The sequence below is a fragment of the Carex rostrata genome, chromosome 22 (genome assembly GCF_964058835.1).
Source record: "Carex rostrata chromosome 22, lpCarRost1.2, whole genome shotgun sequence".
Taxonomy (NCBI): domain Eukaryota; kingdom Viridiplantae; phylum Streptophyta; class Magnoliopsida; order Poales; family Cyperaceae; genus Carex; species Carex rostrata.
The window spans coordinates 7,801,061-7,873,149 of record NC_135939.1 but is presented as its reverse complement, the minus strand read 5'-3'; the positions used below and the strand labels follow the sequence as shown (position 1 = coordinate 7,873,149).

Below are 72,089 nucleotides of genomic sequence, written 5' to 3'. Positions count from 1 at the left end.
GATATAGATCTAAGGTTCGTAAATGCAGAAATACTAACCGATTTTATGACAAAACCAGGATCCATCCTGTGGCGACAGATCTAATGCTGTGAAATCGACAAACTTAGGCGCCTCTAAATTTTCATAAAATTCTTCTTCATCTTCGTTTATGACAGTGGATTCAGTTGCCAGATCTGTATTCACATCCTCCATTTTAAGCTAAATACAAAAGAAACGAAGCTTACAACTTAGAAAGAGAGGAGAGAGGCGTTTTATTTTGTCATTTTTTTTTGGCTCTTATAGTGAGATTTAAATTTGGGAAGGCTCCTAACTAGCCGTTGGAGAAATCGATTGGACTGAGGCTGAGGGGCGACCGATGCTTGGGGAAGCATAACCCCTATCTAATTTTGTTTAGGACAACAATACCCTCTGCTCTTCAAATTAATATAAACAACGTTTTTTAATAATTATTTTCAATCAACAGTAAAATATTGAGAAAATAAAATCGTCAATAAATATTTAAAATTTTTTAGGGTCCGGGTCCGATTTATTAAAAATAAGATAGGCTAATGAGTACAACATCTATTTGGGGTTCTCTATATTTTGATTTATATTGTTTAAACTGAAAATTGTTTTATTTTCGTTTTTATCTTATTTCGGTGTGAAATTGCTATGTTAATCTTGTTACACTTAGGGGCACCTCTAATTGCTCAAAAACTGAAATTAAATTGCAATTGAAAGTAAGGAGATGAGTTTAGAGAAATTTGACACGCGGGGTGATAACGGAGTTCGGCAAAACAAAGGCCTACGTCTTCGGGGCTTCGCAACCTTGTGAGGTGCGCCTTCCTATTACCCAATACGAAAGGATTACAACTTGTGAACCGTTGAGCCCTTACACACCAAGCGGGAAGTCAAACGGCCAACTCAAAGAGGTGAGAACAAGGTCTCGATTATCTAGGAACACAAGAGAAACACTCAATAGCTTACTCTAACCTAATCTATAGCTAGATTGGTGAAGTAGGTTGAGGTTGCTTGAGGGATTTTGAAGTTATAGGCTCTCACAGCAATGGTGGATTCTAAGCTCTCAGAAAATCACTTTTGAAATAATTAGGGTCGGCTAAGGTCCTTTTGAAAGTGATCCCCTCAATCTATTTATAGTGGCAGCTCAAAAATGAGCTGTTTGATATAAAACGTTACCAACGTTTTATTCAAATGCGATTTAGGGTTTTAATTCTCTGACAGCTTAGTAAAACGTTGCTCAACGTTTTATAAAACGTTACAACGTTTTATAAAACGTTACAACGTTTTATAAACGTTATAACGTTTTCTAAACGTTCCAACGTTTATAGTTTATACTGAACACCTGTTCTTCAGTTGTTCTGAGCCTGTTAAACGTTACAACGTTTCATAACCGTTATAACGTTTGTAAAACGTTACAACGTTTTATAAAACGTTCTAACGTTATAACTTGGTTTTCTTTTGATATTTTTGAAGCTTCTGATCATTATAAAACGTTACCAACGTTTTGTAAACGTTCATAACGTTTTATCCCACTTTGATCAACCTCACACATACTTTATCAATCTTTTGAATTTACATTTTATATTCTTGATAAAAGTCTTCGTGATTTCTTCAGTCCAAGCATATTTCATCGCAGTTCTTTCTCTTCTTGGACCTATATGTTCTTAAAATAGAAGAAATCGTAAAATTCAATAATTGTATGTTTTTGCAAATTAGTCAAATAGACGTAAAAGATTATTGTACGAACAACAATCTCCCCCTTTTGGCGATTTGCAAAAACATACAATGTGAGTAAGTGCATAAATCGAAAATTTTCAGAAATTAGTTAATCCAGTTTTGATTTTGCATTTCAATCCATTTGTACCAATTTCTCCCCCTTTTGGTAATTTTCAACCCTTTCGTCGATTTCCAAAAGGGGGAGAAATTGGTACAAATGGATTGAAATGCAAAATCAAAACTGGATTAACTAATTTCTGAAAATTTTCGATTTATGCACTTACTCACATTGTATGTTTTTGCAAATCGCCAAAAGGGGGAGATTGTTGTTCGTACAATAATCTTTTACGTCTATTTGACTAATTTGCAAAAACATACAATTATTGAATTTTACGATTTCTTCTATTTTAAGAACATATAGGTCCAAGAAGAGAAAGAACTGCGATGAAATATGCTTGGACTGAAGAAATCACGAAGACTTTTATCAAGAATATAAAATGTAAATTCAAAAGATTGATAAAGTATGTGTGAGGTTGATCAAAGTGGGATAAAACGTTATGAACGTTTACAAAACGTTGGTAACGTTTTATAATGATCAGAAGCTTCAAAAATATCAAAAGAAAACCAAGTTATAACGTTAGAACGTTTTATAAAACGTTGTAACGTTTTACAAACGTTATAACGGTTATGAAACGTTGTAACGTTTAACAGGCTCAGAACAACTGAAGAACAGGTGTTCAGTATAAACTATAAACGTTGGAACGTTTAGAAAACGTTATAACGTTTATAAAACGTTGTAACGTTTTATAAAACGTTGAGCAACGTTTTACTAAGCTGTCAGAGAATTAAAACCCTAAATCGCGTTTGATATAAAACGTTACCAACGTTTATTACTCGAATTAAGACACACTTAATTGGAGATTAGATCAACTTGACAAATGGCACCTTATAGATCCGTGAAAGAACCCCTAATTTTTGGTACTACTACCAAAAATTTCATGCATTGGAAGAAAACCATGATCAATTACTTGAATATCCTTGAAGTATGGTATGTGGTTGAACAAGGGTATACACCAACATACACAAGTGTAGCTACCGAGGGTTCAACCGATGCCAAAATTGAGACCATCGTTTCCAAACAAACCAAGAAAGACAATGATCTAGCAACCAATGCCATATTCAATTTGGTTAGTGAATCGGTAGCCTCACTCTTTGGTAGTGCATCAAGTGCGAAAGAAATGTGGGATGCTCTTGTAAACCGGTATGAAGGGAATACCCAAATCAAACGAACCAAAATAACCGGTTTAGAAGCAAAATTTGAAACCTTTAAGGTTGAAGATGGTGAAAGCATTGAGGATATGTATAATAGACTTATGCATATCCAAAATGAGTTTACCGAATTGGGAGAACCACTTTCTAACAATAAACTTGTAGGTAAGCTATTAAGGGTGATGCTCATGAGGGATAAATGGTCCGGGTTGGTGAGTGCTCTAGAGGCAATCCAAGGCACGCACGACACATTCACACCGGATGACCTCTATGCTCATTTTAGGAGTTTTGAAGAAAAACTTCGACAATCCGGTGATTTGAAGCAAAGCTCAAAGTCCAAAACCGTAGCTTTTCCGGCACAAAACCGAAACTTTCCAAGCTCCTCAAACACCCGTCTCTCAAATGATCAATTTATCAACAAAATTGATCATGAAACATCCAAGGATGCTCTTCTCTTATCCAAGATGTTTCAAGGAATGCTTGATTTTGAAAGAAAATACAACAAGGAACGAGAAGAGAAGAACAAAAGGGTAATGTGTTTCGCATGCCATAGAGAAGGGCATTCCATTCAAACATGTTTCAAGCTATTTCCACAATTGAAGAACACGGATGGCGAAACACAACAAGATAGAAAATCAAGACAAAAGTATGACGGGTATAAGAAGAAGAAGGCCAAAGCTTTGCAAGCCTTGTTCTCGGATAGTGAGACGGAACAATCCGACACGGAATCGGATAATGAAGAGGAGATCAACCTTGCATTGATGGCAAGTGTAGATGAAGATTCCTCAAAGATTGACATAGACTCAATTATAGCTAGCAAGAACATCACCGATGAAACAACCATCAACTTTCTCATGGAGCTTGTTAAATCAAGGAATGCCAAGAAGGGAGATGAAGGAGTCAACACCTCAACAAACTTTGCTAGTGAGGTGTGTTTGATTTCATCTCAAAAGGAAAGTGCTTGGATCATTGATAGTGGATGCTCACACCATATGACCGGTGACAAATCAAACTTTAAATTCTTAGAACCATATGATGGAGGTACGGTTACCTTTGGAAACAATCAAAGGAAGAGCTCTATTATTGGTATAGGCTCAATTGGTAACCAACACTTGACCATATCCAATGTATATCTAGTTGATGGATTAGACTATAACTTACTTAGTGTAAGTAAGTTATGTGATTCGGGATACTATGCCAAATTTGATGCTAATGCTTGTCACTTAGTTAGATCTTCGGATGATGCTCTAATCTATTCGGGTAAACGAAAGAAAAATGTGTATTACTTGTATTTTACTCATTTTGATTCCGGTGAAACTTGTCTAAGTGCCGTATCTAGTGGATCATGGTTATGGCATCGTAGGTTAGGTCATGTTTCAATAGATACCATTAAGAAATTGATTAAACTAGACCTTGTGCGTGGTTTACCAACACATAAATTAGAACTTGAAGGATTATGTGATGCATGTGTTCAAGGTAAACAAACCAAGAGTAGTTTTAAATCCAAAGACATGGTTTCAACCGATCAACCTTTGCAATTGTTACATATGGATTTATTCGGACCAATTAGTGTACCAAGTTTGGCCAAAAAGAAATATGCATATGTAATTGTAGATTACTATAGTCGCTTTACTTGGGTTTTATTCCTACAACACAAGGATGATGCAATTAGCAACTTCATTGAATTTTGCAAACGTGTTGAAAATGAAAAGGGGTCAAAAATCATTAGGATTAGAAGCGACCATGGGGGGGAATTTGAAAATGCAAAATTTGATCAACTTTGCTCTAAAAGGGGATACAAACATGAGTATTCGGCTCCTCGCACACCTCAACAAAATGGGGTAGTTGAGAGGAAGAACCGAACCTTAGTTGAGCTTGTCCGAACCATGCTAAATGAATACTCCTTACCCAAACACTTGTGGGCCGAAGCGGTAAATACGGCATGCTACGTGGTAAATCGCGTAAGCATAAGGACCATATTGAATAAAACACCTTATGAGTTATGGAAAGGGTACAAGCCTAAGATATCTCATTTTAGAGTATTTGGTTCAAAATGCTTTGTTCTTGATGAATCTCCTAAAGTAACTAAATTTGATTCTAAATCTATTGAGGGAATGTTTGTAGGATATTCAAATTCAAGTAAAGCCTATAGAATTTACATTCCATCTCAAAGAATTGTAATTGAATCCATGCATGTTAAATTTGATGAAAATGCTAATCAAAAGGTCGAGAAAGGTATTGAGATTGTAGGTGTTGAAGTGCCAATTCTTGATCAAGATGAAATTGAGACAAGAACCGATACAATTGAGGATCAACCCGAGCAAACTCAACCCGAAATGGATGCAACCAACATTGTCGAAATGGATCCAATAGTTGAAGGAATGCAAACCGAAGAGATGCAATCTTCACGAATTGAGTATCAAATTCCTCAAGACCTAAGGGAAGTATCTTCTCATCCTCTTTCTAATGTAATTGGTGATCCTAGGGAAAGAGTTAAAACAAGATCCGAATTAAATCAAATGATTGGTCATTGTGCATTTGTATCTTATATAGAACCTAAAAATTTTAAAGATGCAAATATAGACCCAAATTGGATTTGTGCCATGAAAGATGAACTTGCTCAATTTGAAAGGAACAAAGTTTGGGAACTTGTACCTAAGCCAAATGATAAAATGATTATTGGAACCAAATGGGTCTTTAGAAATAAAAAGGATGAAGATGGAAATGTAATTCGCAACAAAGCTAGGTTGGTAGCTCAAGGGTACAAACAACAAGAGGGTATTGACTTTGAAGAAACCTTTGCACCTGTAGCTCGTCTTGAATCCATTAGAATGCTTTTAGCATATGCCTCAAACAAAAATTTCAAACTATTTCAAATGGATGTTAAAAGTGCATTTTTGAATGGATTCATAGATGAGGAGGTGTATGTTAATCAACCTCAAGGCTTTGTTGATCCAACATTTCCTAATCATGTATATAGACTCACCAAAGCTCTCTATGGACTCAAACAAGCCCCTAGGGCATGGTATGGTAGATTAAGTTCCTTTCTAATTGACAATGAATTCATTAGAGGCAATAATGATACAACTCTTTTCACTAAGAAAAGAGATGGATCACTTTTGGTGGTGCAAATCTATGTAGATGACATAATTTTTGGTTCACCTAATGCGGCACTTGCCGAGGAATTTTCTTCTCTTATGAGTAGTGAATTTGAGATGAGCATGATGGGTGAATTGAACTTCTTCTTGGGGCTTCAAATCAAGCAACTCATGGATGGCATATTTGTGAGCCAAACCAAGTATGCGAAGGAATTGATCAAGAAATTTGGGATGACCGAAAGCAATACAAGCAAAACTCCAATGGCTACGAATGCAAATCTTGACTCGGATCCAAATGGCACATCGGTGGACATCACTCAATACCGAGCTATGATAGGTAGCCTACTCTATTTAACTGCTAGTAGACCCGATATAATGTTTGCGGTATGTCTATGTGCTAGGTATCAAGCAAATCCCAAAGAATTGCACTTGAAAGCCGTTAAAAGAATTCTTAAATATGTCAATGGTAGTTTAAATTTGGGATTATGGTATGGCAAACAATCGGATTTAGACTTGATAGGATATGCCGATGCCGATTTTGCCGGAGACCGTATGGATAGAAAAAGCACAAGTGGTACATGCCAATTTCTTGGTGGTTCACTTGTATCTTGGTCAAGTCGCAAACAAACCTCGGTTGCCCTTTCCACAACGGAAGCCGAGTATGTAGCGGCCGGTAGTTGTTGCACACAAATTCTTTGGATGATTCAATCCCTAAATGATTATGAAATTCGCTTCCGCAACGTACCAATTATGTGTGACAATACTAGTGCCATTATGATATCCAAAAATCCGGTCCTTCATTCTAGAACCAAGCACATAGAGATAAGGCATCATTTTATTAGGGATCATATAGAAAAAGGTGAAATTGAACTCATACATATCGACACCAAAGAACAAATTGCCGATATATTCACAAAACCCCTAAATACACAACAACACAATGAATTGAGATTTAAATTAGGCATGCTTGAACTTAGAGAATAGTCATATTCATAACTTATTTCAAAATTATTATTTGCAATCAAAATAGGTCATTTAAGGAGTGTTTTAAAGAAACAAAACGTTATAACGTTTCTGAAAACGTTCCTAACGTTTTGTGAAACTTCAAAAAGTCCGAAAGCATTATAAAAACGTTACATAACGTTTTATAAACGTTCTAAACGTTTTTACTTCAAATACTTAGCCAAAATATTGACAAATTACAATATAAACGTTGTAAACGTTTTGAAAACGTTGGTAACGTTTTATTAGACTTCAAAAAGTCCGAAAGCTTCACAAAAACGTTGAACAAACGTTGCACAAACGTTCCAACGCTTTCAAAACGTCACAACGTTTATACAAACGTTGCAACGTTTTTCTGACAAGGGACCAAAAGTGCAAAAATTACAAGTGAAAACGTTGTAACGTTTTCCAAACGTTGGTAACGTTTTATGAGACTTCAAAAAGTCCGAAAGCTTCACAAAAACGTTGAACAAACGTTACACTTAGGGGCACCTCTAATTGCTCAAAAACTGAAATTGCTCAAAAACTGAAATTGAAATTGAACAAAAACTGAAACTGAAATTGAACAAACCTGGCTCTGATACCACTTTGTTACACTTAGGGGCACCTCTAATTGCTCAAAAACTGAAATTAAATTGCAATTGAAAGTAAGGAGATGAGTTTAGAGAAATTTGACACGCGGGGTGATAACGGAGTTCGGCAAAACAAAGGCCTACGTCTCCGGGGCTTCGCAACCTTGTGAGGTGCGCCTTCCTATTACCCAATACGAAAGGATTACAACTTGTGAACCGTTGAGCCCTTACACACCAAGCGGGAAGTCAAACGGCCAACTCAAAGAGGTGAGAACAAGGTCTCGATTATCTAGGAACACAAGAGAAACACTCAATAGCTTACTCTAACCTAATCTATAGCTAGATTGGTGAAGTAGGTTGAGGTTGCTTGAGGGATTTTGAAGTTATAGGCTCTCACAGCAATGGTGGATTCTAAGCTCTCAGAAAATCACTTTTGAAATAATTAGGGTCGGCTAAGGTCCTTTTGAAAGTGATCCCCTCAATCTATTTATAGTGGCAGCTCAAAAATGAGCTGTTTGATATAAAACGTTACCAACGTTTTATTCAAATGCGATTTAGGGTTTTAATTCTCTGACAGCTTAGTAAAACGTTGCTCAACGTTTTATAAAACGTTACAACGTTTTATAAAACGTTACAACGTTTTATAAACGTTATAACGTTTTCTAAACGTTCCAACGTTTATAGTTTATACTGAACACCTGTTCTTCAGTTGTTCTGAGCCTGTTAAACGTTACAACGTTTCATAACCGTTATAACGTTTGTAAAACGTTACAACGTTTTATAAAACGTTCTAACGTTATAACTTGGTTTTCTTTTGATATTTTTGAAGCTTCTGATCATTATAAAACGTTACCAACGTTTTGTAAACGTTCATAACGTTTTATCCCACTTTGATCAACCTCACACATACTTTATCAATCTTTTGAATTTACATTTTATATTCTTGATAAAAGTCTTCGTGATTTCTTCAGTCCAAGCATATTTCATCGCAGTTCTTTCTCTTCTTGGACCTATATGTTCTTAAAATAGAAGAAATCGTAAAATTCAATAATTGTATGTTTTTGCAAATTAGTCAAATAGACGTAAAAGATTATTGTACGAACAACAAATCTTTGTTCGAATTAGTTTTGCTTATTAATCTATGCAACTTATACAAAAGGAAGAAATTAATGAATTGATATACTTTTGAAAAAATAAAATTACAAATACAATTTGTTTTCTTAATCTCTTATCTCTCTGTCTTACAAAAATAACATGGTATCATAATAATAGATCTGAAATTCTACATAAGTGCCACCCAAACTAGCAAACTAGTCGGTACTAGCAAAAAAAAAAGAGTTGAGAGCCAAAGAGTCAAGAACTCAATCAGTGCCATGAAAAAAAGAGTCAAGAGTCAAAGAGCTAATAACTCAATAAGTTTCAAGAGAAAGAAGAATAAAAGCCAAAGAGCTAAAGAAGTCCTCTCTCTGCATATATCAGAAAATCGGTAACAAAAATCTAGCATTTGTTCTTATCAGTAAATATCAAAAAAAAAAAATCCAAAATCTATTATGATCATATTCATATAAAAAAAACAAACAAGAAAAACAGATTATTATCAAATTTAAAACATCTTTCATGAAAATATCAAACAACCATGACACAAAACTCTAGTCTCACAAATCGCCAAAGCAATTCCAATAGTTATACAAATTGCAAAAAAGAGGGCGACACCCGAGATCAGTGTTGATTCTTGTATCCTAATCTCGGACCGAAAGGGTGGTTAGTGGTGGAGAAAAGAGGGAGAGATCAGGAAAAAGAAAGATAAGACAAAATAGATGAATTGGATTGGATTGGGGGAGATGCAGCTGCTTTTCAGTCAAGCACCACAAACAATCCAATTTCGGTTCCACAACATCTTCTCCAACAAATCTCTGTGTTGCTTGCTAGCCAAATTCAAAATCATAGCTCATGTGGTACTGTATCCCACTATCAAAAATTTAATTTTTTTTACTAAATAATTATAGATAGTGGTGCTACCTCCCACATGTTTGGAAATGAAAAATTTGTTACCAATTTGTAAATCCTCAAACATAATCGATATGTGGTAGTAGCAAATAGTATGAGAGAAAAATTAATTGTGTAGATGAAATTGATCTTTTAAACAAAAAAAATTAACAATGTTTTATTTTAAAAAAAATTCCTATAAATATACTTTCCGTAAGACAATTAACAACCTCAAACCCACTTTACTAATCTTGAGTTGTTGGGGTTTACGCGGTGCTAACCAAAACCCCTTTTAGGCTTAAGGTGCGGAATGACCGTAGAACAAAAATTTCTATGGCCAACTTAAGCTCAGGATTAAACTGGGTATGTCAGGAAACTTTCCAAGGCGGTCCACCTTCAGTATTCCTTTGGCATCAAAACCCAATTTAATCATTTTACAGATCTACTCCATGATTGATTTCTAAAACTTTAATCTACTTACAAATTAAATAGATTAATATAACATATTTATACCTTGTTTCCAAATCACAGTTGGAATGCAGACCGAGCGAGTAGAGCCTCACCAGAGAAGGAATCGACTCGGAACGGAGCATCAGACGTCTGATGCCTCTATCGGTTATCCACCAGGACTAACCGGAGAGCGATTTATTTCTTCTGCCAGAAATACCGTAAACCGCGAAATTCTGCAAAAACACTATTCATGGGAAAAAGATGAAAACCCGTAAACACGAATTTTCGGTTGCTCAGTTTCATCAATATGCAAAACTGACATACCGCTAAATTCGGTAAAACACTATTCATCAATCCCGTAAATATACTCCACAACAACCCGCAAGATTATACGTTAACTACGTATAACTTTCTTTTCTCAATCGAAACACTATTTGGGAGAGAAACCGAGAAAGAGAGAAAATACCGATTCGATTCTGCACGAAACGGTACAAGTGAATTAGTGATTTTTCTCTCTACATGCACCCCTCTATTTATAGGCTTTTGAGGAGGTTCGCAAAAGACCGAAATACCCCTCAACTTATGCCTATTTACAAGATATGCCATTGAATGGATAAGGATGACATGTCATGTGGATAAGATCGATGACATGTCATCTGGATAGGATCGATGACATGTCATGCGGATAAGCACGAATCTGAAAAGACCCGAATGCCCTCGGCCCGAACACAAATAATGTTTGTATAATTATTCTGAACAATTATATATATTTTTCTGCGGTTGTTTGTTTCGGTATCGATGACGTGTCATCTGGATAGGATCGATGAAATGTCATGCGGATAAGACGAATCTGAAAAGACCCGAATGCCCTCGGCCCGAATACAAATAATATTCGTATAATTATTCTGAACAAATATATATATTTTTCTTGTGGTTGTTGTTTCGGTAATTTATACAACGTGTCCTGCACATTTATAAATTAACCGGTTAACTTTTATACAACGTGTCACACACGTTTATAAATTAACCAATGTTTTTGCTTGTTATTTTTACATAACATTTATAATTTAATTATAACACGTATAATTAATTATAACCATCTTACTATTGATCATAACCAATTTATAATCAATCACAATAAGATTCTCCGATTAACTCCTATATGGTGTGACCCAATAGGATCTGTGTTATGTTGGTAAATAGAGTTAAAACTGTTTTAACTTCTATAATCATGGGTGGCATCTGGCAACACATCATGACCATCCAATTACACAGATGATGCTGTACAGTACAATATCACGATCCAGTAAACAATTTACTTGTGTCTGTTCTTCTGTCTCATAGCTATCAGATTAGTTTCAAGGTAGATGTGTGTCATCCTTGCTAACTGAATCTTTTCTTGATCTTGAGCAGATTATCAAATATAATTACTCTTGTAATTATACCGCTAGCAGATAATCTTACTCTATCAAGGGGCCCAGTGATGCCATAGCTCGTATAGAGATACGAGGGACAAATAGTATTCTTGGTAAACTATCACTTCCTCAGCTAAGCTATACATATGGAAAAGCTACCGTTATGACTGCTTTTTACGGACAGCGGTAGATAACAATCACACATACATATTTCTCAGTGGGAACGATAAATACCTCATACTGTAGAACGTGACACTGAATGAAAACATAAATGACACGAACACAATTCTATTTAATGTTTCATTCGGGGTCTGTCAAATACCATGTTTCTAGAACATGTATCTATGTGATTAAAATGACATCTCGTGTCAGGTGGTTTGTAAAACTTAACCATCTTTTAATCCACATACTAACCTTATCGCGGTAATTAGTGTTCCTGCTAATTACCTTGGTCAGTGACCTTTTAAGAGTATATATTATCTATATTATGGAGTTTCACAATTTCAGTCATGAACTCGAAATGATCCATAAATTCAATAATACTCAAGGCAACAAAATGATATTAATCATCCAATTCATGAACAAAGCTTTGTGATAAATTATCGTATTATTGACTTCTAGATTATTACACTAACATGAGTTAGATTAGGTTAGAGTAATCTTTTGAGTGTTTCTCTTGAGTAGCTTAAACTTAGAGACTTCGTTCTCATCTCTAGTTGGTCGATTGATTTCCCACTTGGATTGTAAGGGCTCAACGGTTCACAAGTTGTAATCCTTTCATATTGGGTAATAGAAAGACGCACCTAGAAGAGGTTGCGAAGCCCCAGAGATGTAGGCCTTTGTTTTGCCAAACTCCGTTAACATCCCGCTTGTCAAATTTATCTAAACTCATTTATTTACTTTTAATCGTATTTATTTTTAGTTTTTTGAGATTAGCGGTGCATTTAGTATAACAATCTGGTTATATTTACTAAATATCTAAAGATGAAGTGTTTGATTGCTTTTATGAATTTTTATGTCTTATAAAAACTCAATTTAATGCAAACTTAAAATTTTTATATCGGATTAAGAATTTATAATTAAAAAAATTTCAAACCTCTTTAAAGAAAATAGTATTATACATCGAACAACATGCATAAATACTCCTGAACAAAATAAAGTATCGGAAAAGAAAAATAGACATTTAATAAAAATGACACAAACTTTGTTATTTCAAAATAATGCTCTTAAAATTTATTGATCGGATGCCGTACTTTGTACCCCACATTTAATTAATAGACTACCTAGCGTAAATCTAAAAAACAAAAGTCCTTAAAAATTCTTTACCAACAAAAAATAACTTATAAATTATAACCATATAAGAGTATTTTCTTATATTTGGTTGTACAAGTTTTATACATATCAAAAGAAAATACAAATTTGATATTGTGTCACAAAAAAAATATTTTTTTAGGGTACTCATATTATAAAAAGAGTTATAAATGTTACAATTCAATTAATAAATATATCTTTCTAGAGATACATTTTCTGAAGATGAACCATATTTTAAGAAAAAGAAGAAGCAATTCATCAAATATATCCAAATAATCAAAATAACAATATAGTAATACCTTAGATGATTTGAATTTTGTTTTGATAAATAACCATCAAGTTGAAATTAATAATCATGAAGATATTGAAATTAAGATTTGTGGAAGCAATTTTGTTAAGAGTCTGGATCATAGGTAATTTATCAATTAATTTTCAAAATTTCCTAAGCGACAAATTTTAGTCAACCCAAAATGTTTAAGTTTTTACTTAAGAGTTTGTTCAAAGACAAACAAAAGTTTAAGCTTGAGGATATAATGATGCTTAACTATATTGCAAAAATCACTATATTTTTATTTCAAAAATGACTAAAAACAAATGTGAAGTAGTGTTTTTCCTAAATTTATTTACAGTAAATGTGTTTTTGAGTCATTTTAATATGATTTGAAGAAAGTTGCAATTTTAGATAATAACAAAGCAAAAATGTCATATTTAATATCATAAATATTTAACTTATTATTACAAAATTTTATAGACATCTATGGTGAAAATTGAAAAGAATACATGGTTGGTAGTTGAGACTTGGTGGTGTGTTCATCATATATTTACACAAGAAAACGGAAAATGAGAAGAAAAAAAAAAAAATGTAAAGTACAGGGTTAGCAGGCTCTTCGTTTTCTTTCTAATTGAATTGCTTCATACGAGGCTACAACTTCCTTGAACTTAGCCTCTGCCATTCCTGTATCAAGAAAGAGGCACTTGAGCTGTCTTACGAAAGCCGAAAGGTATAACTTCCATGATATAATAGTTAAGTTATTGAAAAATAATAAATGACATAGTTGCTTTTCTCATCTAAAATTGTAAATAAATAAAGGTTCCTTGAAACAATAATTACCAGAATTATTCTGATTATGATCGGGATGGAACTCTAATGCCTTCTTCCTGAAAGCACTCTGCACCCCAAAAAAATGGAGGGAGAGAGAAACTGATTAAACAAGTTACAACTTCATTCAGTACAAACTGGTGCAACCATAAATCAAATAATTTGCTCGTGACAAGTGCAGAATTAGAGGGAAAGAATATATATATATGAAACTAAAAGCATGAAATTACCTTAATCTCGGTATCCGAGTACGGCTCAGTTCTATACCTGTTAAAAGAGTAACTTGTTACATTGAAACTATATTTCACTAAAACATACAAACAAAATAAAATCCGTCTCTTATAGTATATTCCTATTAGCAGCACTTTCCTTCAGGATAAGAAGTTTTATGGCCATTAAAACTATATTTCACTAAAACATACTGATAAATTCAGGATTATGTAATCTAGTAGCAACCTGATGGGCCAGACAATTAGATTTTCAATGTGACGGTACAAAGCAGATTGTTCAGTAACTTTAAGAAATTAATAAAGAGGATTGGTGTTTTCAGGATAATCCCAGAGTTTATCAGTATTTCCAAAAATCAGCAACTAATATGAGCCCTGACTAACTATGAATACCAAAAAATAATATCTTTAGTCTTTAAGTAACAATAATATCTTTTGACTAAATTAGGCCCCTTACCAGGGGGAAATCAAAATGATTTTCTTACCCTCTTGCATCTTTGATTCATTTCATTAAAATACACTAATTCTTCTTTAATGTTCTGTTATTTTAGAGATGTCCTTACTGGTACAAAACAGGTATTACTAGGAAATATAGAGAAATATTTTACAAAGAAATGAGCACTGACCGAAAGGAAAAAAAAATAATGATATTTTTGCCCTTAATTATATAAAGGGGGAATTTCATGTAAACCCCTCAAAAACATCGAAATTGTGTATTTCCCCCTCTAAAATTCATGATATCATATTCACCCTTCTAAATTTCAAAATATCACAAATTTACCCAATTTATTAATTTTTCTATTAAAACTCATTATAAATTTACAAATTAACTATATTACCCTTTTTAAAAAAAATAAAAATCATTCTTTCTCCTCTTGCTAGACCATAAACAATTTCAAGGTTATGCTGTTTCAACATAGCAAGACATGCAACTGCACGAAACTGAACCCCCAATAACATGCGTTTGTTGGGTTTTTCATGGACTTAGCGACCAAGTGGATGTTGTCATCTTGTTCCTAAATAACAACATAGATAGACGGTTTGTATTGTTTAAGTTATAATGAAACCATCTAAATCATAATTCAGCTACTGACAGACAGTAACAAGAACAACAGCTTGACTTTATCCATCTTCTAATACGAAGGAGAAAATAACACTGTGATTAGACAATTTACAAAATAGTCTCCAATTAACCAATATTAGAAAGTCTCTTAACTGGATCAATCGCTAATTCACAACATCGACACCTTTCATCCCCATTTACACCACATCGAGATGCAAAAGTGCTTTTTACTGTTGCTATTATTGCGGATACTCCCGTCGGTAATAGCGATACCTTGGGAATAACAATTTCTGTTGGCTTACGCTCGGCAATAGTCACTTTTACCCTCGCGGATAGTGGTATATTTTAAATGAGTTCCTCTTCTTTCCTTCCACATTATTCACATCATTTCATAAAAACACTACCCTAATCACGTCTTCAGTGACAATTGATGTAGAAATAATTAACGTCTTTTACAGGATATTGAAAAGAGTGAACAACCCCAGATAATTATAGACGCATACAGAGAATACTAATTATTCCATTATATATTTGTTGGCCATCTTTTTATGAGCCATTAACAATCAGAGAGAGACATCAGTTTTGTGATTGCTTTTAAAAAAGCAAATTTACAATTGTTATTGGATCTTTTGTCAGTACCAAAACTTATGTGATTTCAGCAAAAAATAATAATACTGGTTGTTTCTGCACCAACAAAGAAAAGTATACACCAACAGTACCTGTCGAGACCCAAGATGGCATAATGATGAGATTTGGCATGATTTGAATGTTGCTTAGATGCTGATTGGTAATTTGTTCCTTGATTGGCATTTTGTGATTGAGCTTTGTAGTACCAGTCGTCTCTTTGAAACTGCTGGTGCCAGCCAGCGCTAGTACCATGCTCAGTCCATTGCTCAGGGCCTCTTTTGTGCTTATTTCTTTCTCTACTGAACACATCTTGCATGCGCCTTATTCTCTCCTACAAAGACCACAATAATCATCACTAGTATTAACCACACATAATGGAGAGAGGGAAAGGGAAGAGAAGAGAAGAGAAGAGAAGATAATGGAAAAACTAAACTAACCACTCTTTCTCTCTCATCTTCTTCCATCTCCCGGACACGGTGACGATACTGGGCCCATGCTCTTTCTTTCCGTCCAGAGCCAGAGCCAGAGCCAGAGCCAGAGCCATGGACCCCACTTCCAAATCGAGAATAGTAGCCTGACCTCCAAAGCTGAGTGTAGAGCCAATCAACAGGTTTCCTCCACTGCCCACTCTGTAGTTATAGTAATAGTAATAGTAATAGTAGTAGTAATTAATTCAAGGACAGAATTAGTAGTAAATTTATTGCAAATCAGTAGAAGAAATTGGATGAGATTTCCATCAGTTACCGCCACTGTTGCAGCTGCTGCACCGAAGATTCCGAGAAAGACAAATCCTGGAGGTATCGAGCCCCGATCCCTACCCTCCCATGGCTGATGCTGATCATCATTCTCCTTTTCCTTCCGACCCATCGATTCGGTCCCCTCTCTCTCGATCTTTATCAATTCGATTCAACTCTTCAGTTAACTTCCCCAATTACTAGGTAAATAAAAAGCTGGCATCTTGAATCAGGAAGAAGAAAACTTGAGTTCGTTACAATAAGAGATTGGAGCTGGCATCTTGAATCAGGAAGAAGAAAACTTGAGTTCGTTAGAATAAGAGATTGGTTCTTCGATCAACGCACGCGATAACCTTCTTTTTTTCAAGTAGGGGCGGCTAATTAATAATATAGTCCAATTTTTAATTAATAACTAATGATCTAGATTAAATACTCTTAATCCGTCAGTTCTGATTATATTACAATTACACTCATAATATTATCCAATAACCTTTCCCTTTTTATTTTAAAATTTAACTATGTAAATTATTTACTTATCTGTTCACGGTTCATGTGTTGCATAATTTATTTTTAATATATTTTTTCTTTTGTGTAATTGAATAGTACAATTTTATGATTACCATACTTTACAAAACATGCGAATATTTACCTTTTCGTAGTAGGATGATGGTAAATTGTTTTTTGTATGAACATAATAAACCTAGAATATTTATTCTTTTCCCTTATCTTTTCTCCTAGAGCAAAAAATTATTTTTTGGAATCTTTTATTTGTTTTAATTCATCATTGGCACTTCAAAAATACAACAATTAGCATAAAACCCCAGTTTAGTTCCTAATTTGTATAAAGGGGAAACATTTAGGAAGATTCAATAAAACGTGTATTTGAACCATCTCCATTATAAAATAATTTAGTCTTACAAATATAAATATATTACTAGTTAATTTAGCTTATGTACTTGTGTAAATAATAAAATATGCTACCACTAGAGTGGGAAAAATAGCTCGGAGCAGCCGATTCTGTCACGGGACGATATGGTATGTGTATTGGTTACGTACTATGATTCACATGTTTTGTGTCATGATTATCTTTTAAAAATTTGACACGGCATGACACGTCACGCGAAATATTTAGTCACGGCACAACACGTGGTCACGTGAATCAACGTGTAATTAGGATCGTTATATCTTGATCAAATGATGAATCTTCAATAAACTAATATAAATTATGATTAAATGGTCACGCGAGTTGCAATTGATCACGGTATGTTTGGCACAGCATGGCTCACGTAGCGTGACCATTCTCCTGCCGTAACTACTCGACATTTTTATCGCGCTACAGTACGTCACTTGAAAAATTAATTTAGACACAGAACGACAAAGCACGAGACTAAAATCATGACGTGTTAGTCATATCATGAAAATGCATGACACTTATTTTTTCCACTCTAGATACCACCATGCCGATATTTTTATTTATATCCAAAAAAAATATAAATTTAAAAAATTAACCAAACCTCACGTCAATTTCGAAAACTACCCAAACCGAATTTTTTTTTCGGTTTCAACAACAATTTCCTGAAATTTTTTTTTTTGGTAAATGGATATTAAAATCGGAATAATTTTTTCCGGTTTTAGAATTTTTTTTTGTTCATTTTTCAGTTTTTATAATTTATTTATTTTTTGTATTGAAGTATTACAAATATTTAATATATTTTTTTAAAAATAGATGGAATACTATATAATTTGATTTATTCGAAATTCGAAAGACTGCTACAAATAATATGGATCAACATTTTTATGCCAGATTTTTTACGGCGGTAAGAAAAATTAATATAATATAATATATGTATATATATAATATAATATAATATAATATAATATATGTATATGTATATGTATATATATATATATATATATAATATAATATATATGTTAAAATGTGCTTGCATATCAAATTCTATATTTTTTTGAATTTTTTTACTATTTATTAAGTATTTAACAAAATCGCTATATTCAGACCATTGAATTTTTGTACCCATCTTAATAAATAGTAAATTTTTTTAGAAAAATGTAAAATTTGATCTGCAAGCACATTTTAAAATATCCATCATGTTTAACGGTTTGGATCGACTGTTTGGACTTTGAAAACTTTGAAAATACCGATCGTTGAATGCCCCGTTGAACGAAAACTTAAACTGAATTTTTGAGGCACTAAACGAGGGTTCCAATGCCTCATTTTTTTATACCTCATCGTACCTCATATTTTATATCTTCATTTTCTTCATATTCAAAGTCTAAATTGTCGATCCGAACCGTTCAACATGATATCCATACTAAAATATGGTTAGGGATGAAATTTTATAATTTTTGAAATTTTTTTACTATTTTTTAAGATTGGGTAGAAAATCATTGTTTTTTGAATGGTTCAAAAACAGTGATTTTGTACCTATCTTAAAAAATAGCAAAAAAAATTTCAAAAAATATAAAATTTCATCTCCATGCATATTTTAGTATAAATATTTTGTTGAACAGTTCGGATCGACAATTTGGACTTTGAAAACAAAAATATAAAATATGAGGTATGATGAGGTATGAAAAAAATGAGGCATCAGAATTTAAAAAAAAACGTCGTTTAGTGCCTCAAAAATTTAGTTTAAGTTTTCGTTCAACGGTAGGCATTGAACGATCGGTATTTTCAAATTATTTTAAAATTCGGCATGAAAAATGTTGATCCGGATTATTTGTAGTAGTCTTTCAAATAAATCAAATTATATATTATTCCATCTATTTAAAAAAAAAATTAAATATTTGTAATACTTCAATACAAAAAATAAATAAATTATAAAAGCTGAAAAATGAAAAAAAAATCCGAAAAAAAAATTTCCTAAAAAAAAAAAATCCTAAAACCGGAAAAAATTATTCCGGTTTTAATATCCATTTACCGGAATTTTTTTTTCCGGAAACTGGTGTTAAAACCGGAAAAAAATCCGGATTATTTGTAGTAGTCTTTCAAATAAATCAAATTATATATTATTCCATCTATTTAAAAAAAAAATATTAAATATTTGTAATACTTCAATACAAAAAATAAATAAATTGTAAAAACTGAAAAATGAAAAAAAAATCCGAAAAAAAAATTTCCTAAAAAAAAAAAATCCTAAAACCGGAAAAAATTATTCCGGTTTTAATATCCATTTACCGGAATTTTTTTTTCCAGAAACTGGTGTTAAAACTGGAAATTTTTTTTCCGGTTTGAATAGTTTTCGAAATTGACGTGAGATTTGGTTAGTTTTTTAAATTTAGATTTTCTTTTGGATATAAATAAAAAAATCGGCCACCATCTTGCAGAAAAATATTTGAAAGCACTATTAGGCCCAAAGTTATAAACTGTCTTATTAAAGCCCAAACAACAAGCCTTAAATTAAACCATATATTACAACATCCAAGTCGCTCATGATGTCAAGTTTGATCATCTAACAAAATCACTGTCACTTTCATAAAAGATTTAATATACAAGTAAAATGTTTTTTATACAGTTATACGATCGTATCTTTGATATTCACTAGTATATATACAATGCAAAGCACGAGGATAATAGTTTTGACAAAAAAAATCTTATAGAAGCACGTGCCACATGTACACACCGGAATTTACATAATAAAGTTAAAATCTGATTTTTGACTAAACCATACTAAAACAGGGGGCGCAAATAGGATTGTCTTCCATTCGGATTATTGGTGCATATATTATATATATCTCTTCTATATATTAACTAGCTATAATTTATGTAATAATGGATTAGTTTCACGAATGGTCCCCATAGTATCATTAATTATCATTTTTTTTATATATTTGGTTGTGAAAATGCAAAGCTTCAATTGCACTGCAGAGTTATTTTTTTTATTTTTTTTACAATGCCATGGGCATTTTCTGAAAAAAAAATATACATTAATCATACAACTTATATTGGTAAAAGTAAAAAAGTTAAGGTATTAATATAGGTATTTTGAAACTTCGAGGATCCAAGTGTAAGAATAGTTTGTATATTAAGAAATATCCAATTATTTAGTCAGGTATGCATGTAATAGACTTCATTAAGGTTGATAATGGGTTTCCATAATATTAATAATTCGATCGGATGTGTATAATAGATTCGTACTTAGATAAAAATATAGTCATATAAAGTATTTTAGTTAAAATTATTACTCATAATTTGTAATTTTATATATATAATGCACCGTGTTTTCTTACTTTAGACATTTTACAAAAAAATAATTAATATGTGATTGAATTAATATAAATCTGCATTTAGATCGATTATCAAATTTTTAATGTACATATATATGAATCTACTAGTAATCGTGCCCGTGTACAGCAACGGGAGCAAATTATGTAGTAGAAATCATTATTAAGTTCCTTAATAAGGATGAGAGATAATTTAAATCAAATTTGTAGAGAAAAATAGTTAAATACCATATTTATTTACAAGATAATACATGTGAACTCTAGTGTAGTGGTAAGAATTTTGGCACCAACAGAACCCAATTGGGTTCGAATCCCGCCTTCAGCAGAAAAAAAGAAAAAGGGTGCGCGGTGCATAGGCTCGGTTCGCAGGTGCCGTGCGTGGTTTAGGGGCGCGTTTCACGGGTGCGGCGCGCGGTCTATGGACACTGGGATCATATGTGGCGCGGCACTGAAATCATATGCGACGCGACCAGTGCATACTTAAGTGTTAAAACTCATAATTTGAAAAATTAATTTATATACAATCTGAAAATTCCCTTACAGAATCTAAACATTAACTTCCTCCTTATTGAGAGATATCGAATCCGATTCATTGACTGGCGCACTTAACAAGGAAAACAAATATAAACAGTTAAATTCGGAATTACGTACTGAGTCATCGGCTTTGATTCTACTGAAATTTAATATTGGGATAAAAATCTCTGACCAAGGCCCAAACTATTAATTCATGAATCATATTCTTATGTGTACCGAATTTGTGAGTCTACTGATTGGGTCGGATACTCGGATCAAGAATTTATACTTGAAAACAAATCACAAAAAAAAAGAAAAAAAAAGAAAAAAAAGAAAAAAAAAGAAAAAAAAGAAAAAAAGATTCCTTCCGGGAACTAGACAGCTATGTAACTTCTGGTGTAGGGAGTCAGTATAGCTGAGATAATGGAAACATGGTGATCCTGTAAAGCACCAGAGAAATAAATCTGTATAGTTTATGAACTTTTGAAAATATAAAATTAGGTGCACCTGTAGTAATTTTTAATTATTAAAACTAAAAAGCTATAATTCACAAAAAATATGACTCGTTACACAGAAGGCTATACACAATCCGCTAAAAATACTTTGAGTACCATATGATTCCCTATATAAGTAGCAATGCAACTTGTAAAAGTTCAAACAACGCACAGAGATGTCTTTAGAGAACAGCACCAAAATCCCTCTTGTAATGCTCAACTCCGGCAATATCATGCCGGTCATAGCTTTCGGCACATTTGATTACCGGTTGGAGCCACAGAAGGCGAAAGAGGCTGTCATAGAGGCAATCAAGGTCGGGTATCGTCACTTCGACACGGCGTCTGTGTACAGATCGGAGAGTGCGTTGGGTGAGGCCATATCAGAGGCCATCGAGCTCGGCTTGATTGGGTCCCGTAAGGAGGTGTTTATCACCTCCAAGCTCTGGTGCACTGACAACCACCCTGAACTTGTGCTCCCTGCGATTCTCTCTAGTCTCAGGTATGCATTTAAAAAAAAAGAAAAGAAATAAGGAACCAACTTAATTAGCTGCACATTATTTGATGTGTAGAAGGAAAATATATATGCATGCCCACACAATTAAATACACATATGATGCTCTATAATTATTCCATTGCAGAAAACATTGATTAATATATTATTGCTTTTTTTGTAATATATATGAGAGTATATTATATATGTATAATTCTCCAGATTTTCAGGAGTGCACATTTGATGGGCTAGCTAGGTAACTGAATATATATCAATATATGTCCCTAGAAATAGAGCATATATGTGTGTGTGTGTGTGTGTGTGTGTGTGCCTTAACAATTAACACATATATGAATGTATCCGTCACTCTCCCATTTAGCAACTTGTGAAATGAATATGCACACATATGTTTGTCTTGCTGTTCAGATAAGCACATCAAATGATATTTACAAAAGCAAACTTAATTAATTAGCTAGCATGACATCGATCAATGATAGGGTTTGAAATTTATTATCTGACTAGACTGGTGATGTATTCACTGATTGAGCTGTTTAGATGCAAATAGCCATGACGCCCACAATTCTAATTTTAAATTAAGTTCCTTATAATAAAGTAATAGAGGAGTGCTTTCAAGTCATCAAATTATTGGATTAGTTAATCTCATAATTTAAAATTGTTTTCATGACATTGCTTTTCTTTTTCATGAAAGATTAGACAGCACAATTTTTTTTTTTATATTATCACTCTATGAAATTTACTTAACTATTTGTTGATTTTTTTTCTTTTTCCTACAATAAGATTAAATCAAATTAATTTGTTAAATTACCTCAATAATAGATATTACTAAATTTCAAACCTATGATCTTCCATATCAAAAATATTTCCGTAGTTAATTATGGGACAAATAAAACGCGCTGCAGTTATGGGACAAAAAAAAAAAAAAGGAAGTAGAAAGGCGCACATTTTTATATTTTTGGAGAGAAAATAAAACAAAAATTTGTGGCGTAGATTGACACGTTCAATACCTAACAATTTTATTGCTTCTCTATCCATGGTTTGTACACTGTGTGGTCCTAATATTAACACAAAACACCCGGCTCACTGCAACTTTAAAGTAGCTACAAATTTGTTTAAGAAAAATAGAAAATACTTGATGACAAAAATGAAATGCACAGTTACTACCGAAATAGGCAAAAAGTTTTGAGTTTTTGAGCATGAACTTGATAAACGTGCGACATAATTTTCTCATTTTAAATATATACTTAAGAAAAAGAGCATGCAAAAACAGTTTTAGTGCCAAAAAATATGCATTCATAAAACTCAGGGCATGTATAGATATTTTGTTTAAAAATATTCAAGACATATACAATAGTAAATAACACAATTATTTTAAAATAGAAGGGTTCTAATATATATCTCATGTCTTTCATACCTCATATTTTATATTTTTAGTTTCAAATTTCAAATCGTCGATCCGAACCGCTCAACATGATATTCATACTAAAATATGATTTGCATGAAATTTTATAATTTTTGAAAATTATTTACTATTTGTTAAGATAAGTACAAATTCATTGTTTCTGTTCAAAAACAATGATTTTCTACCTATCCAAAAAAATAGTAATTTTTTTTTCCAAAAAATATAAAATTTCTTCCCCAAGCATATTTTAGTATAGATATCATGTTGAGTGGTTCGAATCAATAGTTTGGACTATAAGAACAAAGATATAAAATATGAAGTATAATAAGGCATGAAAGCATGAGGTATTGGAACCCTCCTCTTTAAAATATATATTGCTTTATATATTATATTGCACCTTAGTTATATGAAAGACATCTTTTAAATTAGATAAGAAGAGAGGTTCAACATAAAAGTCATCTGATAAACAAATAAGGAGAAAAAAATAATCAAACAAATAAAAAATATTGATGATGTGACATAATTAAAAAAAATAAAATTAGGCACTTAACAGTCTCTATGAAGTATCAATTGAATTAGCATTTCAAGTCATGACCTTGTATTTAAGGCATAAGAATCTCCATTATCTAATTAATTGATCATTGAATTGTATAGGAATCTCAAAATGGAGTACCTAGACTTGTATTTAATGCACTGGCCAATGAGTGCGAAGCCGGGGCAGGCATCGTTCCCTGTGAAACGAGATGATGTGGTGCCACTAGACCTGAGGGGTGTGTGGGAGGCCATGGAAGAGTGCCAAAAGCAAAATCTAACAAAAGCCATAGGAGTAAGCAATTTCACAACAAAAAAATTAGAAGAGCTGTTTGCATTTGCTAAAATACCTCCTGCTGTTAACCAGGTAATTAATTTTCATCTATTTATAATAAAATTAAAAATCATTATAAACTAACAAGCAAGTAATGCCACATAATTTTCATCTATTTACAGATAAAATATTAATGGTGTTGTTGGAATCTAATTACCTCAGAATTACGTACCCTTCAGAATACAAATTAATTCTCCTATAATTGCCTGGCCTGAATTTCATTAGATATATATATATTATCTTATTTGATGTAGGTAGAGATGAACTCAGGATGGCAGCAACAGAAATTGAAGAAATATTGCTCAAAAAAAGGAATATTTATAACAGCTTACTCTCCTCTAGGAGGCCAAGTTAGCTTTGGCAATCCAAATCCAGTTATGACATGTGATGTGCTCAAACAAATAGCCGGTGCCAAGGGAAAAACTGTTGCACAGGTACGTATCCTTCTTTGCATTCTCTCTCTCTCTCTCCACAACACACACATATATATATTTTGGTACCAATACCATAAAGTAGTGTTGCATCTGTAGGAATATTTATTATAATATATTAATTGTTCTATTGTAGATTTCATTGAGATGGATATTGGAGCAAGATGTGGGCATTGTGGTAAAAAGCTTCAACAAAAAAAGGCTCATACAAAATCTTAAAATCTTTGATTGGGAACTAAGCAAGGAAGAACAGCTCAAGATAAGCACAATTCCTCAAAAAAAAGCTGCTCGTGTAGAATTCATGCTTACCAAAGAAGGCACCTTAACTTCAGTCCAAATTTCTGATATAGACATCATTGAATAATAATTTATTATCTTATATATTCTTAATTTCTTATGGGATGTAAAATGATTATTCGCTTCTGCATGCTTGCTCTTTTAAAAGATATCACAAAAGGCCCATTTACTAAAAAAGGCCCATTATGGTTGAAGTTCAACTTGCAACATATAGACATTGTCTTAGCTAATTGTATCAGACAGAAATGAATCAATGATGCTTAATTTAATGGTAATTAAGATTATGAACTTAAATATAGTTTTTAATGAATCAAAACCCCAGCATTTATTTATATTCTGCAAGCCGTTGACGCTTCTATAAACCAATCATCTGCCTTGTTAACCCTACATTTTTGCTGTTGACTAATGCTTCTAGAAATCAAGTCCCCAGAACGCAATGTATTCTCTTTTTTTCTTTTTTTTTAACATATATTTGATTTCTGAGAAGCAACCTTGGTGTGCATCACCCCTGACATCTCCTTGATCTTGCCAGCTACTAGGCAAAGTCAACACAGGTTAACAAGTTATTGGGATCCTATGAGACATTTTAATTTTTTTTTTTTTTTGAATTTTCGAGACATTTTAATTAGTAACTTCAAAGTGTAGCTGGTGCATGTCTGAGGCAATAAAAATATACTATAATGTTTAAGACCCAAAAAGTGCATGGCAAATAAATAAAATTTCACAAGCTTTAGTGTATGATTCACCACACTGTATTCCTAGGAAATTAGTTTTATCACTTCCTCTGGAAGACTTCCTAGGCATTAATCCCAACTGTTTGTTCTCTCTCTCTCTATATATATATGTAAAGCACGAACAACCACTAGCAAACTCAAATTCAAATTGAGAGAAAGAGTGATCACATCCAAATCCAATATGGCATCAGAAACCAGTACCAAGATACCTTTAAAAACCCTCAGCTCAGGCCATGGCATGCCGATCGTAGCCTTAGGCACGTTCGACTTCTCGTTTGATCCTGATAAGGTGAAAACGGCCATTATAGAGGCAATCAAGATCGGATACCGCCACTTTGACACGGCATTTCAGTACGGGTCAGAGGGTGCCTTGGGTGAGGCCATGCAGCTTGGTCTGATTGGGTCTCGTGCGGATGTGTTTATCACCTCCAAGTTATGGTGTACTGACAACCATCCAGAACGTGTGCTCTCTGCCATTAAAACTAGTCTCAGGTAACTTCTTTTTCCCTTATTTTTGTTCCCAATGCCTGTGCACTATGATATAATATATCCTGTCATGCTGATAAATGAAAGAAAATTCAAACATTTAAATTACAGTCTTTTGCTGCAAGCATAAAATTTAAAATATCACAAAAGAAATCAAATTAGGTATTAATTATGGATACAACTTACAGCCACACAATGACACAATTATAACCCGAAATTATAAGAATATTATGTTTCCCTTTTGCTCATTTACCAGTTTACACCTCATTCCTTGTTCATTGACACACGCATGTTTGTAGGAATGATTGGTATTATTTACATGCTACTTATAAAATCCTCAATTGATTTCATAACAAATAATAGCAATATGAAAATGGACTATCTGGACTTGTATCTGATCCACTGGCCAATAAGTATGAAACCGGGGCCAGTAACCTACCCGCTGAAACGGGATGAAGTGATGCCTCTGGATCTAAAAGGTGTGTGGGAGGCCATGGAAGAGTGCCAAAAACTGGGTCTGACAAGGTCCATTGGAGTGAGCAATTTCACAACAAAGAAGCTTGAAGAACTGCTTCACCTTGCTAAGATACCTCCTGCTGTTAACCAGGTAGCTAGCTAGCTAGTTTAAATAAAATAATGATGCAATTTGTTTTTCTTTTCTTTTTCTAAAAAAGTTGTTTTGTTGAAGAATAATTAAAAAATATCATGTCTTAATTTTGATTCAGGTTGAGATGAATCCAGCATGGCAGCAACAGAAATTAAAGGAATATTGTACAAAGAAAGGAATAATTAATTATGACTGCATACTCTCCTTTAGGCGGCCAAACAAAATTCATCCCTAATGCAGTTTTAACATCCGATGTGCTCAAAGAAATAACAGATGCCAAAGGCAAAAGTATTGCACAGGTGCTCTTTTTATACCATATCAGTCAAGTAGTATATATGCTGGTATTAATTAGCAACAACTGATCTGTTAAATTTTGTTGTGTTATTATATTTTGTTGTTAAATTTTGTTGTGTTTATAATTTGGGGTTTCATGCAATAAAACTATATGAAATAAAATAATTAATTTCTGAAATTTGAGCTAAATGGTGGTGGTTGTTTAGTTTTGAATTATTGAAATGGTAAGTAAACAAATTTCGGAGTTGTTTACTACACAATTATTGAGAAAAAAAAAACTATTGTTCAATAAATTCATCAATCCTTTTTTCCACAACAATTAAAATATATTTGGTCACAAAACTAAAAAATTGGTTAAATCCAATTTTTCTTTCAATAATTCCCCTTGAGCGGTTAGCACTTTTCTCTAACTGGAGGTGGATCTGAATTCGAAGCACTGTTTTTGTGTGAATCAATCATGAAATTTTGAAAAAGAAATAAGGACAACACCATGGAATGCAAAGCAAGTGAGCAATTATACACACACACTAACACTGGTACGTCGAGGCGACTTTGTCAAATTTTGGCAGTATTTTTTTATCTGTAGAAATAAAGAAAAATAAAGAGAGAAATAGAAAGAGTACATAATATTTTTTATTGGTAAAAAGACCGGTATGAATTTTACCGATCATAAAATAAATAAAAAGTTTGAATAGGTAGGAATACTACCGTTTCAAACTTAGTTTTTTTTTTAATTTGATTCATAGATAGAAGGAATTCTAATATTAAATCTCTAGAAGAATGTAAAAAGTTTTTCCAAAAATAGATGAAATGTTTCTATTATACATAGATTTTAGGATACTCTATCGATTTTTATATTTTACTAGATACATTTTAAAGGAGACAAATACAAACAAGTTTAGATAGGTAGAATTCCTACTAGTTCAATTTTTTTGATTTTTAGGATAGGTAAAAATTCTACCGTTATTTCATATTTTGCAAAGAGAGAGTAAGTAAACATTTATTTCGAAAAATAGTGAAACAAAATGAATCATGACATAAAATTTCACATTTGTTTCGATTGGTTCCTTCCTTTTAGTTGTTTGTCTAGACTTAGTAGACTATAGTATCAAGGATTAAATTAATTAAGAACTAATAATCTATAATTATAATGATACGCGCAACAGTCACTTTATTACTTGGAGTTCGCGGTTTAGAAAAGATACGCGCAGCAGTCACTGTTTTGGACGATTCTCGGTGTTGGAGACTCTCATCGGAGTGAATCTAGCGCTCACAGATCCGTATCGGCAAGCACTACAACTCTTGTGTTGAACGCTTCTTCAAAATCCGAACGTACGGGCGGCGGTTCTCTTCGAAAGTTGGCTGGCTGGTTTCGGTCCAGTAGGGGTTCAAATCCGAATGGGAGAAAAATGGGGGTGTGGCGGCTAGGTTTTGATGAGGGGTTTATATAGAGGTGAGGCTAGAGTTTGCCTCTAACTTCTGGTTGGATTAGACTGGGCCTTTATGGGCCATGATCAAATTTAATATGTCAATTTGGGTTAAGAACATAAATCTGTTTCTGCTGTTTTAATTTTCATCTTCAACTATTTTTGAATTTCGTTTTCTGATATGTTAGTAATAGAAAGAGCACATTAAATTTTTTATTGGTAAAAAGACCAGTAGGAATTTTATTGATCTTAAAAAAAAAAAAAAAAAGGGTTGGATAGGTAGGAATACTACCGTTCCAAACTTAATTTTTTTTTATTTGATCCATAGATAGAGGAAATTCTTATTTAGATCTCTAGAAAACTGTAATTTATTTTAAAAAAATAGATGAAATGTTTTTATTATACATAGATTTTAGGATACTCTGTGAATTTTTATAAAAACTTTTTATATTTTACTAGATAAATTTTAAAGGAGACAAATAAAAACAGGTTTAGATGGGTAGAATTCCTATCCGTTCAAACTTTTTTTTATTTTTATAATCGGTAGAAATTCCACTGTTCTTTCATATTCTGCAAAGAGAGTCCATCCAGTTTTGAATTTTATTTTTTGAAATGCTAGTACGCGTCTTTTCTTCCACGACGCTTCCTAATGCTTCAATTAATGCTACATTTACAACTCCCTCCTGCTCTTGTACTATTAGACCAAAATTCACTCTATCCTTTGTATTTAACTCCATGTTCTCAAGAGATGACTTCGTCAAATTTTGGTTGTATTTTTATTACAAATTTTGAGAAGAGAAATATATAATTATATATTTTTTGAATAATATACTTCCAATTTCTGGATATAAATGTTGCGATCCAAAATAATTGTAGGGTCTCTATTATTCCCAATCCAAATTAACAAATCTCCATAAAATTATTTTTTATACACAATAACACAAATCTCAAAAGGTTAATTGATATTTGCCTTAACAGAGCATATAACAGATTATAAAATTATTTTTTTACCCATATTTAATTGATATTTGCGGTTACAAAAGGTTTGTAATTGCAAAAGCTGAAAATAAACACAAGTTGCTCAAACTAATTTGAGCTAAAATATAAGAAGCAAAATGAAAGAAAGTAAAATAACATGAAACTATGAAACCTAAAGCTTAAAAATAACCCCAACTGTCACCAATGAGGTATGCACTTAATTAATTTGCTATTCTCTTTTCCAATTTTGGTGTGATGTTTGGGTAGTCAAGCATATGCATACCATACTTGTTTTCTAATATCACTTATATTTTCTGCTTTATTTTTTCAGCAAAGAGAATACTATATATGAGTCTATGAGACCCGGATAGTTAACGTTATTTACAACGTATGGTTCATGCAGGATGCACCTTAGTTAGTAATATGCATGATTCTGTATATATATTAGAAGATATTTGAAAAATGAGAATTCAAGAGTAACTATAATATTCCTAATGTCAAAGTTCTTGTCTTGGAAATGTCCTAATTAATATGAATATTCTTTCCAGCTGATCTCATTTTGGTTCCATAACGAGAATTTATGAATTGAAATAAATATAATTTTATAACTAATTTTCGGAAAATTCAATCAAAAAATTTGTAAAAATAAATTAAATGCGAGATAAAACCTTTTTTGATCTTTCATCTTGGTGTATGAAAACGAAAGAGAGTGAGAGTATTCTCCTTCTCTTGTCGTCTATGGAATAAGAAACGTTGAAATTTAATATCTCTGAATGCCAATCAAGAAAAAAATAAATTTCTATAGAACGCATTAATCTACCGAAATTTTTATAAATACCCCAAAAAAAATATAAAATTACAGATTCTACCCACTGTTTGAATGAAATTCGAAAAATATCCAATCCGGTTATCCAATAACCGGATTTGTGACAAATTTCCAGACTCAAAATAATATATCCGGTTAACCATTCACCGGAAATTTTTTTTTTAAACAATTTTTTTTTAATTTTTTTAATTTTTTGTATTGAAATATTAGAAATGTTGAATATATTTCTTTAAAAATAGATAAAATACAATATAATTTGATTTATTAGAAAGACTGCAACAAATAACCTGGATCAATATTTTTCAGGCCGGATATTCGTGGCTGTAAGAAAAATTAATATATTTCTTTATGTGTTATTGGAAAAAAATAAAAATGCTTAGATTATGAGTTATTGATCCAGGTTCAAAAGTCACTTCTATGTAATCTAGAAAATATTGTGATCCTTCTAGGACATTTAATTTATAAAAAGTTGTATCTATTTTGAGAATTCTTTTTGAATAACAATTATTAAATAACTTAAAGTTTTTGTTTTTTTTTTCAAAAATAGATACAACTTTTCATAAATTAAATGTCCTAGAAGAATCACAATATTTTCTAGATTACATAGAAGTGACTTTTGAACCGGGATCAATAACTCAGAATCTAAGCATTTTTATTTTTTTCCAATAACACAAAGAAATATATTAATTTTTCTTACGGCCGCGAAAAATCCGGCCTGAAAAATATTGATCCGGGTTATTTGTTGCAGTCTTTCTAATAAATCAAATTATATTGTATTCCATCTATTTTTAAAGAAATATATTCAACATTTCTAATATTTCAATACAAAAAATAAAAAAAAATTAAAAAATTTCTGTTTTTTTTTTAAAACGAAAAAATTACAATTTTACGGTGAATGGTTAACCGGATATATTGTTTTGAGTCCGGGAATTCATTGACCGGAAATTTGTTACAAATCCGGTTATTGGATAACCGGATTGGGTAGATTCCGTAATTTTATATTTTTTTTGGGTATTTATAAAAAATTTGGGTCTATATATATAAATGTGTTCTTAGATAATATTTTGTGATAGATGATGATGTGTCACCCTAGTTGGTGAGCTATTCTCATCAGGAGGAGTTCATGACAAGTTTACTCCAAAATCTTTTGCAGTGGTATCAAACGATGCAATGTAGGTACATGTAAAATTTTAAATTTCAAATTTATTCATTGTAATTATTTTATTTATTTATTTTATAACTGCTTGACTTTGTTCTAAATAAATTAAAAAAATTGAAATCTATACATGTACAAGCGTTACTCATGTTACTCAGGAATTAAATTGGATTCAACGTTTAAATTTATCGTCTGAAACCAAACTAATAAATTAATTTGGAATTATGCATGCTCACCAAGCATAGCACACACTAGTAAATTTTAAATCGTTTACCACGATAAAAACTTACATTATTTATGCACCCTACAAATACAATACAACATATTAAAAGTCGATCGTATTTGAACTCGTCATTTCCGTCCTCTGTGATGTTTTGGCGATTATAAAATAGTTGAAATGTGGCGGCCTAGTCAAATTAATATGCATCTTAAATTCAGAACAAATAATATGAAGAAAGATTAATACTAGCTTTAATCTAGCCCTCAGAACATCAAACGCAACAAAGCTTAAACGAAATCTCTTTTGGCATTTTTCTCATATTAACTCCAACGATACGTGGGTAAAACCTGATATTTATATGCAGATCACAGAAGAAAACGAAACCCGTTAATTATATATATATACACACCAACACCAACAGCTAGCTAGAGCAAATACTTAAAAAGTCTCAATTGACAACACTTACTAACTCTACATAATTAATATTCAACAATTTTATGGCTCCTCTTCGAAAACCAACCTCTTAATTTGTCTATTTTACTTTTTAATAGCTTATGAAACCAAATGATCATAGGTCAATATAAGCAACCAACCATATGAAACTATTTAATTGGAAGCAACCTTTCTTTATTCATATTTACATGCAATCTCACTATCCAAATCCAAAAATATCCAATGCGCTACTTGACGGTAATTTCTCTTCCCTTCCACAACTTTTCTGATGCAAAACTAATTTAAATTTAAGACAAGCCACAAAAATGCTCATAAAGGATGAGTTAGATTTCAGTACACAGATAAGCTCAAAATAAGAGGAAAGATTATTGTTCTTCGTGTACATCCGTCTCATCAAAAATCTCCTCCTGCACAACACAAGTAACAGCAAAGTAATAAATAATCAACATAAGCAACAGAATACAGGATGCAATTTGTTAGCGATTTGATGGTACATGAGACAGGTAAAATTTTGATACCGGTAACAGTTGCACATGGAATTGGCTAACTTCTATCTACGGTCCGTAAAACAGTACTCTAACAAAGGACACGAGGAAACTAAGAAACTTTAGGTAAAATGGTAATTTGCTACCTGAAGGAGTTCTTCAATGACATCCTCCATGGTTATAATACCTACTGCCTCCTCGTCTTCATTGACCACTGGCAGAGGATTGTTATTGATCTCCAAAACATCCATGGATCCCTCTCTCGACCATCTTTTACTCCTATTGCTGCTGCTGCTGTTTGATGGGTAGCTTTTCCACCTTTGAATTGGCTTCACAGGTGCTCTTAGAGCCTTGGGGGCTCCTCCACTGGTTTTTCCACCATCTATTACCACCCTCACCTCTTTTTCAAAATTCCATATTCACACCAGATGAAGGAAATTTTTAGTATGAGAATTTATATTGTTGTACAGAGTTCTTGAGTTCTATGAATGACATTATGATTTATGAAAGACGGAGATTCTAAATGCATATGAAAAATTCTCTAGAAAGATATTTATTTTATAATTGAACTAAGCATACCGGTATCAGCGCTGGTGCTATCAATAATGGTCTGTTTTATTACCACCGACATGTGGCTATGTCCCTTCTGAAATTCGTTGAGTATGTCATACAGGGGCATATCTTCAGGAACCCTAGCACATATTTTGTATATTATTAATATTAATTACTTTGAATTGTAGAAGTATTGCGCAAAAGAACACACATTAATTAGTACCCATAAGTACCTCGGGATTTTGAGAATAGTGACATTTTTCACAGGAGTCTCATTATCTGGCGGCGTCATCAACAAGTTCTTCACCTATAACATAAAATAGGTATTTAGCTATGGAAATTAGAGAAGAAAAATTATTTAAATAACAGAACGAATTTTTTTTACCAAGATAAGCCCAATTATATTAGTTTTCTTCTTGTAGTATACTGGCACTCGACTATGACCTCTATCCATGATCTCTTTCATTAAGTTCCTATATATACATATAAAAAGAAAACAATGAAGGTACAATTTATTACCAAAATGAAAAGAGTGAGCAATTTGAAACAATAATTGGTTCTGATCAAGGTGCAGAGAAAACCAATAAAAAAGAGTAAAAAGTAACTCTATACTTATCAAGCTTTGCATTGATATCAATAGCAAAGGTATCAGAAAGCGGAGTCATGGCATCTCTAACCGTCTTTTCAGTAAGCTCAAGCGCACCAGCTATAATTGTTGTTTCATCATGTGTTAATTCTCCTCCTTTGCCTGCCTAATGACAGCAGAATTTCATTATCTACCGATCTATTGTAAATTCACAAACAATAATCAATAAGAAGACTCTATTCTGGAAGTACATATAATTTTTTTTTACCTCATTACCATGCAATGTTACAAGTGTTTTCAACTCAGCTCTACGGAAGAGAGCCACACGACCATGTCCTAGTAAGAAATCCAATAGCTGAAAATAAGTCAAATTTATGGATTACAGATATTGTCGGAAATATAAATGTTCATGAAGAAATTACAGAAATATCCCACCTTGCTAATTGGGTATGCAATTGGGAAGCATATGAAAATTAGCACACGGACCAGAGGAACAACTTTTGCTCCGACTGCTAAACCATATCTTGTACAGACAGACTGTGGTATGATCTATTAAAAATAAATAAAATAAAAACCATTCATTATTGCTGAAAATAGATGATATATCTCATAACATAATTTGTAATTTTTTTGTGCTCACCTCACCAAAGAGAAGGATTAATGTGACAGATATTACAATGGCACCCCAAGCTGTGACCAAGCTGTCGAGGAAAATAGGCAAAGCCTAATTCAATTAAGGACAATGTATGAGTAAAAGGGGTGTATGAATTGCAGTATAGCTTCAAACTAGAACTTCTTTTAATGGGCTTTACCTCCATTGCAGCTGCATTGCAGATGAGAAGAGTGCAGAGAAGCAGGTGTTGTCGCCTCACCACAGGCAATATTTGGTCTGAAAAACAGATGTTAATTTTGGCTTCTTAGAATGCATTGACAGGTTGATAATAAAACATTTTATTAGACAGCCTTTACAAAACTCAATTTCCTAATTTATGGAATGCTGTTTCAGAAAGCAAACTACCCGCATTTTCCAATCAATCCACTAACTAAGAAGAGTACAACTTGATTTTTTTTTTACTCTAGCAACCTGAGAATCTATATATGGTAACCAAACAAGAGCAATTACTTTATTAGCAGCAATTGATTCCTCAAACAAAGAAAAAATTATTACACACCAAAATTACAAAAGGTTAAGAGTCCAATTTTTTTAACATAGTTAAGTTACAACGGACTTTAACCACTGACGGATGGAAATCACGCCAACGTCATTTTCCATCTTTATCTCAAAAACCACATGTATCATCTAACCCAGAAATGGGAAGAGTGATGCTTCTATGGACATAAGGACCTATTTGTAAAATGAACACCCTTTTTATTTTCAAAGTTCAAACAGTCGATCCGAACCGTTCATCTTGTTCTCCATATTAATATGTTAATATGTGCTCGGAGACCAAATTTTACATTTTTCTGAATTTTTTTTTACTATTTATTAAGATTAGGTACAAAAAATATCAAATTCAGACTATTGAATTTTGTACCCATCTTAAAAAATAATAAAAAAATTCAGAAAAATGTAAAATTTGGTCTCCAAGCACATATTAATATGGAGAACAAGATGAACGGTTTGGATCAACTGTTTGAACTTTGAAAATAAAAATATGTTTATTTTATAAATAGGTCCTTATGTCCATAGAAGCCTTTGTCTTAAACAAATAAGGGACACTTTTCCAGCATCTACGGGAGCCAAATTCAGAGTTCCGTGTCACAAAATTCGAGAGAAAAACAAAAGCAAATTCAATTTTTTCCCCATTCACAATTGTATACATCGTTCCATTACATATTTACATGAGCTGAAAAAAAAAAATTCCAGGAAGAAAAGGCAATTACCAGCATGCTTCCGATCCTGGGGAGTACCAGATTTGGAAAGCACCTCCAAATCGACAAGGCTAAGAGACATCAATCCTAGCGTCAGCCCCGACATCAGCCCGGCGAACAACACTAACAGGACAATCGCTACAATTTGAAGAAAGAACCTAGCACCGCAGCAGTGAATCTCGACCGCCATTGCTTTCACTAAAACCACGCTTCGATATTTATCCTCTTTTTTTCTCTCTGAGGCGGTATAGAGGTGGCAAGGAATCTAAGCGACGGGTGGCATGAGCGGTCGGTAGAGGGAATAACCAAAAAAGTGCGCGCCAGATTCATAGCCGATCTGGTGATTTTGTGAAAGAATATGTAGCGAGTTAATATGTAATCTAACATGAACTAATAATTATCGTTGTACAATTGACACTTTGGAAGTGACACAGAAAATAGAATTCTTGGGGAAGAGTAAAGATGAATTCAGACCGTTAGATTGGTCTTTTTCTAGTAGCTCAGCGGGAATTCATATCACCTAAGATAACAGAATATATATGTTCAGATCTGGACTGTCAGCTTAGAATTTGCACGAATATTAAAGGCACCTGGTGCATTTCACATCGGGTCGGATTGTGTTGGACTCCGCAGATCTATACAGAAATATTGGGTTACCTTAGAGGATATGGACTCGGCGGAGAGATTGTGTTGGAATTTTCGGCTCAGCTAGAAGAAACTGGAAACGCAGTTATTTGTTGTTGGGCCCAGGTGCGTTTATTGGTGAGTGTAACGGTTCTGTGTATTTTTCTGATGCACATTTGCAAAAGTTCGTTAAAAAACAAGCAACAAAGAAAACGCTATAGCGGTAATTTGCACTTTGCAATGATTGCGGCACACTGTCATACGTAATTCTTATAATTAAGCCGTTCGATCAAAATAAAATGATTTAAATTATCTTTAATTTTATGGGATTTGTTTTGTCTAATATGTTGATATATAGGAACCATTCAATTAAGACATGCCATTGTTATGATTATCATAAGCAGCAACTTAATTTGAACAGGAGAATATTTAGCAACATAAAAAAAAAGAGTGAGTTTATGGTACTATGCATATTACGATTTGGTCCGTGCTAGGCTCAATATTTGACTTTTCTAAATTCTAACGGTTGATTCGAACCGTTCATCTTGTTCTCCATATTAATATGTGTTTGGAGACCAAATTTTACATTTTTTGAAATTTGTTTACTATTTTTTTAGATTTATTGAAATTTGTTTTTTACTGTTTTTGGATGGTCCAGAATTTTCAGATCAAGTGATTTTCTAAATATCTAAAAAAAATAGTAAAAAATTTCAAAAAATGTAAAATTTGGTCTCCAAACACATATTAATATGGATAACAAGATGAACGGTTCAGATCGACCATTAGAATTTTGAAGACTCGAATATTGAGCCGTAGCACGGACCAACCCATGATATGCATAGTACCATAGACTCACTCTAAAAAATATACTGGAAATTAATGGGAAACGGCTTTAATGCGCCTCTGAAAAACAATTACGATTGGTGTGTATATATATATATATATATATATATATATATTAATTCTTTCATGAGGAGGAAGGTATTTCAAATTTTCAATAAGTATATTTTTCATATTTTAATTATATTTTTTTTTTTAAGTCTGAATTGCTGATTTGAACTGTTTAATATGATATTCATATTAAAATATACTTGAGAATGAAGTTTTTATAAATTTTTAATTTTTTTTTACTAATTTTTGAAATAGGTACATAATTATTGTTTATGGACATGTTCAAAAACAGTAATTTTGTATCTATCTTACAAAATAAAATAAAAAATTTCATCTCCATACATATTTTAGTATGGATATCATATTGAGTGGTTTGAATCGGCAATTTAGACTTTGAAAACGAAGATATAAAATATGAAATATGATGAGGTATAAAAGACATATTGAAATTCTCATCTTCTTATATTATCAATTCAAAATAAAATAAAAAACAAGGGTTGAAATAATTGATTTTCCCTATTTCAGACAACAATAGAAGAACTCACTGCACTCCATATGTTTTTTTTTTTTTGAAGGTCTCACTGTACTGCATAAGTGCATATATTACGTACCTTGTTTACTTTTCTTCTAGTGTTAAAGAAACAAACATCATAGTAGTGTACTGTAAGGCCATAACGCAGATAATTTTTTTCAATAAAAAAAAAAAACAGACGCAGATAATTAATTTTGGTGGTTGGGCCTGGATTACAAAGGCACATAGCACAGCACACACTTTTAATATTATGATAGTTTAATTTCATTTATATTTTAATTTGATTTCAATAATTAAAAATTAGATAAGAAAAACAAATTAAATGAACCTAAATATCATTATTTAGTAAATGTTATATTATTCATGTTGTAAAACTATGATCCAAAATTAAAATTTAGTCTATTTTTTCAATTTGTATTTCGGTTGATTGAATTATTCAATTGGTTTGGTTTACGCGCGCTCGTTCATGCAATTTATTAAACAAAGAAAACAAAAATGATTAATAAGATAAATTTTAATTAATTAGGTGTTGACCGGACCGAACGACATGACCACTAGCTAGCTTGTGTAATTATTTCAATCTTTGACAAAAATTCCAGGTGATATTCAATCAACATCATCATTAATATATATATATATATATATATACATATTTGCTATATTTACAAACCTCGATCCCTTCCATATATAGGTCACATGCATGCAATATATATAACTTCCAATAACTAACAATTAATTAAGTCAAAATTAAACTCTACGCAATATTAATAAGAGAAGCGAGAGCGGTCGCTTGCCCCCCCTGCAGGTTACCAAACGCATGAAAATTCTGCGGCCCGCTAACACGGCTCAATCGTCTACTAACTAATATCACGGTTTGTGCCTCGTAAAGCCTTCTCTTAAACAACGCCGCCTCCATTTCTAACCTTCTGTTCTCCTGCCGAACCAAGCTGTACCGGTTCAAAACGGATCCAACACGCCTTCTTAGATCACTGTTCTGGGCTTCAAGTTGGTCCAATTGGATCTTTAACTCCTCCAAATGAATCCGCTTACGCATTCGTGACCTGCGTGCCGACTCGCGGTTTGATTTCATGCGCCGTAGCCGCCTTAATTCTTCAAGGGTTTGATGGTTCTCTTGTTCGGTATTATTATTGTCATTACTGGTATCATATGGTTCGGATGCCGCCGACCAGGGGGTGTACCCGAACCCGGAAATGGGTTCTTGTTCCAGCAAAGGGGAGTTGAACAGTATAGTTTGTTGAAGGGACAGCATGGATACTGGTTTGAATGCTAGCTATTAATTATAAAATCGGGGAAAAGGGAAGAATGAAGTGGAAAGGAGGGGTATTTATAGTTGGAGAAGGGGTGTTGGGTGGGACCTGGAGGGTACTTAGTGAATGATGACGTGGCTGGAAGCAGGTGCTCTATCGTTAGCTAGCTTACTCTGGTTATCAATGAGAGATACTATCAGAAGATTCGACGAGGTAGGTACACTAACACCATATATAGTACTGATTTTTCCATCCGATATGTTTTTCTAATTAACAAATTATAATGGTTTAAGCATTTGTTCTGTCCTTTTTTTTTAAACGTTAATAATTTACAATTTAAAGTTCAATTATATCATAATAATTAAATATTAGTGTTCATTATAGCGTTTTCGAATCTTAAACGATAAGCTATGGAATCAGGGGCGCATCTAAGATTTTGATCAGGGTTAGACACAAAATATTGACAAGAGTACATTTTTTTCCTGACGAATTGAAATGGAGTAGTGGATAGAGATCTAAAAAAGTCACAGTACAACTAGATACGTCACGATTCTGTCATGGCACATGTGTCGGTTACGTCCACGTGACGTGATAATTTTTTCGAAAAATTGACACGACAAGACAAGTCACGCAAAAAATTTGGTCACGACACGACACATTGTCACGTGTAATTAAGATCATTAGATCTTGATCGATTGGTAAATATTAAATAAAGTAACCTAAATTACGAAAAAATAGTTAAACATGACAAACGTGGCCGGTTATGTTTGGACACGTCTTGTCACGAGCCATGGCCACGGTGTGATTAAGATGTTGTGACCATTCACTTGCTATGATCATCCTTCCAAATTTAATCACAACACAACAAGACACATGATCCAAGTTATGACACGACTAATCACGACATTTGTACATATTTATATCCTTAGCAACATACCTATTTTTTTTTTACACGAATCGGTCTGAACTGTAGGCATTATATCCATTCAGGGGTAGGCACAAGTATAAAATAGCACTAATGTCACACCCCGCAGCCACGGGTCGCGACAGTGCCCCGCCGTAAGCATACACTCCATGTATACTTACAAGACATTTAAAATAAATTCAACAATTCACAATAAAATAATATAAAAAGAGGTTTATATATATATAATCAGAGTACACAGTCTGGTCATAGTATAATACATCAAAAGTATCTCATCCGGATACTAACCATAATGCCTAGCCTAGAACTGTACAACAAAATATATATATCTAGGTCCTATAAGGCATAATACCAAAGGCCTACTAGTCTCGTGCCTCCCCAGACCTGGTCGCACCCGAACCTGTAAAACAACCCAAAAGGGTGGGGGTGAGAATAAATTCTTAGTGCGAATTTGCCACAGATAGATTATTGGACTTGCAATCAAACTCCATATTAAAAAATGAAACCCACACAATAGCAATACAAATAGATACCCATTCATAATTAAAGAGATGCATATGCTCGACAACAATTTATCCCATGAATCACAAATAACGAAACTTTTCAAGATGAATTTCAAACACAATGCATATTGGCTTAACTCAACTACTATTATTGGGGCTGGTAACAACTTCAGACGTTCAGTCGAGCTGGCCCCTTTATCGGGCCCTCGTCTGTAGTTGTTTGGCTTAACCATTTCCTAAGGTTCTGTTCCAAGTCACCTATACATGTCAACTTGACATAATGCAATCACCTCGCAAATTTATTCGAATAAGATCAAGCCACCTACACAGGTCAGCTAAACAAGCCAATCACCTTATCAAAGCCACCTATACAGGTCAGCCTTGCAAAATTCATTAAACATGTCAACGGATAAGTCACCGTCACCTTATCCAAGCCACCTATACAGGTCAGCCAGGTAAATTCAGAAACAGGTCAACGGATAGGTCACCACCACCTTATCCAAGCCACCTGTACAGGTCAGCCTGGCAAATTCAAAAACAGGTCAACGGATAGGTCACCGTCACTTTATCTAAGCCACTTATACAGGTCAGCCTGACAAATTCATTCACATATAGAACAATTAATAGAACAAATCAATTGACAACCATACGAGTATGCAAATCAACCATAACCTAACAATTCAATTTTAACTAGATTGGGTTATGCAACCAATTCACACAATTACCATTATGCAACCATCAAACATGTAACAATCAAACAAACAACATGGCAAACAAAAAAGAGAATTTAATTTCTGAAAATAAAGTATCAAACAAGTCCAAGAACCTCGCACCTATTCATGACGAGCGTACCACGTACTTATGGATCAGACGTCTCGAAAGGTCCTGCAAAGTCTTGCTCGACCGAGTCTACACCTATATTACATGTATACTTGATTTAACATTGATTCACGATCGAGATGTTTACTCGAGTTATATTAGGTTTATACTTTTCTCAACAAATCCCCATACTTTGGTATCGGTTCCTTTATCTCTTCTTTCTTACGTAAAATCTTTAAAATTCACACAATTTACATATGGGTCCTCTAAACCATACACCATTCCAATTAGGTATCAATTCATTTACCGTTTCACTACTTTGGTTCTCGTAACAATTCAATTTCCCTATCACTTAAACCCTAATTTGGTCGAAATTCGAATTAATCGTTAAACGTCAAGGTTGAGAGAGAGATTTACCTACTACGAGTCTATTTGGTCGGATTAGTCTAATCAATCAACAACATTTTCAAATTTTTTATTTGGTACCAAGAACCCTAGAAATGGAAATCCAAAATCGAGAAGAAATCGAGAAAAGAATCGGCAAATAAACAACAAGAAAACTCAATGGAGATAGATTGCTAACACTTTAAACACAAATCTCGGATTTGGAGCAAAAACTCTAGCAATGGTGAAATTTTGAGTTTGGTGAAAAGAGAGGAGAGAAGGGAATACCGAACGGGGAAGCTAGATGAGACATGCGTCCAATTTCTCGATTCCACCTTCGATTTCTCGAACTTTGGAGCGATTTATAGGGAGAGAGAGCTCTCTCTCTCTTTTCTTCTCTCTTTAGGTGGAGCACACACAGAAACAGGGAAAGGGGCGGAGTGAGAGAGAGAAACACATAAATTTTTCAAATAAACCCTCAGAATCATCCAGTGCGGATCGCTCATCCGCACTGGATCTGAGTGCGGACGCACTCAGTACTTAGTTGATATTTTTAGTGCTTCGTAGGAAATGTCCAAGTCTAGTGCGTACGCACTGAGACCCTAGTGTGGGTCACCCATCCACACTCACTACTTAGCGCCATTTTTCAGAAAAGTTTGGAAAAGTCCGAGCCCAGTGCGGGTCAGCTCATCCACACTCGGTACTTAGCCGATTTTCAGGAATTTCATATCAACACAGGAAATTCATGAGTGCGGATGCACTGATATTCAGTGCGGGTCAACCCATCCACACTCACAGAAATTTAGATAACTAGTTAAAGAAAACAGGGGCCAGTGCGGATCGGCCATCCGCATTCAGAACTAGTGCGGACGCACTGGACCTGTAAATAGTCAGAATTTCATGTTTTTGACACGGTTTCGATTCTCACTCGACTTACTTATCAAGGGAGACATTATTTAAGATTTAAATTTCTATTTCGTTAGCACGATTTTCGATTCTTGCTTTTAAAACATTCAAATATTAATTATTAAAATTCCGTAACGTAACAACTAAGTCTAAAATTTTTTTCAAATTCAGGGGTAGGCAAGTGCCTACCCCTAACCCTTCTTGGGTTCACCACTGTATGGGATAAAATGTGTTATTTCAGCTACGACCGCTATAACGGTAATAGCGGTCCACTATTTGTGCTACACGTTATAGCGCACGCTATGCTACATAGGCTTTTATTTAAAGGTCCAAACTGAATTTTTTTTTAAGATCTGGATTGTTTTTGCTTAAATAGAAAAAGATAGATAGTTTATGTCATTATGTTTAAGTTTTTTTAACATATATATATATATATATATATATATATATATATAGTTTATGCCATGATATTTATGTTATTTTGAATAGAAAAAGATAGATAATTTATGATATTATTAGGAATATTTTGAATAGAAATCTGTAGTTTGTATTAGTTCAATATGAATATTTTAATTCCTTAATCAATTTTGTGTTAATTATCGCTCTATGAGACTTTAGATAATGTTGATAATTAATAGAACTATAGAACATAATTTTTTAAACAAGAAATACTATGTAGAATAGCTTTCGCTATAGCTACGCTATTTGTGATAGCTTTTGGTTTTTAGCTTTTCCATGATGACACGATAATCGCTATTTAGAACCTTGATAAATATTAACATATTATTTTTTTTAATGTATATATAAAAAGATTATGACATTTCGACCTTGTTTTATCAATATCAAGAACTTGCAAAAATATGTTGGTATAGATAAATTTTGAACGTTAATTTTTTAACTCATTGATTTTTATTAAATAAAACTGTAAAGTAATATTTTTTTATGTGTATGTATCTAACATTTTTCGTTTAATCGTATGAGTTTTAACTTTTTTTGTTATTAGAAATATTTAAAGTGAAAGCATGATAGAGACATAAAAAACAAAGATTTAAAAAAAAATCCTTATAAGTTAAATGTTTAGCATAAGATACCGTAAAATTTATAGTAAATAATAAAGAGACGGATAGTGTCAACATCCAACTTAAAAATAACAATGCTGATATTTTTCAATATCACTATCGATCACTTTAAAATTGCATTTGATATACTAAATAAAAGAGAATAGAGGATTTAAAAACAAAAATAACAGCACTAACATTAACTGCCGACGACGTCTAGGGTGAAATTAAAGAGTGGCAGTGCAACACTGACACTTTCCATGCATGCATCATCGATCCATGCATGCTCTTTATTGAAATTAATTAATTTATAATGCTAGCTGTATATCATCTAGCTATTTAATTAATTTATTAGTCAAGTTGAAAAAGATTAAGTAGCTGATAATTGTATTGCATATAATTAATTAATTAATTATGAAGAAAGAAATGAATTGGTAATTAATGGTAGCAAATTAAAGGAAGGGGCGATATGGATGGGCCGCATAGAGATTTGGGGTGGGGACCCGGACTGGAGAGAAATTAAAGCAGGGTTTTGTGATGTGCCACCTTGAATTATATTTGGAGCTTAATCACTAAGTAACGTAGAGATCGTGGGGGATTGGAGACACGTGTCGCCTTCATGCTGACGAGACTAGTTTCGATCGGCATCGATATATATCCCTTCTTTAATTTTATTTAGAATATATATATATATATATATATAGGAGGGTTCAAATGCCTTCATTTTTTGTGCCTCCATTTTTAAAAACTTTAATAATTCAAAATTTAAAACTTCAAATTCAAAATAAACTGTTGGATGTGATCTACATCATTTTATCTATGCACAAGCAAAAAATTATGACATTTCAATTTGATTTTGGTTATCATCAAGGGCTTATAAAAAACGTACTAATATGGATAATTTCTAGACGTTAATTTTTCTACTTATTGATTCACATAAAAACAAAATTGGAATGTGATAATTTTTTATGAGCACCTAGATAAAATAACATATATCACATCTAATGGTTTTGTTTTGACTTTTAAGTTTTAAATTTTGAGTTATTAAAGTTTTAAAAAATGGAGACATGGTGGAGGCACAAAAAATGGAGGCATTTGAACCCTCCTCATATATATGTGTATATGTATATATATATATGCGTGTGTGTGTATATGTATATATATATATATATATATATATATATATGAAAGTAACGCATGCTATATATGCTTTAATTAATTGGGACTCTATCTCTACGTGGGTAACAACCCTTTCATTTAGATGGCATTATCGGATTATAAAAGTACGTGGGTAACAACCCTAAGATCAAGAGAGGTGAAATTAACCAGATCTTTATAATAACATGATGTCTACATCTCATCTTATTGTTCAAGTTCATCACCAATCTTTATAATAACATATCTAAATGTTATATATATTGATGTTAATTAAAGTAGCTAGGTCTGAAAATTTGAATCAAGTATCAGCTTTTCTATATATCCGGATATTCCCAGGGGCTTGAGGACCGGAATATATATATATATATATATATATATATATATATATATATATATATATATATATATATATATATATATATCTTCCTATATATGATTCAAAATAAAAACTTTCATTCTATTTTATATTTACTGTCATTCCCAAAAATTGAAATTCTGATTTTTTTTGTCTTGCTAAATTAAAATTGAAATTTACAATAACAATTCTTTTTCTTTATTGTAAATATATATATATCTTGCTAAATTGTATGTATGTCTTATCAAATTCAGTCACCTTATAATAAATATGTTCCATCGATCATGAATTTTCTGAATTATTAATTGTTTCAATATTTGAGGTAAACAGAAAAAAGAGAGAAAAAAGTAATTAATATGTTTATATTGAAAGACAATTAAACATGCATGACAAGTGTTTAAGCCCTACGACTCCAAAAAAGATGAGCAATCCTAATTCAAAATATAATCAAGGGCCCAATTAGATTGCAGGGACCAAAGAAATGAACTTTCTGCAAAACAAAAACAAAATAGAAAAAATAAATCTTCTTTTTAATTTTCTATCGCTTCTCTCTCCATTTCGTCAGAAACTGGTTGGTTCAGTCGTACGTTTGTTCTCCATCTAGGATGAAGATCGATCGTGTACATATGTAAAAGCTTATGGAGTAAGGCTACGCTACTTCGCGAATTAAATGGGCTGTTTTAATTCGCGCTCATATCTTTAGTTTCGAACTTCAAATAGCTGATCCAAACCGTTAGATGTTTAATCTATATTAAAATGTGCTTGGAGACCAAATTTTACATTTTTTTTGAATTTTTTTACTATTTATTAAGATGATTTGAAAATCGCTGTTTTTTAATGATGCAGAATTTTAATAAAAACAGCGATTTTCAAACCATCTTAATAAATAGTAAAAAAATTCCAAAAAATGTAAAATTTGGTCACCAAGCACATTGTAATATAGATTAAACATCTAACAGTTTGGATCGGCTATTTGGATTTTGAAACTAGAGATATGAGTGCGAATTAAAACAGCCTGTTTAATTCGCGAAGTAGCGTAGCCTTACTCAAAGCTTATGTATATATATAGATAATACATATGTTGAAATCTTATAACAATACGATACATTATATTGACGATAAATTTATCTAACAAATTTAATAATTTATTAAATAGTAAAATTATATACATTTATTATAATTTATATACATTGTATATTAAATTTCGTGCAATTTTGAAAAGCGAGCAGTCATCAGTCAAGTAATATTAAAATTTAAGATAACCTATTAATTTTATTGATAACGTAATTAAGTTTCAAACTGCATCAAATATAATACTCAATATATCTAAATTATGAAGAATATATCTATAATTATAATTCTACTTTCTTTCAATTTTATTAATTATTTTATCAATAATTGCAATTGTCAAATAATCATTTCTGTAGATAAATATCTTCTTATAAATTGACTTAATAAATATATAACCTAAAAGAATTCCATTTATAGATAGAGTTTGGATTTGGTGGTCTCAATCTCATGCATCCGATTTAAAGTAGCACAGGCGGCAGTTGAAGGACTGGATTTGTCCAGTTTTCATGAGAAACAGGAGAGGATCAACGATTTGACATTTGACACTATATATGATATCATATGCATGCATGCATGAAGCAAATCAATAGATTTAATTTGCAACTTGCAAAATAGGAATTGCCTTCATATATATAATTATATATCGATCCTTCATCATTTTAATTTCTAGACCATATATAGCTAGCTAGCTGGCTAGCTAGATCACTAGTTTGATTAGGCACATTTTGGCGGACTTTTAAAAGAAGGGACAAAGAACTTTGGAAAAGGCTAGAATATATAATAGTGAACACATACACATAACACATGGGATGCTTCGACTCTTTTGGAGCCCCGGAAGGAAGGAAGGATGGATAAGGTCATAAGGCGATCATCTTTATTTTATTTCTATTTCTACTTTTGATTGAATGAATGACTCCTCTTACTCTAGTCTTAGTCTTCGCCCACATGCATCAAAGAAAGCGGTTCTGGAATCTGCATGTACAGTAGGTTTATATTGCCAGATCATGTTAATTTTCATGCAGCTGGCATCAGCATATATGGCCTGGCGTATCTAATTAAAGTCAATTCAGATGATGCATATATGCATATATATATATATAAGCTGCTTAATTATTTAATTGATTGAGTTTTTGAATTACGTACTGCATGCTCTTAAGAAATTAATTAATGATTAACTTAATGTTATACGAAATGCATGTTTTCTATGAAATTAATATAAGCTTTAGTTTATATATATATATTCAGAGGTCTCATTGAACCAAAGAAAAACAATTCTGATCATAGAGTCTATATCAAACAAAGTGCATAATTAGTACAAGGAATCATTTTTCTTTATTTTGATTGTACCTAGGGGTGTCAATGATACCCTTTAACCGTTTACTCTACCTGTATCTGTTAAGGGAGGTATGAGTAAGGTTTTATTTTCGTTAACTTATTGAATATAAGTATGGATAAAGGCTATTCGTAACCGTTATCCTATAGGATAATTATATAAAATAAAATTATATGATAATATATATTTGAACAATAAATGGTGATGTAAAATTTATTTTTTGTGATATTTTATATAATAATATTTCAACAATAATTAGTGATGTACAATTGTTATTTAGTGTATGTCTTTTATAAAAAAAATGTTAAACATATTACTTTTATTTGCATGTTTGTTATTTAGTTAAATACTTAAATTTGTCTGAAGAGATATTTGTGTTTTTAAATTCTCTTGTTTTATCAAAAAAATAATTTAGTTGGAATTGATTGTACATTTATTTTTTAATATTATTATTATTAATGTGATTGTATATGTGGGAAATGATGAGTTTTGATGTTCTATATATGTAAAACATAATAAAATTAATTATTAGATAATTACTATTATCCACCCGCTACTGTTTCGTTACCAGATAATTTTAACAGGTATGGGTAAGGTAAGGTAAGATCACTTCTTAATGAGTAAGGGTAGGGTATGGGTAAATTCGATTCTAATTAGTGGGTATTTTTTATAAAAAATACTTCCATCCTATCCGTATCGTACCCGTTGACACCCCTAATCGTACCGTTCTTGTTCTTCTCTTTTGAGCCAAAAAAAAAAGAGACATGGCAAATCCTAACTCTAGCTAGCAGTCGCCGCTCTCTCTTCCCTCCTCCACATTTCTCTATTCTGTCCCTCCCATACCTTCTAGTATTCACCTCGACATAGTGATTCCCTCCATTCTCTCTCGTCTTTATCTCCTCGAGCGGTGAGAAGAATGAGGAAGAGGGGAGGGAACCGAATCGAGCGGAGTTAAGAGTGTGATATCGTCAGAGTTCGGAGCGTAGAGTACTATTTATACCCATTTTGAATATGATTCTGCAATAGATATTGTTATTGACAGTTTACCTGACTATATATTGTATGAGTAAGAATAGACCAATCTAAAAATACAGTTGCATATTTATAAAAGTATACACTAAAAAAATTGTTTTATCCACAAATATTATCAAATGACAAACAATATACAAAATAGATATACACTACACAATTATAAAGAAAAATAGGACAATACTTGATCCTAAATTCATAATAAATATAAGATGAAAAAGCAAAAAACCAACGTACACACAAATTACCATACAACTGAATCGATGTACGTACTTTTGAGCTAGAGGTAGCTAGTGACGAATTAACACATCAATGGTTGTCCAGTATACTATTGATTTAATAATGCACGAGGAGTTTATCGACATATTGTCGGCGTCAATGGTGTTTCTTTTGTTTTGAAAAAGCAGAATGCAGAAACATGCATGGGTCGATCGACATGTAGGCAAGTCAGCAATTAATGGTGCTCTACAAAGAAAAAGCCTAAAAGTTAGAGATACGATATATATCCATATGACATGCATGTACCCATATCCAAATTCATAAGGTCGTTGAGGTTGTGCCACGTGTAAATTGGCCTTGGAATGAATTTGGAAAAGGTGTTTCATAGTCTCCTAGCTAGGTTACAAGTTTAATTATATACAAGTATTCAAGACAAAAGAATCAGAAAAGATAGAGTTACGTATGGCGTAAGTAAAATCCAAATTTCGAATATCAAATTAAATCCGTTAATTGAATATATATGTTTTATATTATTACTTTTAATTAAAATATAAAAATTATGATATTTGTTTCGTTTTGATTAACATCTGAAACTTCTGTATGCATGTGGACTATTTAGGAATGCTGTGTAAGTTATTATTCACCAACTTATCATCAAAATAACGTTGAATTATTGAAATATATAATGGTATTTAAAAAATAGATTAGATCACATTCTTATGTGGACAATTTAGGAATGTTATGGGCTAAAGCAAAGGACGCCCAAATTGATTATTTCAACTTAGGCCAGTCTAAATTATTCATATTTAGTTGAGGTCTAAAGTTGGATCATGACTTAAGGTATTTCTTGTTTGGTTAGAGTTGATGCAGGACTAAAATTTTTAAAGTCTAAGTTAGTTAATTATTAATTATAAGATACTAATTATATAATATTAATATATTAATAATAACTATAATATATTAATATTATAATAATTATTTAATATATTAACAATATAACATGTTAATTATATATAATTATATATAGAGTGAGTCTATGGTACTATGCATATTACGGGTTGGTCCGTAATACGGCTCAATATTTTACTTTTTAGATATTTAGAAAATCACTTGATCTGAAAATTCTGGACCATCCAAAAACAGTGATTTTCAATAAATCTAAAAAAATAGTAAAAAAATTTTAAAAAATGTAAAATTTGGTCTCCAAACACATATTAATATGGAGAACAAGATGAACGGTTCGGATCGACCGTTAGGATTTTGAAAAGTCAAATATTGAGCCGTATTACGGGCCAAATCGTAATATGCATAGTACCATAGACTCACTCTTATATATAAATAATAATTTTTAATAAAAAAGATACTAATTATAATAATTATTTAATATATTAATAATATAAGATATTAATTATATAATTATTAATAATAATATACTAATTATATACTAATAATATATTATTATCATCATTCGAGTTAGGTCATGATATGCAATAAAATTAAACCACTATGTGAAGTGGTTTAATTTAGACCGGCATAAAGATCGGCTTATACCATCCTAGTCCGGCTCAATTAATGCTTGTTTGGTGGAATAATAAGGACCCGAAATTTTTATAAATATCCAAATCAACTAACAAATTACGGAATCTACCCTGTTTTGGAATGATATTCGAAAAATACCCAATCCGGTTATCCAATAACCGGATTTAATACAAGTGTCCGGTTACCCACTCCCCGAACTCAAAAAAACAAATCCGGTTAATGGTTAACCGGATTTGTGCATTGTTTTTTTTTTGTTTTTTTTTTAAAACAGAAATTTTTTATTATTTTTTATTTTTTGTATTAAAATATTAGAAATGTTGAATATATTTCTTTGAAAATAGATGAAATACAATATAATTTAATTTATTAGAAAGACTGCAGCAAATAACCCGGATCAATATTTTTCAGATCGGATTTTTCGCGGCTGTAAGAAAAATTAATATATTTCTTTATGTGTTATTGGAAAAAAATAAAAATAATTAGATTCTGAGTTATTGATCCCGGTTCAAAAGTCACTTCTAGGTAATCCAGAAAATATTGTGATCCTTCTAGTACATTTAATTTATAAAAAGTTGTATCTATTTTTGAAAAAAATCAAAAACTTTAATTTATTTAATGATTGTTTTTCAAAAAGAATTCTCAAAATAGATACAACTTTTTATAAATTAAATGTACTAGAAAAGTCACAATATTTTCTGGATTACATAGAAATGACTTTTGAACCGGGATCAATAACTCAGAATCTAATTATTTTTATTTTTTTCCAACAACACATAAAGAAATATATTATTTTTTCTTACAGCCGCGAAAAATCCGATCTGAAAAATATTGATCCGGGTTATTTGTTGCAGTCTTTCTAATAAATTAAATTATATTGTATTTCATCTATTTTCAAAGAAATATATTCAACATTTCTAATATTTTAATACAAAAAATAATAAAAAATTTCTGATTTCAAAAAAAAAAAAAAAAAAAAAACAATGCACAAATCCGGTTAACCATTAACCGGATTTGTTTTTTTGAGTTCGGGGAGTGGGTAACCGGACACTTGTATTAAATCTGGTTATTGGATAACCGGATTGGGTATTTTTCGAATTTCATTGCAAAACAGGGTAGATTCCGTAATTTGTTAGTTGATTTGGATATTTATAAAAATTTCGTAATAATGACTAAACCCCTTATTCTAGGCCACGATCCATTTTTTTATGCTCAATTAATGCTCGTTTGATGAATGACATAATTTCTCACGTGCATCGTATAAATATAACATTGATTAATTTTTAATTAAAGATCAAATTATTTTTTGAGACGCAGCTATAACTGTTCCCCAAACTTAATCTATGGTGAAATCTCTCAACTAGCGAGTCGCTAGTGCATTTACAATTTATGTTAGTTGGCGCCACCATGTCTTTATATACATAACATATCAAGTCTTTATAAAGATATGACATATCAACTCTTTATGAAGATTAGACAGTTGGCACAATTTGGACTTTAATTTGAATTGGAATTTTCCTTAAATGCTATGTTTCAAAGATAAGACTAACTAGTGTAAAATATAAAAAAAAAAATCATTGATTTAAATTGTTATTAACAGCAGTAACACTATAAACATGACATATCAAGTCTTTATACCAAAAGCATATAAAACTGTTTTATATAACATATCAAGTCTTTTAAATATTTAAAGTGCAAGTTTTCAAGGCTTCCAAGGCTTTATATCTATCATATTAAGTTTTTATATATAACAAATCAAGAAAAAAAGAAAAAAAATCTTGAGAAAAAGCCTTTCTTGTCAAAATTTTGATATTTTCTTGTTAAAATTTTAAAATTCTGCTGCTATAAGTACCAATAAGAACACCCAACAATCAATTATTTATTAAATTTAAAATTATACTACTATCTTAATATATTTTCTTATTTTAACTTAAATTCTCCAAATATTTTTTTAGTTTTAATTTTTTTTTAAAACACACATCAACATATACAGTACTATCTATATATCTTACCGCATGCATATGCATCTACATGCAGCTCATATGATATATAATGGCTAACAACACATATATAAAAAGAGGAGGTTTCAAATGTCGCTATTTTTAAAAACTTTAATAACTCAAAATTTAAAACTTAAAAAGTTAAAATAAAACCGTTGGATATGATCTACATTATTGTATCTATGCACGTGCAAAAAATTATGACATTTCAACTTCATTTTAGTTGTCATCAAGAGTTTGTAAAAATGTACTAATGTAGATAATTTCTAGACATTGATTTTTCAACTTATTGATTCACATAAAAAGAAAACCGAAGTATATATAAAATTATGATCTTACAAACTCTTGATGACATTTCAACGTACTAATTAATGTGGATAATTTGTAGACGTTTATATTTCAACTTCATTTTTCAACTTTAAAATACTGTCTATATGTAAATATTTTGACATTATTTTATATGTAAAATATAGAAATAAGGTTAGTGTGCTATCTGTAGCATTGTGACATGTCGTGCTATATATCTTTTTAAATACTTATCGGATATATTTCAACACAAATCCAAATCATTAAAAATTTAAAATCAATCTATTTCATGAGTGATGCATTTACATATAAAATTTATAATTTTCTGCATTCATTTAGTTTTAAGTCAAGCGGTAAAAAAAATTATAAATTTATTTTAATGCATTCAATTTTCATTATTTTTTTACCACTTGACTTTACACTAAATGAATGCAAATTTACAAATTTACAAATTTTATATGTAAATGAATTACGATCAATTTTAATAGTTTGAATTTATTATTTATATCACTATAGTAGTATGCTAGTATTTCCCAAATATAATTACGGGATTCATATTATATTTGGTGTGTTAAATTAAAATTGAGGCGGCTGTTAATAAATGTCCTCCACGCTCCACCACTAATTAAATAAATCTGAAACGATTTATTTATTCCGGAACTAATTAATTCCATCACAGGCAAGGCCCTGGAGGCGGATCAAATATCACAGTTAATTAACTTTTGCCAAAATTAATGTTGATATAAGCAACAACAAGTATATATTATGTGAGAAGTTATGAGTTAATTTGAAACTCAGATGGAATTTTTTTTTTATATATAATAACAAGGGTATTAAATAGTTAATTAGATGGATCTTCAACTTCACTAAAAAAATAACAGATATATACTAGCTTTTCATATTTTGAATAATATTTCTCGGTGCATTTAGGAAGATTATTTATTTATTTATTTATTATTTTGGCGCCAAATCTGCCCGTAGGCTTGCACATAGGGAGATGAATCTATATATATATATATATATAAAGAAAGAATAATGCAAGGCCGCTGATTGATTTTTTTTTTTAAAGTAAAAGTTGGAAGTCAAGCCACCCAACTTTTTAATACCCTTATTACAACAAATGATTCTCCATTTGAGTTCTTTTGAGTAAAGGCCGCTGATCATTTAATAGGAGAATATAAAGTTTTAGATAAAAAGCTATATATATTCCAAAGTTTTGTTCTCCTGGTCTTTTTCTTTTCTTTTGTAGTTATTGGCCTCATACATCATTTTCTTACATCGTACGAATTGATGGCAAAATGCAATTTATCTAACTCTGCACCTGGTTACAAATGAGTATATATATTCTCTGGGAGTTCCATTGCAATACTAGAACTCGATTGCTTTAAATTAATAATTAAAAGAATGGTCATATGAACAAAAAGAATTAGGAATTAATTAATTAGTAAATATTCATGCCTGGACAAGGAATTTAAATTAGGTGAATGCTCACTTTCAAATTGTCATTTTTGCGGAATTCACATCTCATTTAACATCGCGTGGGCCATATTGAAATAATTTATGTGCAACGAGCGCTATTTTTGTTTTCATGTAGGAAGAGAAAAGATATATAGTTCAATTTAGAATTATAATAAAAATAATTTTTGCTTATATACATTAACCTTTTTGTTGTACTTCTTCAAAAAAATCTTTTGTTGTATATCTATTTATATCTTAGAAATTATAATAAAGTAATTTTCACACGAATGTTTTGTTAATTGCATGCTAAATCATTTAAACTGAAGGGCACAAATTAAATAATAAAACATTAATTTAAAGTAAATAATAAAGCATTTAAACGGCATACTAAAGAACCGAAACTGAATAATATGAATACAAAAACATGTCATGTATTATTTAGGTTGGAATTATACAAATGATACACACATATATATCTCTTTCGTCTAAAAGAGAAACAGCGTACATGCATGCATGTGCAATTGTGCATATGGAACTTTTCTAGTCCCAAGCTAGGAACATGAACATGAACATATATATGTATTATTCTAATTTAGTGCAAGAAGAGTATATATAGGCCGGATCAGGCCCATCTTTCTACAACTCAGCCCAAATTAAGTACCCGGAAACTTGTTTTTATTTTAATTGTTATCCTACGATTCATATTATATATGTTTCTTAGAAAAGTACCAACAACACAATGGGCTGTTTTGATTTGGTGCGAACACTCATGATGACTCAGCAACCATTCGTTAAATAGGAATTTAATTGTTTACGACACGGCGACACGGAAGGTGAACAGTACTCTTAACTCATTCCAAATTATATAATAGAAATTAAAGAGGTGTGAAATTTTGACGAGATTCCACGGATGAGGTGAGGGTGTCCCAGACCCACATGCATGGGAAATTTGGCGATTACAATCCCATTTAAGTCAATTATTGGGTGTCAATGGCTACGATACAGGTAGGATGAAAACATTTTCATATTCATACCCACTAAGAATTACTTTATTCATATTCTATCCTTGTCCATTAAGATTTGACCTCACTCTACTCTACCCTTACCCGTTAAAATTATCATGTAATGAAACGGTAGCATGTGAATAACGAATAATACTACTATAATAATTAGTTTTATTATATCTTACAAATAAAATATCAAAACTCATTTATTTCTCACATATGCAATAATATAACTAATAAAAAATAAAAATAAATGTACAATCAATTTCAACTAAATTGTATTTTTTATAAAACAAGATAATTCAAAAATAAAAATATATCTTCCGACAAATTTAATTATTTAATTAAAGAACAAGACATACAAATAAAAATAATATGTTTAATATTTTTCTTACAACAAAAATAATACATGCACTAACAAAAGTACTCACTAATTATCACTCAAACATTATTATATTATTATATTTTATATAATTACCCTATAGAGTAACGGTACGAAATAGTCTTTATTCATATCCTTATCCATTTAGTTAACGAAAAAAAACTTCTTACCCATTCCCGCCGAATATGGTACGGATCAAGTAAACGGCCAAAAGGGAATCATTGACACCCCTAATCAATTACCAACAATTCAAATTGACCGCTTCTTTTTATCATTAACAAACAAGATGTGAATGTGATAGCCTTTTTGACCTACACTACATATGAACGCAATCCTAGTCAAGCATCTCTTATGCAATGCTTCCGTCTTGATTACCATCGGCATCGCTCAAAAAATGGGAAAAAAAGAAAGAAAAAGAAAAAGATAATAGTCTTGTCCCTCCCACCAAATGAGAAAAACTGATCTAATTGGGATTTTATTTTAATTAGGGAAGTATACATAAATGACCATCTTCCTTAGGTCAATAAAGAAATGGGAAAAGAACAAGAATATTCCCGGGTCACTAATTCTTTGTTCCGGATTCAAACAACCCCCCCTTAAATCTAGGATTATTTACTCAGATTTGTGCATCATATGGAATTTAAATGAAAGAAGACACAGATTTCATTCCCGCACCCCTGAAAATTAGGGATTTTGGCTTATCAGGTTGGTCCTTTTGTGAAATTTCTGGATACTTCCAACCTAAAATATGGCCCAATTGGAATACTTTATGCATGATGGAATATATGTTTTAGGAACTCTTCATGCGTGTTCACTCTTTCAATATAATTTGACAAAATTATGAGAATTTAAAGTCAAATTCTGTTCAGTAGATGAAACAGTAGTATTGCTTAATTTGTCTAGTGATCTCCTGATCAACCAAAATTCCTCTATTATATTTTGAAATGTATTCATTAACAAATACTAAATCAAGAAAATAATTTGTCTTAAATGTTTACATGTCACCTAATTCGTACTGCTTATGCTATTTTTCAAGGGCGCACCTAGTGTAGTCCAGGGAGTCAGCTGCCCCCTCTAGATTTTCAAAAGTAGTGGAAAAAATAGATTGATTTTGGTTTTTGCCCTTCCTGAAAATTATATTGCCCCTCTCTGGAGAACAACAGGTCAAGTTCTTTCTCTCTTGATTGCTAGTAAGAATAAGTCACGATATTTTTTCTTTCTCTTGAATTTTATAGTTCTAAAAAGGAAGCAGCTAACAGTCTCCCAACTCCAGTCCCCCAAAAATCTCCGGATATTATCAACTAATTCTGTAAACATCAATACTAAATCATGTAAACTAATTCAACAAATCCTGTCAACATAAAAACGCGTGAAAGCTGTTAAAAACGCGTGGCAGCTGTTAAAAACGCGTGAAAGCTGTTGAAAACGCGTGACAGCTGTTAGGGACCACATTCTGTGAACATACACATAGTATCTTGTAAACATACACATATTATCTTGTAAACATGCACATATTATCCTATAAACATACACATATTATCCTGTAAACATACATATTGTACTTGAAATTATAACAGTTGAAATTATGGCAGTTGTGGCAGTTGAAAGCTCGTCAGAACTAAGCTAAAAAGGGAAGGCTTTTATACACGGGGATTTTTGGGGGACTGTAGCCCGGGGGACATTACATTTTCTCTTCTAAAAATCATCTTCTTTAAACCAATTTTCAGATAACAAAAGAGAGAGAAGAATCATACAAAGGGGTCCCACATGTCATTGACCCAATATGATGTTTCTTGTTTTATTTTAATTTTTGAATATGCTTGGTTTATGATGAGCTCATGACTTTTTCATATTTTGGTCTACATGGTGTGGGTGTACCCAAAATAAAGGGGTCACATTAAATGAGGAGTTCAAATTAATTGAAATGGTGGCTCTACGACAGTGGATCCCACTGGTCGGATTGCCATCTAACACACCCAAGTTTCACCCAAATGTGTGTTAAATCTTGTAAAATTCATATAAAATCAATCGTTTGGAGGTTTTTCGAGTTTTTCATATCGAAATTATCGGTTTAACGCGTAGAACATTATTATGGATTTTATTTTCAGCATATCCAAAACTCATTTTTGTGAATTTAAAAAAAAAAAATTTAAAGCATTGAATCGACCCGATAAGCTAATGGGTTTAAATCTGATAAGATATTTGAATCCAATTCCTACCCCTCCCTGGCAAAAATCCTGCGTCCGCCCATGCTGTTTTCCGAGTCCTGATGCAAAACTGATAGCATTAAAATCTTTTGTTAATGTAAATGATGAACTAACCCTATCAAAACACTGAGATTCAAATTCACAAATTTTAGAAACAAGAAAGACTGGTTTCAAATTATGACTGCAGTTGAACTAATTTGACAGTACTTTTAAATAGAGTCAGCTTTATAAATTTGAGATCGTTAATATGATCATTCATATTTTTCCAACACATAAATTTTCCTTAATCTCTTGCTATCTTATTCATTAGAAACTATTCTGATTAAGCATATTTTTATATGAAAATACTTAGAACATAAGAGAGCTATATAGTCAAACTTGATCTGAACCGTTAAATATGCAACGAACGGTTGATGGTACAGTCAATACTATGGGCTGATTTTTTAATGAGGATGGAACCCAAAAAAGAAAACAAATATTAAATTATACAAATTAAGACTAATATGAATGTAGGAATTTCTGTAATGATGAGGATAAAGTAGTGATGATAAATTTGTTGGTATAAAATTTTCAAAATATTCGAATAGTTAGAAATAAATTAAAATAAATCAAATTGAAATAGAGTTACCCGGATCGTGTACGAAACACTTTCCTTAAGCGTATTCCGTCTCATCGTACAAGATGGAACCGCAACTAAGATAATCCGGAGTTGTTGTTTCTTAGGCACGCCATGGAAGTAACTGACGATAACTCTACAATATCCAGCATAGATCAGAATTTCATAAAATTGAGATAAAATGGAAAAAGGGAGAATAAATGATATAGATTCATTTTTCTGGGGGCAAATCAAGAAAGAGATTGTATTTTTTTTTATTTCTTCTCACTTCCTCAAACAGAGAGAAGATGGTACAATATATAATCAAAGACATGGTGCGAGGGTTTATGAAGTTTAATGACCATAATGAGAATTCAACACACAAATGGAAATGAATCATTATTGAGGATAAATATGACACTAAATATCAAAACTGTCCATAATTAAGAAAATATCATTTTCAGTTTAATCCTCAAATATTTTAATATCGCAAATCGAGATTTGAGCAAATATATTGAACTGCAAATTTTGAGTTTTCTTACTAAAGTTCTAACAATCCCCCACAAAACTCAAAATTTAAGAATATAAAATGGAAGATTATACAGAAACAAATTGCTTGGAGAATATGCTTGGAGACCAAATTTTACATTTTCTGAAATAGTAAAATCAGAAGTCACCGTTGGATCAGCGATTTTCAAAGTGGCTTAATAAATAGTAAAAAAATTCAGAAAAATATAAAATTTGGTCTCCAAGCATATTTTAATATAGAGATTGACTTGAACGGTTCGGATCGACGTTTTAAACTTTGAAAATTGAAAAACGAATTCGTAGTACCAAAGCTCAGGAACTACCACTTTGATCTTAGCCAACCTATATATATATATATATATATATATATATATATATATATATATATATATATATATATATATATATATATATATATGATTGTATTCTTTAATTATTTTATATGCTTAATTAATAGATCTTTATTTTATTTTTCATATCTTACTAAACCGTAACATATGATCATCATCATACACATGCAAGAACACTAAAATATTCACTTGTACAATTTGATAACATTTTGTATTATCTATAAATTTTACTAATTAATTAATCATAGCACATTTTGAATATTATTTAACGGTGAATCCTTCTTAATGAGTTTACTTTCTTCTTTGGATAAACCATATAAATAAACATTCGGGTCATAATAACGTGAATATTTATACAACCAAAAACCGATGAATAATAATGAGATGGATTCATAAAGATGAATTGAATCCTCATTACTTATTACTCTCTATTTTTTTTTTTTCAGGATCATTAAAGGAATAACCAAGGTGGTTGTAATTGATTCATAATTACAAAGGTAATAAATTATAAGATCATTTCTAATTTTTAGTCTTTCAGTTTTCTTGACTATAATAAATAATTATTTCTTCGGTTATAAAATATAAGAGTTAATAATTATGACAAGAGTCAATATCAATGCTTACGTTATTCATTTCTATTATTTTATTCTATGATTATTGTAAACCAAAGACCCTGGAAAATTATTTTCCAATAACTCTAAATTTATTTTTTTTACAAATAAGTCCAGTTATTAATATTTACCAGTCCAATTATTAATATTTACCAAGTAATTTTTTCATTTCTTCTTTTCTAGATAAATAAACTGAAAATCTAATTGCTTGATTTAATATTAATAAAATCAGATTTTAATTTATTTAAATCAGATTTAGACAGTAAGAAATTTATAGTGTCTGGTAAGAAATAAGATTTTAATTTCGGTTATTATTGAGGTCAAATAATAAGATCAAATTAATTAGGTAAACTTTTTATTTCCTTTTTTGGAATACCAAATAAGAAAGATGACAAATAAAGTCTCTTCAATTAATTTTCTTCAACAGTAAAGATTGAAGAAACAGAATATATGAAAATATCTCATATAATATATATATATTTATCAAATTCTTCATTTATAGATCAATGATTAATTACTTAAGCATCTTTATTATCTAAATTATAAAGTACATATAAAATCAAACTAACAGATAATTATTTATCATGTCATCGTAAAAAAAAAAATTTAATCCAGAGATCTATGATACTTTCAATGTTTAATATAATTTATTGTTGCTCTTTATTCTACATAACATATATAGTTTCTTAACTACTCTAATAATTTATTTTACTATTTCTACTCTCATACCAAAACAGAGATATACCTATATGCGTCTCTTCCATAATTAAATTAAGAGAAAATGTAACGTCCCCGGGCTACAGTCCCTCAAAAATCCCCGTGTATAAAAGTCTTCCCTTTTTAGCTTAGTTCTGACGCGCTTTCAACTGCCACAACTGCCATAATTTCAAGCACAATATGTATGTTTACAGGATAATATGTGTATGTTTATAGGATTATATGTGTATGTTTACAGGATAATATGTGTATGTTCACAGGATACTATGTGTATGTTCACAGAAGGTGGTCCCTAACAGCTGTCATGCGTTTTTATGTTGATAGGATTTGTTGAATTAGTTTACAGGATTTAGTATTGATGTTTACAGGATTTAGTATTGATATTTACAGAATTAGTTAAAAATATCCAGATATTTTTGAGGGACTGGAGTTGGAGGACTGTTAGCTGCTTCCTTAAATTAAACTACAATCAAATTTAATTTCAGAAAAATTAAAATGATAATCTCAATAATTACTATCCGAAATAGTAGAATATGCTTAAGATTGTTGGTATAAAATTTTCAGAATATTTGAATAGTTAGAAATTAATTAAAATAAATCAAATTAAAATAGAGTTATCCGGATCGCGTACGAAACACTTTCCTTAAGCGTATTTCATCTCATCATACAAGATGAAATCGCAACTAAGATAATCCGGAATTGTTGCTTCTTAGGCACATGGAAGCAACTGAGGACCAAAACCTTTGACTAAAAAAAAAACGTTCAAATGTGAAAATTGCACATGAAATTGTTATCACTTTCAAATGTGAAAATTACACCGCTTTGCAGAGACGACCAGAACCTTTGACTAAAGAAAACACGTTCAAATGTAGGCTCTGAAAGCTTCTCTTATGATGGCAATGCATTCTTAAATTTGATAATTAAATAATAAATCAATGGAAATCTTATAGTCCTGTGACTAAACCATATATTCCCAACATAACAACTCTACTAATGCAAAATTAATATTTTCAACGACTTCAGTGCCGATCAACGCCCCTCCTATTTAAAACCCCATTGCATATTTATATGTGCTTCATCTAAGCACAAAAGGTATAGGCAGTTAGCTAGCTAAGCACTTGCACCAAGGCACCAAGCCAAACTTCCATTCAAAATGATGTTGAAAAGAGTTATACTTGTGCTGATCATATCTCTACTTCTCTCTGTTTCTCTAACTGAAGCTATAAGGCCACAACCAACTGAATTCAATAAGAGCTCTCCTAAGGTAAGCCAATGACAGTCTTTTTCTTTCTCTTTTTCATATTTTGAAAGTCTTGGCAGGAGTTGCTAACCACACAGGCGTTTTCCTTTTCATTTAAGCACTTTTATTTTATTTAAAAAGCAATATTGAAGATGCCAGTATATTCAGAAATAGCTAAGTCCCTGATACAGTGCTTGGAAACAATTTTTTTTTTCTTTTTTTTTTTCACTTTTTGATATAACCAAGAAGGTTATTAACGGAGAACATTAATTAAATGCACATCCATAATTAAAAAACATTAAAAACCAGGAACAAAACTTTAATTTAATGAGAAAGGAGAAACCTAGTTAGCGTATAACTAACATTTCAATATGCCTCTTCTTTTCTCTCTGTTTCTTAATATTTTTCTCTCGTGATATAGGGTTTTAAAAAGGAGTTAGAAGGCTATGGAGAAGAATGTAATGAAGTTGAAGAGGAAGAGTGTATATCGAGGAGAACACTTGTTGCTCATACTGATTACATCTATACTCAAGGGAAACACAACTAAGTAATAATATATATATATATGTGTGCGCGCGTGCGCAGGGATGCATGTTGCTAGCGTTATATCATTTTGTATAAGGATATATAGATCATGGTTTCGGTATATATGATACTTATTTCTTTTTCTTTTTCATTATTACTTAATATATATTTGTACCTTAATTTCATGTAATAAGACGTACGTACGTCCTTTGTATAATATGTATTGATAATTAAGTTTACTTATCTATATAAAGATGAGACGTACAAAATGATGCGTGTGTGTGCTTATCATTATCATTTTGATATATTTTGCAAAAACAAACAGGTGGATTTTCATTTTTATTTTTATTTGGACAGAAAGGCCATATGAATTTGAATATATATACAGATACAGACCATCACTAGTGGAAAATAAGGAATCAGGATCGGTTATATAAACCTATTAGTATCGGAATATAACCGATCTTGATGAAGGCGATACTGATACTATCAGGATCGGTTTTGTATTGTGTACCCAACCGATCTTAATAAGTACTTATCTAGATCGGTTATATCGGAGAACCGATCCTAATATTTTTTCCCCCGTTTTTTAATACCAATTAAAAAAACACAATTAGTATCGGATTTCATTAAAACCGATCCAGATGAGACTAGCAGGATCGGTTCTACATAAAAACCGATCTTGATAGTTAAGTATCTGGATCGGTTTTTCTTGTAAAACCGATCTTGATATAATTCTCTAAAAAAAAAAAAAAAAATTTTAGGATTGGTTATTTTTATAACCGATCCTAAAAGTTTTTTTTTTTTTTTAGAGAATTAGGATATGAAAAAAAAAACTTTTAGGATCGGTTATTTTTTAATAACCGATCCTAAAAGTTTTTTTTTTTTTTAGAATTAGGATCGGTTATTGTAAACAACCGATCCTAATAGTAGTAATCTGGATCAGTTGTTTAAAATAACCGATCCTGATGTTTTATTGAAGCTAAAAAAAATATTTTTATTTATTTGACCAGCTTCCATATATATTTTGCTAGCCAGCACCCTAATTTTTTTTTTTTTTTGCACAATAAGAAGTAATAATCAAATATCATATACACATCCTAAATTAATTATCATACACATCTTAAACTATTACAAAAAATTCATGTTCATACAAAGTTTTGTGAAGCATTACATATTACAACAAGAAATTTAAATCCAAAAAAAAATTAATTAACAAACATACAAATGACTAATTGGGCTATTTCTTCAATTAACACACATTTATGCAATTAATGTAAAGCACAACAATAAAAAAATCAATAATTACCTCTTTTGCAATCACATCACTTGAGATTAAAAAAGACCCTAAAAACAAAAACAAAGGTAACAATTAGATGGAAAAACATTTTCCAATAAAAAATACAAAAAAATGTGTTTTAAAAGTATAATAATGAGAAAATTAGATAAAGCTAATACCATGATAGTTGATCGGCCGGATGATTAAGTAACTTGAGAGAGATGTCCTCAAGACTGTAAAACAATATACAAACACCATTAATTAATTTTTGAAACAATAAAAAAAATTAAAAACTGACACAATTGAGCCGGAGGTGCGAGAGGCTCGGCTTTGAGAGGAAGAGACGGAGAGAAAGAGAGAGAGAGACACGGAGGAGAGGGAGAGACGGAGACAGAGAGAGAGAGACAAAGAGTACTGAGGATTTGAGAGAGAGATACGAAGACACAGAGACAGAGACGCTAAGTTGAAAATGAGAGGCGCGAAATGAAAATAAGAAGAACCCTAAGCAGGTTATATAGGGAGTTATCATTAGGATCGGTTGTTTATAAAAAACCGATTCTGATACTATTTTTTTTTCAAAGTTGGTTCTGCCAAAAAAAAAATTAGTATCAGGATCAGTTTTTTATAAAAAACCGATCCTGATACTATATATGAGAAAAATCACTGAGGTAAACCCCACTCATATTGATGGTCTATCAACCATCAAACGGCTACCATTTATTTTCTTTTCTGTTTGGTAATGCATGTACACGGATAAATATTAAGAAAAATGTGAAAAATATAAAAATTATTTATTTGTGTTTGTATGGCCAAATCAACTCTACCATGATCAATTTTGTACAATTTTATTATTATTAATGGCATCAAATTGTTAAATGGAATGCAGACCGTTCATTTCTGCATGATCATCCAACGGTGGGTCTGTAATTAAATGACATGTAATAATTTTTAAAATGATCAAGATATAACATGGAACATTAATAACGTAAAAGTGCCGAAGGCCCGACAACTGTAAGCCTTGATCCAACGTAAACTATTTACGGCCGTGCGATGTTGCTATATTGTTTTGCTTTGATGAACTAGTAAATGAATCCCGAATTGTATCAAATTTTATAATGGTGAAATTAATATGACATTCTTTCATTTTAACGGTTCCGATCGACCAAATGCTGATGTTCGTATCCGTTCCTTCACAACCCCACACAACAAGGGTTCAAGTCCTATGTATATTATTATATGGCACAAGTCATTGATGCGTCATGCATGATTGTATAAAAAAATTCAATAGTCAAAATGACTTCAAAATGAAATATCAATGTCAAATAATTAATTATATTATCACATAAATTTTAATAATATAAATTACATTAATTTTCATCAAAAAAAATTAATGTAACAACTGATTGGTTCTGCAAAAAAAAAAGAATATAGACTACATACAGCGCACCACACAAAGTTGGTTCTGCAAAAAAAAAAATAGTATTAGGATTGGTTATTTGAAACAACTGATTCTAATACTATTTTTTTTTTCAAAGTTGATCTGCAAAAAAAAAGAAAATTAGTATCAGGATCGGTTTTTTATAAAAAACCGATCCTGATACTATTTTTTTTTTGCAGAACCAACTTTGAAAAAAAAAGTATTAGGATCGGTTGTTTATAAAAAACCGATCCTGATACTATTAGGATCTATTGTTTATAAACAACCTATCCTAATACTATTTTTTTCTTTTTTTTTTTGCTTTGCAGAACAAACTTTGAAAAAAAAAGTATTAGGATCGGTTGTTTCAAATAACCGATCCTAATAGTATCAGGATCGGTTTTTTATAAACAACTGATCCTAATATATGCTAATTAGGATCAGTTGTTTGTTAGAATCGATCCTGATACTATCAGGATCGATTTTTAATAAGAACCGATACTAAAAGTTCATAAATTAAGATCGGTTGATCAAAAAATCCGATCTTGTTAGTTTTTAGGATCGGTTTTATTAATAAAAACGATCCAGATAGGTATTAGTATCGGTTGTTTCTTATAGCCGATCCAGATAGGCCGATCCTGATTCCTGTTTTTCCACTAGTGCATGCATGTGCTTGTGATGGTATAGCAAATTGATCTTTTAATATGATATCTATATATATATATATATATATAGAGGAGGGATCAAGTTACAACAAAGTTACAACATCATTTTTTTTCATTTTCAAAGTCCAAATCGTCGATCCAAACCGTTAGATATTCAATCTATATTAAAATGTGCTTAAAGACCAAATTTTACATTTTTTGAAATTTTTTTGCTATTTATTAAGATGGGTACAAAATCGCTGTTTTTATTAAAATTCTGCACCATTAAAAAACAGCAATTTTGTACCCATCTTAATAAATAGCAAAAAAATTTCAAAAAATGTAAAATTTGGTCTGTAAGCACATTTTAATATAGATTGAATATCTAACGGTTTGGATCGACGATTTGGACTTTGAAAATGAAAAAAAATGATGTTGTAACTTTCAAGTGTTGTAACTTGATCCCTCCTCATATATATATATATATATATATATATATATAGTTAGGCTGGGGTGCTATGGATAGCATAGTGGCCTCTATGCTACGGCTCAATATTCGAGTTTTCAAAATCCAAACGGTCGATCCGAACCGTTCATCTTATTCTCCATATTAATATCTGCTTGGAGACCAAATTTTACATTTTTCTGAATTTTTTTACTATTTATTAAGTATTTTACAAAATTGTTGATCCAACGGTGGCTGCACAAAACAGTAAAACCGTTGGATTAGCGATTTTCAAAGTGGCTTAATAAATAGTAAAAAAATTCAGAAAATTATAAAATTTGGTCTCCAAGCAGATATTAATATGGAGAATAAGATGAACGGTTCGGATCGACCGTCTGGATTTTGAAAACTCGAATATTGAGCCGTAGCATAGAGGCCACTATGCTATCCATAGCACCCCAGCCTAACTCTATATATATATATATTATAATACAACAAATTTGTTGCAACAACTCAATGACATATTTAACAATTAACATCTCAATTAATTTTGATAGAAGGCCTCAGTGGTTCATGAAATTTGACTTGTCAAAGATCGACTAACACTACTACAAAAAAACTTTTTGCCATCGGTTAGAATTAAACTTTACCGACTCTCTAAATGTCCTTGCACATCTCTCCCTCCATATAACGAACATTGCAATCATTAGCATACCTTTAGCCTGTTACTCAATTGGCTGAAGCCTCATTTGCAGATCCATATCCATGCAGTGGTACATTTATTTTAAGAGGAACACTCTCCTACTATGTGCCTCACTGATTCGGCCTCGCGGCAACACATGATACACATGTTTGTTATTGGCCATCCTTTTTTTCTCAAGTTATCAATAGTGAATAGCTTATTGTTGACTAGGAGCCAACCAAATACCTTAATTCTTGGCATAACTCTCAGTTTCCAAATTTTGTGAGCGTTCATGGAGATGTGCGAGTAGTTTTTAATGGCCCGGTATGCACTTTTAACTGTGAAGATCCCCGTGTTCGTCCTATTTCATCAGATGTTGTCTTATGCTTGAGCTCTCGCAATGACCACTCCTGCTAAGTAACCTCTTAATAGAAGAAGTTTGTCACTTGCTTCTATCGTGAGAACCTGCTGGAACATGAGCGTGATTATGCAATGCTTGGCCTCCTTGAGAGTGATGTCTGCATGGATGGCATGTGGGTAAAGCGACGGGAGATGATGCTTTAGAATTCCATGTCCCCAATTGTGGTTCTAGAGTGATATCTGGTCTCCTTGGCCATAGATGTGTGGTACAACTCCTTCCCAAAATTGTTGGCCCGCCTTCAATGCACTGGTGAATAGTGTGGAAATTGGAAGTAAGTTGCTGTTAAGTCTTGTTTCTTGAAAAATCGGTTTTCACATTCTTTGTTCAGGCTTTTGCCAGTACTAGCACCACTTCATGAGCAAGGCCTTGTTAAAAGCCACTAAGTCTACTACTCCAAGGCCACAATATATTTTCGGTTTACAGACTAATTCCCAGTTAGCCATGTTCATTTTGCCTGAGTTCTCCCCAACTCCGTGCCACAGAAACTTCCTCTTGATTTTATCTATCAGCCTGATGACCCATTTTGGGAGTTTTAGAACCATCATGAAATATGTTGGCAGCGCTGAGAGAATCGCATTCAAGAGAACTAGTATGCCAGCAATTGATAGATGTTTAGACGCCCATCCTAACAACCTCTGACTCATTCGGTGGATGAGCGGTAGGTATACCGTTTTTGGAAGCGCTTTATTTGATAGTGGCAGCCCTAGGTAGGTGAAAGGAAAAGAGCCCAGTTTGCAACCTAATATTGCAGTAAGGTCGTCTGAATCTTGTGGTTGTGTTTGTGAAAGAAGTAGTTTTGATTTTTGCGAGTTCATCGCCAAACTTGAAACCCTGTGGAAAACCATCAGTGCTATCTTTAGAGCCTATATTTGTTGTACTTCCGGTTTGATGAAGAAGGGGGCATCGTCGACATATAGCATGCACGGTTTCATATCTGGAAATGGCAATCTAATTACTCCTGTATCTGTGAGCTTTCGAAAATATCTTGCCAAGAAGTCCATTTCAATAATGAAAATTAATGGTGAGAGCGGGTCGCCTTGTCGGACTCCTCTCTTTAGTGTGATGTTCTTTCCCAGAATTCCGTTTACAATGACCTGAGAGGTTCCGGGTAGCACTGAGTGTTGAAACAGAACCTCTCAACTAACCGTGTCAAAGGCTACCCGGAACCCCAACTGAGATTCTCCATAACTCTTAACGTGAAATCCCAACTGACCGTGTCAAAGGCCTTTTTGATGCTCGCCTTATATAGAGCCATAAGCGTCTTTTGTTGTTTTGCTCTGTTTAGGGCTTGCTAGGCATAGATGAAGCTCTCCGTTATTTGCTTATTTTTTAGGAAACTCGTTTGTGCATTATTATTGATGACTTCCTGTATTCTTTGTTGTAACCTATTTGCCAGAATTTTGGAGAAGATTTTTTGAATACCTTGTACTAGACTAATCAGCCTGAAATCCTCTGGCTTGTTGGGTGCTTCTGTTTTCGGTATGAGGGTTATGTACGATGTATTTAGCGGTGCAAGTGCAGTTTCTGTATTTGTCACTATGCCGAAGACTGCAATTAGGTCCGGTAACAGATTCTTTACGAATTTTTTGTAGAACTCTGTCGTGTAACCGTCTGGGCCCGGGCTCTTCCCGTTTGGCAAGTTTTTGATTGTGGACTCTATTTCTTGTGCAGTGATTGGTGCTGTTAACTCACCGAGGTCTGTTCGAACAGGGTATAAGTTAGTCCGTTAGATCTCCGGCGTCTGTTGCGGTTCTGTTCCTATAAGACTAACATAAAAGTCAAAGAAGACCTTTGCTTTTGTCCAGTGATCGAAAGAGAGCTGCCCTTGATGTTGTACGTACCTGAGTAATGTTATTTGCCCTCTTTCTGCTTGTTGCGTATGCGTGAAAATACTCTGTGCCTTTGTCTCCATGTAGGTCCCAATTTATCTTGGCTTGTTGCCTCCAGATATCCTGCTGCATCACGGAAAGTTCCGTGTATCTTTTTTTAATGATGCATGCGGTCCATTTTTCTAGAATGGTGGTTGTCGTGTTTTCTTTGACCTTATCTATGCATCCCAGATAATCCCTGCATATATACTGTTATGCTTCCTAATTAATTGAACTTCAAGATAATATCTAGTGATATATACGTGGTAGTCCTATATGTGCATGCGTTCAAAAGTATTTATGTGGATACATCGTACACAGTAGGCTATGAATAATTAAGCACAATAAAAAAGAAGGTACTCGATTTGACAGCCCAAAGTTAAAAATGTGAACAATGATTATTCAGGGTATTTAATTATATATATAACTTCAGCTTGGGTTCGATGGCTATTGAACTTAAAGTAGTTTTAATAAGTTCGCACACTATCGGATCTGTTTTAGGATTCGTGCGCACGAATTTTGAAGCATACACAAAAGTGCGGGTATGAATCCTAAAACAAATCCGATGATAAACGAACTCATTAGAACCACTTTGGATCCAATGGCCATCGAACCCAAACTGTTCTCTATGGGTAAATTGAATTAAGAAAAAAGATGAAGTTTTTATAATATGCATGTTTTTGCTGACTTTTGGTTCCTTTGTTTTGTCTACCTATCTGTGGATCAATCAAAATTATATATATATATTTTTTCTTGTCACTTTCTCATAATAATTGTGGGCTAGCTATATGCTTGGTATATCTACGTGGAGGTCTCCATTAAACAAAAAACAAACAAATCATTGAGACTTGGAGAAAGTTACAGGCACTGATCAGGTGAAGTTTTTTTTTTTTTTTCTCTCTCTCTCTTTAAGAAAAATAACGAGTATGGGCCGCATGTTCATGATGATATCCTAGTTTAGCTTATTAATTATAGACTGAGCTACAGTCGAGTGAGGTAGATCTAGCTAGCTAGGGCATTCAAGCTAAAAACTTAACTTGAAATCGTGACAAGTCAGTTCTCATGAGCTCGCGAGTTAACAAGTTGGCTCACTGGGTCTGGGTGGATATTGTTTCAAGAAGAAAAAAAAATTATATAAACTTTTTGGATCGAGTTAAACCGAGCTAAAACGAGTTAGACAGTATAAGATGCACACAAATTCATACAAATTCACAAATTTATGTATAACCGAGCTAGCTAGCTCGCAAGCTGGCAAGCAAGCTAGGCCCCAACTTGAACTAGTTAATTATGTAACGAGCAAGTTGTTAGCGATCGAGTCAGGTGTGAGTTATGATCGAGTCACGAGATTTTTTTGCCACCCCTACTGCATGCTAATGAGAAAGCACAGAGATATCAAATTGTTTGTGTCAAAATATTTTGCATTGGTAAACATATTGATCGAGGTTTCAACGAAGTTTACTTTCAGAAGACTTTTCTTATTTATTTTAATTTTACAGTAATATTTTCTTTGACAGAAGATGAAGGTGCACGTTCTTAATTAATCTTGGATTGTAGCAATAGGAAAAATGTCATCAGCTTTCTAGAAGGTAGAAATTGTAATGAAATTAAACTAACAAATTGACTTTGTTGATATTACTAGAAGATATGACAAAATTAAACAAGATCACTATATATATATAGTAGACTTGTTGATATTACTAGAAGCTTAGACTAATTAATTTCCGTTTCCTTTAAAGTTTCCGACTTTCAGTTATAATTACTAATTCATGTAGAGATCGATGTCAACGAACTCAATTCAAATATGATACAAATTGGATAGAGACGTTTTTAAGTTTTAATTTGTATCAAAGACTAACTTGCATTAATTAATTAATTTATTTTTGTCTCCATTCGTATCTGTTAAAGTTAATGAATAATAGACAAACAATATATATATATAATTATTGAATAAATTAATAATTCATATAATTTAAAGACAACATATACATCATGAATTTATTATAAAATATAACAAAACAATAACATATTTGTAGTCTCATTATTTTAAAAGATATTTATAAATTAAAAATCAACCTTGCCATAGGCCCATAGTTATAAATATTATATAATTAAATGAATAGTCAAAATTTATCATATCTATATTTGTTTATCAATTACGAAATAAGATTAAGATAAGAAAGCATACTAATTAAAATTCTTATCCAAATCATTATCGAACAAACTAACAAAACATACGGCCCCTTTATTACTGCAAAAAAACACAGCCTATAGGAGTGGTGGGCCCGGCCATATATTATCGCGTCTCTGGCATGGGCCCTACGGGCAGTTGTACAGCCTACCGGGCCTACGCGCTGAGAATCCTGAGGCACTGTCGGATTGGGATCCTATTATTGTGTTTTCTTTACGCGCAACATTTGTGTCAGAACGCACAATTAATATTTTATCTGTTCACAAATCACAACGCATGCACTGACGGTTAAGGCAAATAGGGGTTAAAATTGAAATTAAATATTCAATTTACAAAAAAAAAAAAAGTCAATCAATTAACAACAGAACCAAAAATTTTAAGTAGATTTCAATTTCGAATCCAGATAAAAGAGATTAAATTTCAAAAGGTCAAAATTCAATACATACATAAATATATTTCAAAATTATAAAAATAAATATCAAGATATATATCAATCAAACCAAAATAAGAGAGGTTAAACCGAATCAAATATAAAATCAAATTAATTCAAATAAATATCCACTAAATTACAGTTTGTTTGATTGAACCAGAATAAGATAAATTAAATCAAA

The 72,089-nt window shown here is 32.0% G+C and overlaps 5 protein-coding genes, 1 long non-coding RNA gene and 1 pseudogene across 8 annotated transcripts in view; 3 read left to right on the top strand and 4 right to left on the bottom strand.

Moving 5' to 3' along the window:
• LOC144574140 (neurofilament heavy protein) overlaps window positions 1-258 on the bottom strand; it is a 3,294-nt gene extending 3,036 nt beyond the window's left edge. Inside the window, exon 1 of the mRNA XM_078324005.1 lies at window positions 39-258. Within this exon, the coding sequence (XP_078180131.1) occupies window positions 39-192 (154 nt within the window). The 5' untranslated portion in view covers window positions 193-258. The remainder of the gene's footprint in view (window positions 1-38) is intronic.
• Window positions 259-13,519: 13,261 nt separating this feature from the next.
• LOC144573860 (uncharacterized) lies at window positions 13,520-16,820 on the bottom strand. The gene is made up of 6 exons (XM_078323629.1): window positions 16,580-16,820; window positions 16,273-16,464; window positions 15,928-16,166; window positions 14,149-14,185; window positions 13,931-13,988; window positions 13,520-13,774 (listed from the first exon to the last, which is right to left on the bottom strand). The coding sequence occupies exons 1-6, from the start codon at window positions 16,700-16,702 to the stop codon at window positions 13,695-13,697; spliced, it is 729 nt and encodes a 242-aa protein (XP_078179755.1). The 5' UTR covers window positions 16,703-16,820; the 3' UTR covers window positions 13,520-13,694.
• A 5,218-nt stretch (window positions 16,821-22,038) lies between these two features.
• On the top strand, window positions 22,039-25,391 carry LOC144574367 (non-functional NADPH-dependent codeinone reductase 2-like). The gene is made up of 4 exons (XM_078324322.1): window positions 22,039-22,320; window positions 24,386-24,629; window positions 24,851-25,030; window positions 25,164-25,391. The coding sequence occupies exons 1-4, from the start codon at window positions 22,055-22,057 to the stop codon at window positions 25,389-25,391; spliced, it is 918 nt and encodes a 305-aa protein (XP_078180448.1). The 5' UTR covers window positions 22,039-22,054.
• Window positions 25,392-26,219: 828 nt separating this feature from the next.
• On the top strand, window positions 26,220-27,513 carry LOC144573911 (non-functional NADPH-dependent codeinone reductase 2-like; annotated as a pseudogene). The gene is made up of 3 exons (XR_013518106.1): window positions 26,220-26,550; window positions 26,908-27,151; window positions 27,270-27,513. The product of XR_013518106.1 is annotated as a non-functional NADPH-dependent codeinone reductase 2-like (transcript).
• A 5,149-nt stretch (window positions 27,514-32,662) lies between these two features.
• On the bottom strand, window positions 32,663-36,273 carry LOC144574312 (DUF21 domain-containing protein At2g14520-like). Of its 2 annotated transcripts, XM_078324250.1 has the most exons (11): window positions 36,013-36,269; window positions 34,941-35,017; window positions 34,769-34,852; window positions 34,564-34,677; window positions 34,397-34,483; window positions 34,155-34,294; window positions 33,928-34,015; window positions 33,776-33,849; window positions 33,570-33,682; window positions 33,137-33,390; window positions 32,663-32,912 (listed from the first exon to the last, which is right to left on the bottom strand). In XM_078324250.1, the coding sequence occupies exons 1-11, from the start codon at window positions 36,188-36,190 to the stop codon at window positions 32,871-32,873; spliced, it is 1,251 nt and encodes a 416-aa protein (XP_078180376.1). In that variant the 5' UTR covers window positions 36,191-36,269; the 3' UTR covers window positions 32,663-32,870. The 2 variants fall into 2 exon arrangements, 1 of the variants encoding a protein (XP_078180376.1); XR_013518183.1 differs by lacking the exon at window positions 33,570-33,682 and having other exon boundaries at window positions 36,013-36,273.
• Window positions 36,274-38,801: 2,528 nt separating this feature from the next.
• LOC144573910 (basic leucine zipper 43-like) lies at window positions 38,802-39,317 on the bottom strand. The gene has a single exon (XM_078323691.1). It carries the CDS (start codon window positions 39,315-39,317, stop codon window positions 38,802-38,804), a length of 516 nt encoding a protein of 171 aa, XP_078179817.1.
• A 22,578-nt stretch (window positions 39,318-61,895) lies between these two features.
• LOC144574260 (uncharacterized) lies at window positions 61,896-62,803 on the top strand. Its single transcript, XR_013518156.1, has 2 exons — window positions 61,896-62,033; window positions 62,431-62,803. It is a non-coding gene; the product is annotated as an uncharacterized LOC144574260 (long non-coding RNA).
• Window positions 62,804-72,089: the final 9,286 nt, after the last annotated feature.

Bases quoted from the DNA above. Each gene is read 5' to 3' on its own strand.
- LOC144573860 (XM_078323629.1), bottom strand. From the start codon at position 16,702: ATGGGTCGGAAGGAAAAGGAGAATGATGATCAGCATCAGCCATGGGAG. The intron at 16,167-16,272 runs GTTAGTTTAGTT...TGGTCTTTGTAG, and splicing joins AAGATGAGAGAGAAAGAGTG to GAGAGAATAAGGCGCATGCA. The intron at 13,989-14,148 runs GTAATTTCATGC...TTTGGGGTGCAG, and splicing joins ACTCGGATACCGAGATTAAG to AGTGCTTTCAGGAAGAAGGC.
- LOC144574367 (XM_078324322.1), top strand. From the start codon at position 22,055: ATGCCGGTCATAGCTTTCGGCACATTTGATTACCGGTTGGAGCCACAG. The intron at 24,630-24,850 runs GTAATTAATTTT...TATTTGATGTAG, and splicing joins TACCTCCTGCTGTTAACCAG to GTAGAGATGAACTCAGGATG. The intron at 25,031-25,163 runs GTACGTATCCTT...GTTCTATTGTAG, and splicing joins AGGGAAAAACTGTTGCACAG to ATTTCATTGAGATGGATATT.
- LOC144574312 (XM_078324250.1), bottom strand. From the start codon at position 36,190: ATGGCGGTCGAGATTCACTGCTGCGGTGCTAGGTTCTTTCTTCAAATT. The intron at 34,295-34,396 runs GTAAAAAAAAAT...TGCTGTCATTAG, and splicing joins TAACATTGCATGGTAATGAG to GCAGGCAAAGGAGGAGAATT. The intron at 34,016-34,154 runs GTATAGAGTTAC...ATGTATATATAG, and splicing joins ATCAATGCAAAGCTTGATAA to GAACTTAATGAAAGAGATCA.
- LOC144573910 (XM_078323691.1), bottom strand. From the start codon at position 39,317: ATGCTGTCCCTTCAACAAACTATACTGTTCAACTCCCCTTTGCTGGAA.